The sequence below is a fragment of the Camellia sinensis genome, chromosome 2 (genome assembly GCF_055761805.1).
Source record: "Camellia sinensis isolate YWXY chromosome 2, ASM5576180v1, whole genome shotgun sequence".
NCBI lineage: Eukaryota > Viridiplantae > Streptophyta > Magnoliopsida > Ericales > Theaceae > Camellia > Camellia sinensis.
In genome coordinates, this window is record NC_138962.1 from 211,228,609 (window position 1) to 211,300,697 (window position 72,089).

Consider the following 72,089-nt stretch of genomic DNA (forward strand, 5'->3'; position numbering starts at 1 on the left):
CTCGCTTGCAGTTCGTCAAAATTTATGATGGCTACAGTAACTCGTTACAACAAGCGAGGCACTGTTCATCGCTACTTGTATGTTACCGAATGTCCGCCGGAAAGTCCGGCCAGTCAACCGGTTAACGGCAATTTTTTTTTTTTGGTTATTTTTTTTAAGAATTGTTTGACTGGTAACTTATCAATTTAATAGAAAAAGAAAGACTAACAAACATAATAAGAAAATAGTATTAATAAGAATAAGTTAAAATAAAGAGTTTGATACAATAAGTACTAAAAGGTGAGTAGATAAAATAATGAAATAGTTTTAATTTGACTAAAAATTTGAAGAGGTTGGTGTGGGATGCTCTTACAGTAACATAAAAGGAAAACAAAGGTAAAAAAAAGAGACGTGAGACAAAGACAAAAAAGCAAAGGAAAAGACAAAAAACCATAGAGATGGTAAAAATAAAAGGGTTGCAATGCTAAATCTTCAAAAGAGACAAGGAAAAGAATCTAAGAATAATTTTGGTATTTTAAATTTTATTTATGTTAATCTGATCAATTTCTATTTGGTCAACTGATGATGAACGTAAATGTTAACACATTTTTAAAAAAATAATAGAGAACGGTGACATTTCAAAGAATAATGGGGGTGCTAGTGTAATTTCAAAGGAATATAAGGATATCTAGTAACACAATCCTAAATAAAAATACAAAACACAAACGGATACCAGAGTCGACTTCGTTGTATATGTTCTTCCTCTCATCTTCCTTTCACATAAAAAAACGATTATCTCATTTTCCACGTCTCTCTCTCTCTCTTTCTAATCTGAACTATCCTAGAAAGAACTCATTTCCATAGCCCAATCTCTCCTTATAAAACTGTTGTATTCTCTCTCTGTAATCAACATATAATAGATTCTCTCGCTCTCTCTGTAAAAACATCTATAAAAACAAGCTCATCACCACCACAACCACAGAGCTTTTGTTCAGATTGTGAACTATATAGCTTCAAAAAAAGGTATTTTTTTGATTTCTTGTTGTCTGTTTTCTCTTTGCTGTGTTTTGAGGATTTTTTAGTTGCATGGGTGAAGATTTTTTATGGGTTTTGTTTGATCATAATGGGTTTTATCAGAGATTTTGATTCTTTGAATCTTTGATGAAAATTAGTTTCGTTTAATTGAAGATTTTTGAGTTGTATGCGTGAAGGTTTAGATGGGTTTTGTTTGATCATAAGTGGGTTTTTATCAGAGCTTTTTGAAGAAATTTAGTTTTGTTTAAATTTTTTATGAATTGATAAATGAATCTTCGCTACAATCTAGCTTCTCTGTTTTGTTTTGTTTTGTTGAAATTGCTTGATGAAGCTGTTTCTTTTTAATTTTGACTTTTTCATACGAAAATAAACAAAGAAAATAAAATAATAATAATTCTATTTTCTTGTTGGCTAAGGAATATAAGTGGAATTTTCCCCCTGTTCTAATTTTTTTTTTTAATTTATTTGAACTATTTTTCTTGGGAAACAAACAATGAATCGGACCCTTGTCCTTGTTTACCTAAAATGTTTCCTTAAAAAATTTCTTTGAGATATTTTTCTAGGGAAACAAACAGAGGATCGGACCCTTGTCCTTGCCCCCTGTTTACTTAAAGATTTATTTATTTTTTTTCAAAAATCCCTTGCAAACTCTGTTTGGTTGCTTGCTGATAAAACTGTGGGTATTAAAAGTCTATTTGAAACAGAATCGGCTAGGAAAAATCTAATCGTTAATTTCTCTCTAGATTATAAACAAGCAGCAGAGTGCTTTCTGTTTGTGCCCTTTTTTTCTCAATTTTCATTTCATGATATTGTTACGTGAAAGTGTCTTAGCTTTTCCTGAGAAAATAGACAAATGTCTGGTAAATTTCTTTTTGATTCTTTGCCTTTACCTTTGCACTGGATTTTGTAGTACTTCATAGGATATTCTGTTACTTTTGATTTGTGAATTTGTTTCTGGAAGAGCTTGTTGAGGGGGTCGTCACCTGCCTACCCGCTTGTGTGCGTATCCAATGTTACACGCACTTGGTTACGAGCGTCGGACACCTGTCAAATCTCAAATTTAACCATATGTGAACTCAGGGGTCTTATTTTAATACTTTTTATATATTATGTGAGGTAAAATGAAATTATATGTAATGTACCATGTGAAAAAGTTATTTTATCCATTGTATAGCAATTATATAATAATATATACAATGATAATTCGATGAAAACTATCATACACATATTCCACACACTCAGTGATTGGTATCCAATACGGATATTTAATTAATTTTGAAAAGTCCATGTAAGATAGTGCATATCTATTACTAAAAATTGAATAATGATATACAAATATTTTTTTTTTTGGTATAGAATATTCATACAAATGATACAGTATCTTCAAACCGAAACTCCTACTATTTTGGTTCATAATTTCGAAAATGTCATTTGTAAATCACTTTCCTTAAAAATCGGCTGAAAAAGCTATCTCTAGGAATTTCGCTTGGGCCCAGGCGCAAAGATAGACCATCTGCTTGTGGTTTTCTTTTGTTAACTTTTACTCTGATAGAGACTTGGTTTGAATTTGGTTGTGTTAATGATTCTCTCAAGTGAATCAGCTGAAAAAGGAAACCTTTTAAAAATTTACTTTTTAGGGTTTTTGTTAAAAGATGGGGAATCTACTTGTTATTCGACTCCTTTTACCCTTCTTTTTTTATTTTATTTTATTTTACCTCTGAGAAAAACAATTTTACTATGCTGAAATTTTCTCAGTTTTGACACCTTTGAAGATGAAACCTTTTGGAAATCTTCTTTTTCAGATTCTATGGAATTTATTTATTTATTGTTATATTAATGCATAGTAAGTGACTCTGTTCCAATGTTGATTGTTTCTAGCTCAGTTCTCTTTGTCTGTGTGAGAAAAATGATCATATCTGGCATTGGTTATTTGAGGTTTAACATTGTTTAAGACTTCCAAAATCTGAAATTATTGTAGATAAGCTCTTTTATTTATTTATTTTTAATGCTTAGTACCTTTTTCTAGTCTCTTCTTTTTGTTTCTCTTCAGCCTACTTTTAAAATTTTCAATTTTGTTTGTTTGTGATTAGTTGCCTCTAAGACATGTATGACATTAGGCCATGTTTGATTGGGGGTTTTTGGGAGGGTGGATTGGATTACCAATCCGTGGAATCCACCAAACCCTTGTTTGGATGCAACAAAATGTCATAGGATTAGTAGTGAAGGAGGCTTAGTAATCCCCTCTGTAGGGGGGATTAACTTGGATGAATTTTAGGTGGAATTAGGAAAATAGTGAAGGGATTGAGTCTATTTTATATAAAAAATTTATTTTTTTAATTTTATTTTTTTTACCAAGTTCACCTATTTGTTTTAATATTTGTTTTAGTTTTTTTTAATATAGAAATAATTTATTTATTTATTTATATAAAAATAATTTAACAATCCCATCACTAATCATCTCCTATACTATCATCAAAACAAACACACTTTTACTTAATTCTCTCACTAACAATCCACTAATTAACAATCTCTTTACTAACAATCATTTTACTAATAATCTCATCCAACCTAATCCACCAAATAAACGTAGCCTTACGCTGTGTTTGGTTGGGGGATTTTGGGAGGGATTTGGAAAGAGAAAGGGAAAAGGTGTGTGAAACTATGTGAAATGTAAACATATTTTTTTCACATTTCACCTACTTTTTCTATTTCTCTTTCCAAATCCCTCCTTAAATCCCTCAACCAAACACAACATTAGGAAACCTAGAACAGCTTTTGAAATTCAAGTACAGCTTCAAAATCACAGTTTAACGTGTAAACCGTTTAAGTCATCCGTCACTTGTTTTTATAGAAAATGGAAGTTGTTTTGTGAGATTTGTAAAAAGTTTTAGAGATTGTGGATTTTGAAGACATGTTTCAAAAGTCCAGCTATTGTTTAAGGAAAAAAGAAATGAACTTGTTCCTTGAAGATTTTTTTTCTTTGCTAGTGATTGTAAAATGATCTTGTTAGAATATAATATGTAAAGTGTTTAATAATTATGTTTTCTTCTTTCGGCTCTTTTGGCCCCTTTGTAACACTCTCCCCTCTATAAAAGAGAGAGTTCATTACTCTTTGTAATTAATACAAACAAATCAATAATACATCATTTATAACATGGTATTTATAACATGGTATCAGAGCTAGGTTAACAATCTAGTCATTCTGCTTCACCGGCGGGCGGCAGTCTCGCCTTGGCCGCCCGCCGGACCTCTACACATATCTGAGATCGGACTCCGAAGCCTTGAAGAAATGAGCAGATACCTCCGGTCCTATGAAGAAAGTGACGTTCTTGTTCAACAACTTCAAGGTGAACACACTCCCCTGCTTCGGATACTCCTCCCTCCACATCACCACCGGTCCTCCCAAGAATCGGACCAGCCCTCCCACCACCGGCCACCGCGTTTTCACCACCGGAGGGAGCCGCCGTTTTCCAGATCTCGAAATTCCGAATGCAGATGTCAGTTTTGCCACCACGATTGTCGCAACAATCAGCACACCCACATTCTTTTCCGACCTCTTTCTAGCAACAGTTTTCCGATCACCGTCGGCCACAGATTTCTCGAAATTCCCAGGCAAAGGGGGTTTCTTGGTCATGCTTCTCCGCAAATACCGCTGTTTCTATGTCCGACCCGTCATCACCAGTGTAGATGGGACTGTTTTTCTCAATCCCCCGAACCTCTTCGAGTCCCTTCTCTTCGCAGATTCGCCTTTAACACCGAGATCATACAGTCTTCTTCTCAATCCCTGTTTCCCCCTTCTTCCTCTTCAGCCCCCGTTGAACCATCAAGCAAAGTCGAATCCAGAATCCCAGCGTGGAGGGGACCTTCTGCCAAAGCTGTGACCCATGCCCTTAGATGCCACTGTTTCTATGGCTATAGTCTGCCAAGTCCCTTAGTTCTAGTGCCATCTCTCATATTCTTCTCTCCAACACTTGTGTTCTCTTCCACCGTTTTGTTTGCACAACAAGAAACTCTGTCAGAACCAGAGCAACAGCTTGTTCCATTCAACAAGCCACAGCTATTTTGTTGAAGCTTCGGTTCTTCAAATTTCTTCCCTTCACTGTTCAATGAACCCATGTGATCCCACTATTTTTTTTTTTTCTTTATTTTATTTTATAATCCTGATTTCTCTCTTCTTTCCACCGAATTTCACTCACTTTGTCTCCCTCCACTCAAGGACACCATCATAAAAAAAAAAAAAAAAAAAAAAAAAAAAAAAAAAACATATCAGCAGCAGAGGGAAAAGGGCCACCCACACACACACAACACCCACGTGATTTCCCACTTTTCTTTTTTTTTTAATATATATATATATATATATATATATTTTTTTTTTATTACTATTATTATTATATTTCATACTCACTGCACTCCACTTTCTTTTCTTTTTTTTTATCTTTCTTTTATTCCATCTTTTGCAACGCCACAGCAAGTTTGCACACCCATTCTTCTTTTTCTTTTTTTATTTTATTTCTTTTTCACACTCATGTTCACCACTACCAACATACCTTCCATTGATCTGTTTGTTTTTTTTTTTCTTTAATCTATCAACTTCCCTCCATTGATTTGCCCACCGCCCCACTGTTTCAACATATTATTATTCTTCTTCTTATTATTATTATGCTATCAACCCATTCATCTATTATTATTATTATTATTATTTTTTTTTTTTTTGCAAAACACAAAAAAAAAAAAAAAAAAAAAAAACAAAGCCGACAACAGGCAGACGACGAACTACATTCATACCCACTACACTCTTTTATTCACGTGGGGGTTCACCCCGTTCCACATTTTACAAACAAAAAAAAAAAAAAAAAAAAAAAAACAAAACAAAACAAAAAAAAAAAAACAACAAAACACCCACAGTGGGATTTTTCTTCTCTACTCTGCCGCCGGTCTCTTCTTCTTGCCTCCGTCCTGGGCGGCCCTTGACGGTGTTACCTCAGTGCTTCCTCGTCCACCGAGCACGTTTACTCCCCCATACTCCTCCACTGCAGCATCTGGCGGCCCTCCAAATCGGAACATCACGGTGGCCTTCCGCTTCAGCTCCTTGTTTTCTGCCCTTAGCACGCTTATCTCTACTCGCGCATCCTTATACATGCGTTGGAGCAGAGCCAGCTGGGAGTTTAACTGCTGCACCTCATTTGTCCTACTCTGCAGCCGGTGCGACAAGTTTGTGACCGCCGTCATGGACTCCACACATGCCTTCAAAGTATACTGATTAGCCTCCACATCCGTTTGCACTGCCATTTTTTGCTCCACCGACTGCATCGGAAAGTTCAACGGAGCAAACCCAGTGGTGTTTGGTTGAGGTTCACGGGACACCGCACCTGTTATCTCTCTTGTGGACTCGTTGAGGTCGGGAAAGAGAGTAAGCAGACCACGGGACGACGAAGCCATTTTCTCTCGCAACAGAGTGTTACAGACTCTCTCTCTTAGCACAACTGTGTTACAAAGGTTTCTCTCAGTTTTTCTGTCTCAGTTTCTGCCTCCTCCGCTTCGGTTTATAAAGACCATGACACAGAGGCAGCCACGCGCATCGCGCGCCTCCTCTGGCCGACAAACTGGCACGCCTTTTCATGGCACGCCTTTTGATGCATTCGGGCACGCCTTTTAATGGCACGCCTTTTGAGGGTGCGGGCACACCTTTTGAGGGCACGACTTTTGAGGGCTCGATATATATCTACATGTATATTTTTTTTTTGGGCAGCCTCTCTACACACTCATACAGTGTCTTCTACACCGGTCAGCTTTATCAATCCCTTTGTTTCAACCTCAAATAGGTTTCTATCTTTACACCTATTTGAGTTTGAGGGGGGGTTATACACAGTATCATGTTCAAGTCACCCCATGGCGCACTCCCTAAGTCGCCCCCTTGGTGCACCACCACAAGCTTCTACAACGGTCCGACATGACCCCGTAAACTGTCCTGCTTCAACGGTCCGACATGACCCCGTAAACTGTCCTGCTACATCGGTCCGGCATGACCTCGTAAACTGTCCTGCTACATCGGTCCGACATGACCTCGTAAACTGTCCTTCTACAACGGTCCGACATGACCCCATAAACTGTCTTCTACAACGGTCCGACATGACCCCGTAAACTGTCTTCTACAACGGTCCGACATGACCCCGTAAACTGTTCTGCTACATCGGTCCGACATGACCCCGTAAACTGTCTTCTACAACGGTCCGACATGACCCCGTAAACTGTCCAGCTACAACGGTCCGTCATGACCCCATAAACTGTCTGCTACATCGGTCTGACACGACCACACAGTGTCTGCTACTACGGTCCGACATGACCTCGTAAACTGTCCTGCTACAACGGTCCAACATGACCCCATAAACTGTCTGCTACATCGGTCTGACACGACCCTACCGTGTCTCCTATCCTGTTTTATTTATCAGTTTATTTTTCTGTTTTGTTACTCTCTCCAAACTCAAGTTGGCTAGTGCCTATCCTCCTTGAGTTTGAGAGGGACTGTTAGAATATAATATGTAAAGTGTTTAATAATTATGTTTTCTTCTTTCGGCTCTTTTGGCCCCTTTGTAACACTCTCCCCTCTATAAAAGAGAGAGTTCATTACTCTTTGTAATTAATACAAACAAATCAATAATACATCATTTATAACATGGTATTTATAACAGATCTTTTTCCGCTTCAAAGAGGGTCTATTTTTGATAGATAGAGATAAACAGGAACTAAGCATGGTCAATTCGAGCAGGCTTTTGCCATTTATTTTTATTGTTCTACTTTTTGCAACACCAAAAAAAAAAAAAAATGCTCTGCCGTCCCTCTTTTTATTTTCTTAGTCATGTGAATACATTGTTTCTCTCAATACTAGGTATTTCATTGATTAATTCCTTCTTGTGAGATGGTAGGAAGTGATGTATTTGTCTGTGACTCAATGGAATCTGGCTCTTACCTGTGATTGTAAAATGGAACTTTTGTGCTAACCTTTTTAATGTCTGATATAATTGCGTTGAGACTTTGTTGAGTTCAGCTGAGATTTCATGACTTTCAGGCTTAAAATTCTCAAATTCTCTAATTATAGGCTCTCTTTCTTGAAAAATCGCATTTAATAACATCAGTTTCTCTAACTTATTAAACCAGTTTTTAGAATCAAAAGTACTATATTTCTTGTATTTTGACCTCATATTTTGTTTGATTATCATTTTGGACAATGCCTTCTATTTGTTTTTTTGTTACATTGTTACCTTGATGCAATAGGTTGTTTTTTACTTTTCTATAACTTTTTTTTTCTTTAAATTTTATTTTTAGGTTGTTGGAATTTACCATTAATTACACGTTTATTCCTTCCTTTTCAGGCATAACTCGTTTCTTGTTACCATTTGTCGCAATTTTGTTGATAAACCGCCATGAGCAATCTGAAGTTAGTTGTGGAGGTTGTGAGCGCACACAACCTTCTTTCCAAAGACGGGCAGGGCTCATCTAGCTCCTACGTGGAGCTTCACTTTGATAATCAGAGATTCCGTACCACCATCAAAGAAAAAGATCTGGACCCTGCTTGGAATGAAACTTTCTATTTCAATATCTCTGATCCAAACAACTTATCCGACCTCACTCTCCATGCCTATGTCTACAACAATGTACAAGCAAACCACTCCAAATCATGCCTTGGCAAGGTTAGCATCAACGGGACATCATTTGTACCTTACTCTGATGCTGTTATTTTACATTACCCTCTAGAGAAAAAAGGCCTTTTTTCACGTGTAAGAGGTGAGCTTGGCTTGAAAGTTTTTTTTACTGATAATCCTTCCATTAGATCGTCAAATCCCCTTCCTGCAACGGAATCTTCGATGTATACAAATTCATACCCAAATTCATACCCTACCCAAGCTCAAGCACCCCCTCAACAACTTCCGAACTTTGTCCCAAACCCATTTTCCAACAAAAACAATGAGCCAAGATCAAGACGCACATTTCAGCATCTTCCAAACACAAACAACCCACAGAATCAGCCTCAGTTTTCTGCCCCGGTGATCCAGCCACCAGTAAGATATGGGGCTGATGAGATGAGAGCTGGACCACAAGCTCCTAAAATCGTGCGCATGTACTCTGCTTCCTCATCACAACCGGCTGAATTTGCACTTAAAGAGACAAGCCCAGTCCTTGGAGGGGGACGAATTGTTGGGGGACGTGTTATTCGTGCAGACAAACCTGCTAGCACTTATGATCTTGTCGAGCCAATGCAATTCCTTTTTGTGCGTGTTGTGAAGGCCCGGGACCTCCCTACGAAGGACCTTTCTGGGAGCCTTGATCCTTATGTTGAAGTCCGCATTGGGAACTATAAAGGAATCACAAGGCACTTTGAGAAAAACCAGAACCCTGAGTGGAATGCAGTGTTTGCATTTTCCAAAGAGAGAATGCAATCATCGGTCTTGGAAGTTGTCGTTATGGATAAGGATTTGGTGAAAGATGACTTTGCTGGGATAGTTCGGTTTGATCTTAATGAGGTCCCTACGCGTGTCCCTCCAGATAGCCCGTTGGCGCCAGAATGGTACCGTTTAGAAGACAAAAAAGGCGAGAAAAAGAAAGGGGAATTGATGCTTGCTGTTTGGATTGGAACGCAAGCGGATGAAGCATTTCCTGATGCTTGGCATTCAGATGCAGTTTCCCCTGTTGACAGCTCATTTGGCTCCACACAAATCCGGTCCAAAGTCTACCATGCCCCGAGGTTATGGTATGTCCGGGTTAATGTGATTGAGGTACAAGACTTGGTTTTAGCTGAAAAGACTCGGTTTCCGGACGTATACATTAAGGCAGCGATTGGTAACCAACTTTTGAAGACTAAACCAGTTCAAGCTCGAACGATGAATGCATTTTGGAATGAGGATCTCATGTTTGTCGCTGCTGAACCGTTTGAGGATCACTTGATTCTAACTGTTGAAGATCGCGTGGGACCCAACAAGGATGAGGTCCTTGGGAAGGTCATTGTGCCATTGAGCTCTGTTGAAAGGCGTGCTGATGATCGTCCTGTTCACTCCTGCTGGTACAATGTTCAGAAACCGAGTTCAGATGATGTGGAACCGTCGAAGAAAGATAAGGATAAAAAGTTTTCTACTAGGCTTCAACTCCGAATCTGTCTCGATGGGGGGTACCACGTGCTTGATGAGTCAACTCAGTACAGCAGCGATCTCCGCCCCACTGCGAGGCAGCTCTGGAAAAAATCAATTGGGGTATTGGAACTTGGGATTTTGAATGCTGACGCGCTCCACCCAATGAAAACAAGAGATGGAAGGGGTACATCTGACACGTATTGTGTAGCAAAGTACGGTCACAAATGGGTTCGAACCAGAACGATCATCGATAGCTTGAACCCAAAATATAATGAGCAGTACACATGGGAGGTCTTTGATCCTGCCACGGTGCTCACCGTGGGCGTTTTTGACAACGCTCAGCTTGGGGACAAAGGCTCAAACGGTAATCGGGATGTGAAAATTGGGAAGGTTCGTATTCGACTCTCTACTCTTGAAACTGGTCGCGTTTACACACATACGTATCCGTTGCTAGTCCTTCACCCTTCTGGGGTGAAGAAAATGGGGGAGTTACATATGGCAATTCGGTTTTCGTGCACATCGATGGTTAACATGATGTTTATATACTCGCGCCCGCTATTGCCAAAAATGCACTATGTGAGGCCGTTGACCGTGTTACAACTCGATTTGCTTCGCCACCAAGCCGTCAACATAGTGGCGGCTCGGCTTAGCAGAGCCGAGCCCCCTCTTAGAAAGGAAGTCATTGAGTACATGACCGACGCACATTCGCATTTGTGGAGCATGAGGCGGAGCAAGGCAAGCTTTTTTAGGCTAATGTCGGTTTTCAACGGGCTATTTTCCGTTGGAAAGTGGTTTGGTGAGGTTTGTATGTGGAAAAACTGGATCACAACCGTGCTAGTACACGTACTCTATGTGATGCTAGTTTGTTTTCCCGAACTCATTTTGCCCACAGTGTTCCTATACATGTTCCTAATAGGCCTTTGGAACTACCGGTTTCGTGCAAAATATCCTCCTCACATGAACACAAGGATTTCCTGTGCTGACGCCGTGCACCCTGACGAGCTTGATGAGGAATTCGACACGTTTCCCACTTCAAAAAGTGCAGATTTGGTCCGATATAGGTATGATCGGTTGAGAAGTGTGGCAGGTAAGATTCAGACCGTGGTGGGTGATGTGGCAAGTCAAGGTGAGCGGGTTCAGGCTTTGCTGAGCTGGCGCGATCCACGTGCTACAACTATTTTCGTGACATTCTGCCTTTTTGCTGCCGTTGTGTTGTACTCGACTCCATTAAAGGTATTAGCTGCCATTGCCGGTTTTTATGTGATGAGGCATCCTAGGTTTCGACATAAGTTGCCGTCAGCCCCGCTCAATTTCTTCCGCCGGCTGCCAGCTAGGACTGATAGCTTGTTGTAAGGGTGTTGGTTGCAAATTTTTGTTATTTGTTGATCCATCAAATTCTGTTTTGCTTGCTAGTGTTTGTGTACTTTTTCATACATAAAACTGAAAATTTGTTATATATGTACTTTTGTGTTCAATGACATGGAAGTGTTCATATTTGATTTTTGTTGCGGTTGGTTCATTTGTCATATAGGATTGACTTTTTAAGTGAAAGATTTTGATTAAGTCAGTCCCATCATTCTGTATAAAATTTTTGTGTAATTTTTTTATTGTCTTTTTGTTTATGTACTGTGTAATTCTGCATATGATTTTGTTGTGTTTTTGTTTATATATTATGTTGAAATTGGCTTTTTGATTAGTTTTATTTTAAGATTGTTAAGCAGAGCAATTTTGTGGATTGTTAAGCAGAGTACAACAACCATTGGCTTTTTTATTAGTTTTATGTTTTACTGAGTTTTTAACTCCGATTTTTGTATTTTTAATAATTTTTAAATTGAATCTACTTAATCTTACTATACTTAAAAAATAAAATAAAAAAATTATATAAAAATCTTCTAAAAATTGATTGAATATAACAAAATAAGAAAATGTATCGAATTTTGTTTATTTTTTGTTTTTGGTGAATTTTTTATAATTTTTTAAAATTTTTTTAAAAAGTTTACTCAATTTTTTAAAACCAAACATGATGATGACTTTTTTCTTTTCTTTTTTTTTTTTTTTTTTTTGATGACTTGGGAACCATAACCCTTCAAGCAAACCATGGGATGGATATTTTAGTCAAAGGATTTTTTTTTTTTTGACGGCCTGGGAACCCTAACCCTACAAGCAAACCGCAGGAAGGATATTTTAGTCAAGTAAGGTTTTGCAACAATGCTAGGTAGTTCAAAATTTTGTGGCTCAAATAGTTCAAATCACTCAAAACGACGTCGTTTTGATAGATTTTGAGTGCAAAACGACGTCGTTTTGACAGATTTTAAGTGCAAAACGACGTCGTTTTGACAGATTTGAGCCATTTGAGCCACAAAATTTTGAGCTACCAAATATTTTGGAACGTCTTGAACCTAGGATCTACGGTTAGGCAGGTCATTTACTTTACCAATTCATTCAATCCCTGGGGTTAAAATAAATAAATAAATAAAACCATTGATTCTCTCACAAAATGTATAACTTTTGCTGCAAAAAATGCACTGTAATTTTTTTTTTTCACAAAAAAATATAACTTTTTACTTCTCACAAAATGTATAACTTATCTCATAAAAAATATAACTTTAATTATACATGACTTTTATGTGCACATCATAATTTTAAAATCTATAACTTTCATCTCACAAAATATATAATTTGTCTCACAAAAAGTATAATTTTTCCTATAATATATAAGTGCACATTGTAACCTCACCTTTTTGTTTTTTTTCTTATGTTGAAGTTCCATTCATATGTTTCTAGAGTTATTGAACTTATTCGAGTTCTATTTGAATTCAACTCATTAAAAATTTGATTGTAGTCAACTCATTTTAAATACATTTAAAAATCTAAACTATTCACTTGAATTGTCTGTCCTAAAAAAACTACTCACTTGAATTAAAAATAAGTTTGAATAACATAACACTTGACCTTATATGAAATCATCTTGAAAAGTAAATAAGCTAATATTCAATAACCTCCTCTTCATTCCGATTTGACTCTCTCCATCTAACTATTATTGAGTTATTTTTCTCAAATAGAATCATTCCAATTTTTTAAAGGGTAAATCACACTTTGCCCCCTCTAAAGTTTCACTCATTTTTCACTTTGACCTTTTAAGTTTGATTTTTCTCATTTTGGCCCTTTATGTTTACAATTCTTCCCACTTTAGTCTTTCATGTTTGTAATCCTTCCCACTTTGCCCCTTTAAATTTGATGTTTTCCACCTTGGCCCTTCATATTTGTAATCCTTCGCACTTTGACCCTTCATGTTTGCAATCATTCCTACTTTACTCCTAAACTAACTTCCATCCAAAAAAGTAACAGAATTTGTCACGTTACTAACACATCAGCTCCATATGTGATGTAAAAAATTTACTAAAGATGCAAAAAATAAAAAATAAAAAACAAAAAAATTGAATTTTTTTTTAGTCTTTTAGTGAACTTTTTTTTCCCCAAATTTATTTATAAACATTATTACATTATAGATGCATTTTGATTAGATGCAGCCAAAAAAATAAAAACAAATTTAACTAAAAAAAAGGAAAAAGTTCTCTAACGACGAAAAAAATGATAGTAAATTTTCATTTTAGAATTGACAATATAGGTGTTTGAGTAATATATTTTCATTTTTTTCGTCTTGAGTAAACCTTTTTCTTTTTTTAATTAATTTTTTTTATTTTTTTTAGCAGCATCTAATCTAGATGCATCCATAATGTAATAATGTTTATGAATAAATTTGAAAAAAAAGTTAAATAAGACTAAAAAAAAAATTCTAATTTTTTTGTTTTCTATTTTCTGTTTTTTTGCATTTTTAGTGAATTTTTTACATCACACATGGAACTGATGTATTAGTGATGTGGCAGATTCTGTTAGTTTTTTGAATAGAAGTTATTCTAAGAATAAAATGGGAAAGATTACAAATATGAAGGGCCAAAGTGAGATGGATTGCAAACATGATGGGCCAAAATGGAAAAAATTAAACTTAAAAAGCCAAAGTGAAAAGGATTGCAAATATGAAGGGTCAAGTGAAAAAAATTAAACTTAAAGGGCCAAAATGAAAAATGAGTGAAATTTTAAGGGGGCAAAGTGTAAATTACCGTTGTTTAAATAATATTTACAAAATACATTTATAAAATGAACAATATCTATAATCAAATATATATATATATATATATATATATTAGTAAATCACGCAAACCTGCTTCTTTAATTCCTCATGCAACCTAAGCGAATCATGCAATATTCATGTCAGTAAGAATTTGCTGAAATTTGACATACAACTTATGTTTTGGATACTATGTTTAATTTCATGATATAAACAATCACAAATTCACTTTAATATATATATATATATATATATATAAAAGTTGCTTTGATGTTGTATTTGTCAAATAGTAAAATATTCACAAAAAATAAAAAATAAAAATGAAATGATACTAATCACTATGTGAGAATAAAGAGAAACATAATTCACTACAAAAAAATTGACTTTTTGCGATGACAAAATGCCGTTGCAAATAATTAAAATGCCGTCTCAAAAGGTTTTTTGCGACGGCAGATAATTTTAGCGACGGCTAGTGGGGGGTCGCAACAAAGGGGGTCGCAAAAAGGTTTTAGCGACGGCATGTCGCCGTCACCTTTTTTTGTGACGGCAAGTTGTCTTTTTTGCAACGGAACTTTTCCATCGCCATCAATATAGAAAAATCTGAGATTTTTTTAGACGGCACTATTTTCCCGTCGCTAAAGGTGTTATTTGCGACGACAAAAAAGCCATCTCTAAAGAATTTTTTGCGACGGGGTACCAACCGTCACTAAAAAAATATTTGAGACAGCACGATGCCCGTCGCTAAAAGATTATTTGGGACGGCTAAGGGTACCGTCGCAAAAGGCTTTACCTCAATTCTGCCAATATTATTTACAACGGTAATGTGGTGTCGTCTCAAAAAAAAAAAAAAAAAAAAAAACTACAATAAAATTATTAAAAATATGAAAATTACCTGTATTAAATGACAAATAATTGAAAAAGAAACCAATAATTACATAACAATATAAAAATTTCAGTATAAAAATAACAATTCATCCATAACAAAAATTTTCTTGCATTCATTCATTACAACACATTAGCAAAATTATCCCACTACATAATATTGCATAATACATACACAATGTTTAAATACATAATGTTGTTCACAATTCAAAATAACGTAAATCAAAAACAAAAGTTTCCCTCATGATTCTTCTGTGGGTAACAAAAATAAAAGTAAATTGCAATCTTCAAACACCTGTATTCCACAAAAGCAAACTGCTACTCGAGAAATATCTGAAAATAAAAAATAAAAATAATTAATGACAATATAATTATGTGTTAATATTTTAATTACAAAAAAACATAAAAAATTAACTACTATATAATTACATATATAATTAAGTAAATAATTTTGCCTATACCGAAATCTGGCTCCCAAATCGGGAACCTGATTGGAGTCCCTTCTTCTCCCACAAGTCTCTCGTGCCTAGGCGGTCATATGTGCCAAGTTTCGTGCTAAACCGACGCCATTTGGTGATTTTGGGGCGTCAACACCTCCAATTCAAATTTCTTAATAAACTAGTTTGCCTATACCGAAATCCGGCTCTAACCCCCAAACCGGGAACCCGATTGGAGTCCTGTCTTCTCCCATAAGTCTCTCGTGCCTAGACGGTCATGTGTGCCAAGTTTCGTGCAAAACCGACGCCATTTGGTGATTTTGGGGCGTAAACATCTCCAATTCAAGTTTCTTAAAAAACTAGTTTGCCTAGAGTGAAATCCGGCTCTAACTCTCAAACCGGGAACCCGATTGGAGTCCCATCTTCTCCCACAAGTCTCTCATGCCTAGATGGTCGTGTGTGCCAAGTTTCGTGCTAAACCGACGCCGTTTGGTGATTTTGGAGCGTCAATACCTCCAATTCAAGTTTCTTAAGGAACTAGTTTGTCTATAGTGAAATCGGGTTCTAACTTCCAAACCGGGAACCCGATTGGAGTCTCGTCTTCTCCCATAACTCTCTCGTGTCTAGGCGGTCGTGTGTGCCAAGTTTTGTGCTAAACCGACGCCGTTTGGTGATTTTGGGGCGTCAACACCTCAAATTCAAGTTTCTTAAGGAACTAATTGGCCTATACCGAAATCTGGCTCTAACTCCCAAACCGGGAACCCAATTGGAGTCCGGTCTTCTCCCACAAGTCTCTCGTGCCTAGGCGGTCGTGTGTGCCAAGTTTCGTGCTAAACCGATGCCGTTTGGTGATTTTGAGACGTCAACACCTCCAATTCAAATTTCTTAATAAACTAGTTTGCCTCGACCGAAATCCAGCTCTAACCCCCAAATTGGGAACCCGATTGGAGTCCTGTCTTCTCCCATTGCCAAGTTTCGTGCAAAACCGACGCCATTTGGTGATTTTGGGGCGTAAACACCTCCGATTCAAGTTTCTTAAGGAACTAGTTTGCCTAGAGTGAAATCCGGCTCTAACTCCCAAACCGGGAACCCGATTGGAGTCCCGTCTTCTCCCACAAGTCTCCCATGCCTAGACGGTCGTGTGTGCCAAGTTTCGTGCTAATCCGACCCCGTTTGGTGATTTTAGGGCGTCAACACCTCGAATTCAAGTTTCTTAAGGAACTAATTTGCCTAGAGTGAAATCCGGCTCTAACTCCCAAACCGGAAACCCAATTCGACTCCCGTCTTCTCCCACAAGTCTCTCGTACCTAAGCGGTCTTGTGTGCTAAGTTTCGTGCTAATCCGACTCCGTTTGGTGATTTTGGGGCGTCAACACCTCGAATTCAAGTTTCTTAAAGAACTAGTTTGCCTAAAGTGAAATTCGGCTCTAACTCCTAAACTGGGAACCCGATTCGAGCCCCGTCTTCTCCCACAAGTCTCTCGTGCCTAAGCGGTCGTGTGTGCTAAGTTTTGTCCTAATTCGACCCCGTTTGGTGATTTTGGGGCGTCAACACCTCCAATTCAAGTTTCTTAAGGAACTAGTTTGCCTATAGTGAAATCCGGCACTAACTCCCAAACCGGGAACCCGATTGGAGTCCCGTCTTCTCCCACAAATCTCTCGTGCGTAGGCATTTGTGTGTGCTAAGTTTCGTGCTAAACCAACGTCGTTTGGTGATTTTGGGACGTCAACACCTCAAATTGAAATTTCTTAAGGAATTAGTTGTGTTTATGCCTCGAAGTCACCAAGAAGTCCAAATACTCTAACATTACAGTTGAATTTTTTAACACCTGTAATGATATCATGACAAATGATTCCAAAAATTCTTTAGAGAGAGAGAGAGAGAGAGAGAGATCGAACAAAGATCATCAATAACATGTAATTCTTGGTGACAGCTGGGCTCTCTGGATGCTCATTAAGCACAAATTGCTGTCTCCCAAATGATAACATGAGGTGCTACTACAGAATAAATAAGTGTTTCCTAAAAGAACAGACAATAATGTGATTGTCTTCATATGCATTCAAAGAATGCAATAGATTCAACTTCATTAAATACTTACATATGTAGCCAAAAAGGACCTTTCTGGTGGCTTTAAACCTTCACCATGTCCATTCTCACCACCAAGTATCTCTTCTGCAAATGCTAGAGTTCTGTTTCAAGAATTGTATTAACTAACTTGCAAATGCAAATGGAAAGACAAAATATGATAATTTTCTTCATGGTCAAATGGGAAATGTAGTTGGGCATTAGATGAAAATGCAGTAGGATTACAAGTTCATCGGATATGGTGGGCTGTGGATATTTTGAACATGCAGGTGGATTACAATGTCACATATTATACAAGGAGACCACCAAATTCATTAGAGTGATTCACAGTCGCATATACTTCTCTCAATATCAAAAGTTGATTTCTAAAAGCTTAACCTCTGAGGTCCAATACAAATTTAATCAAATCCTTCATAAAACTTTTATTTTAAAAAATGGAAAGATTAAGGCAATGCATGAGGTATTTACCTTGGTGCCTGCTCACTGTACTTTAAGACAGTGTGTGAGTTGAATGACCACTTTGCAGGCTGAAATAGAGGCAATAAATCGCAGATCAGTGGGATAGTTGAATTGGAACAAGAATTGAGTGTCTAAGGTGTCTGTAGTAAAAATGATAAGTGAGACAGAGTCAATTAACCATCTTATAGGCATAAGCAAGCATCCCTTTGACATGAGTGGTTTAGGATATGAGCACTTAATTGGAAAACAATTCCAGACTGTTTTTGTCAAACCAAGGGTGAGGTCTCTAGTCCCTCAACTAGTCAACCTACAGCTCCTCCACCCAAGGTTGAACCTAAGAAAGAGAGTTGTCGAAACCTACGTCTACTTTTGTTTGTCATCATTGTTGAGTCAACGGTCACATTTTATCCAATTGTTTTCAACTGAACAAAACTACAAATGTTAACAGAAGCATTTGAGCTGAAAGATTATGAATTTCCTGTTTCACATATTTAAAATAATTGAATCCATAACAAAATTAAAGCGTTGTGTTGTGCTACAATACTTTGGAATCACATGAAAAACTAAAAGCAATAATCATTTCAACTTTAAGAATTGTTTAGACGACATACTTTATAAGAACAAGTTTAAACTAATGAGCCATCAGGACCAAGACAACAGCCCCAGTAAGGCAGCCCAGGCACCAGTTAGCCAAATTCAACCCAGAAAAGCATAGGATTCTAAACACTCGGGCTTGTCATAAATTGTCAGTTTCTTTCTGTTGCAGGAGTTCTAATTGCAGAAGCTTAAAGAGAGATCAAAAGAAGACATGTTATCTAGTTCTGTATTTTTTTTTTATAACAAACGCATTGAATAGAAGTAGAAGGAATGGATGAGAGAGAGAGAGAGAGAGAGAGAGAGAGAGAGAGATGGGAAATAGAAACTGCAGACCCAGACCCAAACTCATTGTTTTCTTCTTCATCGGGCTGTGAAACCCTGTATTTTCTTATAGCTCAAGGGGATCAACCTCCAACAAACTTCCCCAACTCAACTAGCTCAATTGATCTGAGGTACAAAGCTACGGCTTAGGCAATGTTACATGGATTCTTCTAAATATATGTACCCATGCAGGGCACTCAACACTTGGGTAAGGCTACAGTATATGTCATGAGTGTTTGACATGTGTAATCAAAGATTCCCCTAGCAAACATATTTCATAATTCGAGTTAACCATAAAATTATGCGAAAAACCGTAATATTATTGTAGAAATTTTTCAAAGCATATTACTTGAGGATGTGTGATGCATCCTTCCTCGGGAGAAATACTTAAAGAATCTAGGTGCAATTGCTAAAGCTTTCTCATGTTCTCTTCTCTTTATTCCTGTCTAACCCTCAACTTCTCATTCTAAAGGTCATCAATTTCTAAACTTCCATAGCCAAAAGCAAAAACCAAATAGCAAATACATATGTATATACACTAATGCATTCAACATGGTTTATAGAAGACTTGCCACTTTCACTGACGAAATAATATACTCCCTTCCAGGAGGGCTCAATACATTGGATGGCACTCTTATCCTGTAGAAGTCATCACCTTCCAATAGCTTCTGCAAGATCATTGCATCAACATTGCACAATGCTCAGTTGCTCATTTTAAAAGTAAATAAATAACTCTTGATGGAGGGAAAAAGGAATAGAACCATAGACTTTTATGGAGGGAAAATACTTTAGTTTCCTTGATTTCACTGTGACATTCAAGAAGAAAATAAAGTGAATGATTTATAAAAAACTTTGTCCTGCACTTGCCACAAATGGGACAAAATTTGGGAAGAAAATTATTTGGTACAACAAATCAAGAACAAGTTACAACTGCTTAAATTCGATGCAGCTGTTTTCCTTCCTTAAATTTTCTATGCACTCCCTTTTTCAATTGGACAAGAAGAAATATAAATGTACTTTCTAATTCCTTCTTTTTCCTCTTTTTTTAAAATTTCTCCAATTATCTTACTCTCTAACCAAACACACAACAAAAATATTAATATTGAAACCAGATAAATGTGGATAGGGAATTACCTTGAACTTTTCCTTGTCTGTTTCAGTAAAAGCCTCCCTTGAAAAGCGAAGTTTGGTGAGAGTCTGTTACAAGCAACTTATAACGTTAAACTAACAAAAGGAATGTAATTGAAACACTCAAGCATGCTTAATAAATAAAAAGTAAATAAGAAAGATAGGGCAGGTAAATTTCCAAGGAAATAAAATTGCCAAAAAAGTGTAGAACTTGTTTTCTGAAAAGATTTATGCTGATGAATTATGTCGTTGCGTAACTAAGAATTATATATAGCATTTGAAGACCAAATATGTACATATATTTAAATATTCCAAGATGTGATGTCCCAAGGATAAAAATTTTAAAACCAGGAATTAAAAGGCATGATGTGCCATTGTGTTAACCGAATAGAAGACAGTTTGAAAAATAAAAATTAAAGTTGAGGTAAGAGTAATTAGACAAGGACAACTAGTTCGGTTTGCTTTCATGAATTTTATTTTCCTAAAGTTTGAATAAGCAATGCAACATGATACATAAGATTGAGAATTCAGATTCATTTTGTTCTGCTCAGTAGTTCTGACTGTAAGTAACCCTCATAGTTACTGAAACTAAATATTCCAAATTTCTGTCTCTCTTAGTTTCCATCAGCAAACCAAAAACAATAAAAGTAAAATCAATCCAAGATGTAATAAATAAAAATAAAAAACTCATCTCAAGAACTAAATCCAAAAACAAAATATAATATTTCCAAGTTTGTTTGGTTCCTATTTATTTTCCCTTAATTTTGGCAGCAACCAAACAGACTACTACTAGTAGTAGTACACACAGAGAACAGAAGAGAGCAAAATCAATCTCTAAAATCATTCCCACAATACACGTAATAGAGCAAAAGCATGAGATAATGAATTCGAATATATACAAGTTTGTTTGTTTCAGTGAGTTTTGTCAACAAGCAAACAAGGAGGGAGGGAGGAAGAAAAAGAAGAAGAAGAACCCGGGAGCCATGAGAAGAGGTCTTGAGGCGAGCGGTGAAGGTGCCGGCGAGGGAGAAGTGGGAATCACCGAAGGCGTGCTCAAGGGAGAACTGGACCTTGGAGTCGGAATCGAGATCCGAAGACCTCCTCCTCCTACTACTTATCGGAACAGCAGATGCAGATGGACTAGTACTAGTGAGGAGATCAGGGGGAGATCGGCCCCCTTCGAGTCCGTACTCTTCGTCGTCCACCAGGAGCTCGTCCGATTGAACAGCACCCAACGACGATGAAACCAAGACACCCATACACAATATCACCACCAACCATATTTGTCATGCCATCTTTCCAGAACCCAAAAAAAGAAAAGAAAGAGAGGTTATGCTGCGTTGCGTTGCGTTGCGTTTTGTTCCTTCGGAGTATGATCGGATTAGTGTTTGCTTGTTGAGAAAACTCACGGAAACAAACAAAATCATTCCCACAATATATCAATGTGTTTGTGTGTGTGTGTGTGTGTGTGTGAGAGAGAGAGAGAGAGAGAGAGCATACTGATTGTCGTCGCTTTGGGAACTCGAACTCGTCTCTGTGATTGTGATACACGAACTCGATTTAGGGATTTCGGGGATTTAGGGATTTGGGGGGTTTTGAGGGAGAAAGGTGTTAGGGATTTTGGGGAATTTGATCGAGCGCCATTTCGGCTGACGGAGGGAGATGAAATTTTTAAGTACTATTTGCAACGGCATGGAAAAACCGTCACAAATGATTAAATCCATTTGTTAAAACAATGCCATTTTAATAAGGGTTTTTTTTGCGACAGAGAATTCCCGTCACAAATGTCCACTATTTGCGACGGTAAATTTCACCCGTCTAAAAAAATATATATTTTTGCGACGGTATACAGTGTCGTCGCGAATACTTCAGCATTTAAGTGACTTTTTATTGTGCTTATTAGTGAGGGGAAACTGTCGTCGCAGAAAATATTTATTTGAGACGGCTTCATATGCCGTCGCAAAAGACCACTTTTTGCGACGGTATACACGCCGTCGCAAACAGTTCCGTGTTTTATACCCACTTTTCTTGTAGTGATTCTAATAGTTAGTTGGAGTTATAAGCGAGTCAGGTTAAAATAAGTATTAAGTTATTGAAAATTAGGTTATTTATTTTTGGATAAATTACATTGACACTCTTTGAGGTTTGGTCCAATTACTGCCCACCCTTTGATGTTTTGGAAATTACATTCTCACCCTTGTGGTTAATAGTCTCATTTCACAAACCCCACATACTTATATAAAAGGTAACAACTCCTAGTAGAAAAACAGAGGAAATTGCATTAAAAAAAAAAAGTAAAGAAAGGGAGAAAAAAAAAGAGAACGTAAAGCAAAGAAAAAACAAAAGAGAGTGTGCATGAGTTCAATGTCTTAATTCCGTCTAAATAATTACAATGACTGGGGGCTTAATGTAATTTTCCAAGCGTCAAGAGGTGATATATATTAAACCCAAACCTCAGGGGGTGTAATTTACCCTTTATTTTTTCAGATGATCTTAAATAATTTTTAATCGAGCCAATCATAAGATGAGCTCGAATAATTTGGATTTTTATAGTCATACAACCAAGTTGAGCTAAGTGATAAATTTATTCAAATTTGACTTGAAAACTTAACAAATTTCTAAATATATTTAAATTGAACCGATTACAAACGAATTTTTAACAAACATAAATCGATATCATATAAGTTGAACAACTACTAAGCCGATCAAAAAAAAGTTGAACAACTGCTAAGTCAGCCTAGCCAAAAAGAATTGTAACAAGAGAAGCAACACAAAGATAGTTTGAAGAATTACCTTAGAAAATATATACAAGTCTTAGATTGAATTGGAGCAAATGAGCCACTCTTTTATTTATAGGCAACTTAGGCCTTCTCTAGAACATTCTAAAATATACAAGAAATGAATGGTATAAAAGTTTCAAGGAAGCCTTCCACATCCTTACAAGAGGGTTTTAGAATTCTTTCTATAAATATTTATACAAATATCTACCTCATTCTAAGTATGTGCAAGAATCCTTTACTTTTTCCATTTTTCTAGGAGATTCTAGAATCTTCTATTGCTTCAATTCCTCCAATCTTCATTTAAATTCTCTAGAACACGTTCTAGATCCTTCTATATATAGTATAGAATTATGTTCAACATTCTCATATTCTCTCAAGTCTTCCAGAAGCTTTCAGAATCTTTCATTAGCCTTCCTTCCTTGAGTCTTCCTCTTGATAGACAATTTTGTCAAGGTAATTTGATGGGACGTGACAAACTGCTAAAAACATGTGAATGGAACTTCACCATCTAGGGGCGATGGCAGCTAACACTTGATGGGATCCCATCCCCCATCAAGCAAATAAAAGTTATTAAAAAAAAATATTTGTATTAATAATATTTTATTTTATATAGTTTGACTATTTTCAAAATTTAAGAAATCCATCAAATAAGAAAAAAAATATTCAATACAATTGTGATACCATGTTATTGGTATCACCATCCAATAACATGTTGTCATTTAACTTTTCATGTATATATATGTGACAAGTTAGTTATATTATGTGTGAGGTTCACCATCCACAAGTAGGTTCAGGGACGGAGCCAAAAATTTATTCAAGGAGGGCCAAAGTAAGTGTTGAAAAGAGTCTCCATGCACAAAGCTTTTAATGTCATAGAATTTGGGAAGATCAAATATACACAACCCTTATTCTCACGTGGAGAAACTATTTCTGTGATTTGAACTCATGACGCCTAGGTAGCCTTAGGGACAAGCTAAGTGTTAAAAAAAAATGAGAAAATCAATTTCTTACATAAACAATTTAAAAATAATAATAAAAATTAGCATGTATCAGTCATTTTCTAATAGTTATTTAATTATTTCATACAATTTTTGAGTTATTTAGTTAATATCTTAAATTAGATTGTTATTTTATTGCACCCCATCTTTTGATATATACATTCTCCATCTTTTACTATCTTGTAATTTTCCCTTTGAAATACAAGAGTAGTAAAATTTTTAAAATTAAAAAAAAAATAGAAGGATTATCCCATCCACATTGTAAAATTAATCTTGAATATAGAAGGCCTTTTCATGTACAATATCAAAATAATTTTAGAATTAACAAGTAATAGTGTAATTTTGAAGAACTTTTTTTTGAGGGGAGAGGGCATGGCCACCTTTGGCCATAGCATAGCTCCGTTCTTGTGTAGGTTTATTGTTAGTTGGTAATATCACGTGTCAATGGTAATATGGTATTACCGTCATACTGAACTTTTACTATGTTTGGTAAACATATTTCAAAAATAGTTTTTTAGTTTTTTGTTTTTCTTGTTGTTTGTGTTTGGTAATTTTTTTTTTAATATTTTAGTAGATTTAACTCCGCCGGGGTTGTTAACAACTCCGCTGGTCCCAAGCCCGGGTTAAGGAGGAGGGTTGTGTGTTAGGTAGCCGATAGCCAACACGTAAAAAAGCCGTTCGGATCCCTTATGAAAATGAATCCTACTTTGAATCGTTTAAATGCTAGGTCGTTCCCCTCAAGTGACGCGTTGCGCCTGCTTCCGGGTGTTTCGAAAAGTAAGCAAGGGGCGCCGTATCGACGTCTGGGTGCGGTGAAAAATGGGCAAAGGTTTCTGCGTTTTTCTGGACGAGCGCGGGTAAAGAAGCTAGTCCAAGACTATAGATTTAGGGTAGCCACTTGGAACATAGGAACCTTAACTGGTAAGACGATGGAATTGGTAGATGTTATGATTAGGAGGAGAGTTAGTATAGCTTGCATACAAGAAACTAAGTGAACGGGAGAGAAAGCTAGGGAAATTGAGGATATTGGTTTTATACTTTATTATAGTGGTAAGGATAGACGCAGGAATGAGGTAGGAATCATAATTGCCAAGGGTCTTGTGGAAAGTGTGGTGACGGTCACTAGGAAAAGAGATAGGATTATGCTAGTTAAACTAGTTATTGGAGGGAATATAGTGAACATTATTAGCGCTTATGCCCCTCAAGTAGGGTTAAATGATCAGACTAAGAGGGATTTTTTGGAGCAAATAGATGAGATCTTACAGGAGATACCCGTAGGAGAGAACCTAGTTATAGGTGGAGATTTTAATGGCCATGTGGGCATAAATAAACTAGGTTATGAAAGGGTGCATGGTGGATACGGTTTTGGTGACAAAAATGAGGCTGGAGAGAGAATCTTAGATTTTGCGTTGGCTTCTGACCTGGTGGTGGCCGATGCTATGTATAAGAAGAGGGAGGAGCATTTGATAACCTTTAAGAGTGGATTAGTTAAGAGCCAAATAGGTTACTTTTTAGTGAGAAAAGTGGATTACCTAAAATGCAATGATTGTAAGGTGATTCTTGGAGAGAGTCTGGTCTCTCAACATAGGATTTTGGTACTAGATTTATGTTTTAGAGGGCAATACCAAGCTAGGAAGGATGGTGGGCGTTGTAGGACGAGATTGTGAGACCTAAAAGGGGATAAAATAGAAATATTTAAGAATCAAATGGATAAGGAAGGTACTTGGGACTTAGAAGGTGATGCTAACACTATGTGGAATTCAATGGCCAATTGTATGAGGAGAATCTCAAGGGAAGTTCTTGGAAAGTCGAAAGGAACGGGACCCAGCTCTAGGGAAACTTGGTGGTGGAGGGAAGAGGTTCAAGCGGTAGTTAAGGCAAAAAAAGAGTGCTTTAAAAAGTGGCAGAAGGATAGAACTGAGGAAAACCTTAAGAGCTATAGATTGGCTAATAAGGAGGTCAAGAAAGTAGTGAGAGAGACTAAGTTGAAAGCTTATGATGACCTATACACTAAACTAGATAGTAAGGAGGGAGAGAAGAGGGTATACAAACTTGCTAAGATACGAGAGAGGAAAACAAGAGATTTTAATCAAGTAAAGTGCATTAAGAGTGAGGATTCTAAGGTATTGGTGAAGGATGATGAGATTAAGGAAAGATGGAAGAATTATTTTGAGAAACTGTTAAATGAGGAACATGGAAGTATGACAATAGGGGAAGAAATAGCCAGTAATACGATAAACCAAGACTTTAGGTTCTATCGCAGGATTAGGAACTTTGAAATGGAGATTGCACTTAAGAAGATGAAATCAAATAAAGCTTTAGGACCCGATGATATCCCTATTGAAGCTTGGAAGTGTTTGGGTAAAAAGGGAGTTGCTTGGTTGACTAGGTTGTTTAGCAAAATTTTGTTGACTAGGAGCATGCCAGATGAGTGGAGGAAGAGTATTTTAGTGCCAATCTATAAGAATAAAGGTGATGTCCAGAATTATAACAACTATAGAGGAATCAAGCTAATGTGTCATACAATGAAAGTGTGGGAGAGGGTGATGAAACGCCGATTGCGAGACATAACAGAGGTGTCAGAGAATCAATTTGGGTTCATGCCTGGTAGGTCAACAATGGAAGCGATCTATCTTTTGAGGAGAGTAATAGAAAAGTATAAAGAAAAGAAAAGAGACATTTATATGGTGTTTATCGACCTTGAGAAAGCATATGACAGAGTGCCCCGAGATCTAATATGGTGGGTGTTAGAGAAGAAATGGGTGACAAAAGGCTACATTGATGTGATTAGGGACATGTATGAAGGGGTGGTGACCACTATTAGATCGCTAGCTAGAGAGACAAATGAATTTCCTATCACTGTAGGGTTACACCAAGGATCTACCTTAAGTCCTTATCTTTTTGCTTTAGTTATGGACGAGTTGACGATAAATATTTAGGATGACGTGCCATGGTGTATGCTTTTTGCTGACGATATTGTGTTAGTGGATGAGACTAGAGAAGGAGTTAACACAAAGTTAGAGATTTGGAGAAAAGCTCTTAAATCTAAAGGATTCCGGATAAGCAGAACTAAGACAGAGTACATGGAGTGTAAATTTAGTAACAGTAACAATGAAAGCAGAGGAGAAGTGAAGATTGAGAACCAATAACTGTCTAAGAGTGAACATTTTTGTTATTTAGGGTCGATTATCACAACAGCGGAAGAGATTGATGCAGATGTGGCCCATAGGATTAAGGCGGGATGGTGTAAGTGGAGAAGTCCGTTTGGGGTATTGTGCGATAAACGAATACCCACTAGACTAAAAGGTAAGTTTTATAGAATGGCTATTAGACCAGTTATGTTGTATGAGACAGAGTGTTGGGTAACCAAAAAACAACATGTAGATAAGATGAGTGTGGCTGAGATGAGGATGCTAAGGTGGATATGTGGTAAGATTAGACAAGACAGGATTAGGAATGAGTGTATTCGGGAATGGGTAGGAGTAGCACCGATAGAAGATAAGTTAAGAGAGAATCATTTGAGATTGTTTGGTCATATTCAACGGAGACTAACAGAGGCAGTAGTGAAGAGATGCGATGCTGTAACGGTAGATGGAAGTGTTAGGGGACGGGGTAGGCCTAGATTAACGTTGACTAGCGTTATAAATAGAGATATGAATCTACTTAATTTGACTAATGAAATGACCTTTGATAGGGCCGCGTGGAGAAGAAGGATTCATGTAGCCGACCCCATTTGATGGGAGTTAAGGCTTGGTTTGGTTTGGTTTAGTAGATTTATTTATTTTTAGATACACTTCAAATGTTAAATATTTGTGAATTTTTTGTTTTCAAAAACAATTTACTAGATATAAAAAATACTAAAATTCAGTACATTTTGTACAGATATTATTTTATAGGTGCATTAAAAAATACTAGAATATTTTTTAAAAAATCACTAAAAACAACAAAACACACAAATATAGATATAACTCAAAAAATATTTTTAAAAATTCAAAACCAAACATTGTAAATGTCGTTTATTTAAAAAAAATTAATTTTAAAATTTAAGCTTATGAAGTAACCCATCTATAAAAATTTCTAGAATTGCCACTATGGATAGTATATAATAAAATTATATAAAAATTAATATGAACACTTTCATGTCATTAAACACGAGTATATATAAATAACAAATTTGCAGTTTTATGTATGAAAAAAGTATGCAAACACTAGCAAGCAAAACAGAATTTGATGGATGAGCCCTAGCTGGCAGCCGGACATATGTGATTTTCGTCGGCTTGAAGGTGCCAACCAAGTTTGGGAGGTGCCGACGGAGTGGGGAGCCTGAGTTACTCTGCAAGAAGTGCTGATTGTTTTGTTTTGTTTTATTACTATTATTGTTTTTACCTCAAGTAAAACGATGTCGTTTCAATCAAAATAATGTCGTGTCGAAGGACTGAAGAAAGAGGAACTCTAGATGATCTGAACTCGTACAAAGGCTTGGGCATGATGCTTCATGCTATAACCTTGTATTGTTGTTCTTTATCTTTTGTACTTTTTTATTACGTCAATAAATTATCTCTGTTAATTAATTAATTAATTAATTAATTATTATTATTATTATTATTATTATTATTATTATTATTATTATTATTTGTGCGTGTAGTTTTAAGTGTAATACGGTAGATTATGATTTTGTTTTGTTCTATTCGATGAATAGGATACTCTTCTAATGCAATTTTGGCGGCCAAGATCGTTCAAAAGGGTTCATTTTGGGGCGGTTGTTATCCTCATGATCATGTTAGTGTTTCCAAAAATTTTGGGACATGTAGCATTTTATCCCTTATGATTTGAATATATGTAGATATTTTTTCTATGATTTTAGATTGATGCGCAACTGTTAGCTTTTTTATCTAGATAAACGGTAAGTGTGTTACACACGCCTGCCTCTGTTTACTTTTCCCTCCAAAAATGATTTATCAAAAAGACCAAAATGATTTTACCATTCACTATATAAGAAAATGACATTAAATATAGGTTGTTATTTATAACAAATTAAATTATAAATAAATCTAACTACCTTAATTTATTATCATAAAATTACCTTAACTAATTTTAAATTTTTAACTTAATTTATTATTTAACAACATTTTAAATTATATATACAAAATGTATATATATATATATAAAATTAAACTGTAAATTAATCTTGACACCTCTATTATCATAAAATCAAGGACACTTGATTCATAAATTCAAATTTTAATTTTGTTTGACTAAAAGTCTAGGCATTCAAATACCCTATCCAAAAGGATAGGCTTAAACAAAATGACCAAAATACCCTTTATCATATACATAGTACCATTTACACTGAGTCTGGATCCTCTATTGTCCGTTCTTGCGGGGCTCCCTACAGTGCCCAAAATGACATCGTTTTGGGGCAAAATTCCAAATTCAAAAAAAAGCAACAGAGCACTGAACTCCGTTGTTGCTCTTTCTCTCTCTATCGGTCATCGTCTTCAATAGAGAATTGATCCTTAAGACAAAGAGGATATCAAAATTATGGGCATTTTGGAAACAAAAATAAAAGCTGAAAATGAGAATAAAATCTGTGATCTAAGGTTCAAGACCTGGAAGTTTTTGTCAAATTCATAATCAGATAGTAGTGCTAGGTTATGGGTGTGTTGGGATCCTAATTTTTGTGATATTCACAGGATTAAAATGACAAATCAGTTCATATTTTGCAAAGTGACTGTTTTTGAGGGGGATATCAATTTTTTTGCTGTTTTTGTTTTTGCTAAAAATAAACATATTTTGAGGCTACCTTTGTTTGCAGATTTGTTGAATATCTCAAAGTATCATTCTAGTGCCCCATTAATTTGTTTAGGGGATTTCAATGCGATTAGGTACAGTCATGAAAAAGTTGGGGGTAAGGCTAGCTGGGACAATGCAAAAGAGTGTTTTAACAATTGCATTCTTGACTCGGATTTGTTTGATCTTTCTTATTGCTGGTGCAAATTTACTTGGGCTAATAAAAGGGGGGAAGGGGATTTTATTGCCTCGAAAATTGATAGGGTGTTAGTGAATGATAAATGGCTGACCATCAGTCCTAACTCATCTGCTAACTTCTTGCCCTTTGGTATTTCTGACCATTCTCCAGCTGTCATCACCATTGATCCTAACTTGGGAAATTTCAAGAAACCTTTTAAATACTTTGATTTCTAGGGTTCTCATCAGGATTTTATCCCCAAGTGTCTGAGGTGTGGAACAAGTATGTTAAGGGGTCTCCGATGTTTAGAGTGTGCCAAAAATTGAAAACTCTTAAGCCTATTCTGAAAAGCTTAAACAAGAGAGAGTTTAGTGAGATATCGACTAGAGTTTTGGAAACCAAATCTAGGCTGGTTAGTATTTAGATCAAACTTGATAAGAATCCCCTAGATTCTACCCTTCAAGAGGAGGAGAGGTCTCTTTACTCTAAATTTGTAGACCTTTGTAAGGTCGATGAGAGTTTGGCTTACCAGAAGTCGAGAGTTCAGTGGTTAGGGTTGGGTGATAGAAACACTAGATTTTTCTTTCGCACCATTAAGGGAAATGTTAATAGGGGGAGGATTAATTAGGTTGTTTTGAACAATAGGGAGAAGATCACCAAATCTGAGGATGTAATTTATGCCTTTGTTAACACATTCTCGAATAAGTTCGGCAAACCCTTTGAGGATGATTACAAGGGCTATGATAGAATTAGCTCTTTGGTGAAGAATTGTATTACTTCTTCCTAAGCTGAGTCTCTTGCTTGTGATGTGACTGATAAAGAGATTCATGATGTTTTCTGGTCCATGAAAGCTAACAAAGCGCCTGGACCTGATGGGTATTCTGTTGGCTTCTTTAAACAGTCTTGGGGGGTGGTGGGTTGAGAGGTGACCGAAGCTATCAAATCCTTTTTCAAATCTAGTGAGCTTCTTCAACAAGTTAACAACACCACCATTGCTCTCACTCCTAAAATCCCTAATGCGGTGAAAGTGGAGGAGTATAGACCTATATCTTGCTGCAATACTATGTATAAGTGTATATCCAAAATTACTGCAAATAGACTTAAGGTGGTTCTCCCGGACCTTGTTGACCCTGTACAGTCTGCTTTTGTACAAGGAAAAAGAATTTCTGATAATATCTTTCTTTCTCAGGAATTAATGAGAGGTTACCCTAGAAAATCCCCCACTCCCAAGTGCACCATGAAAATCAACATCATGAAGGCGTATGACAATGTTAGGTGGGAGTTCATAATTGATGTGTTAAAGGCTATGGAGTTTCCTTCCGTCTTTATTAATTGGATTGTTGCTTGCATGACTAGCCCCTCTTTTTCCATTTGTATTAATGGGAGTCTGCATAGGTATTTTAAAGGGGCTAGAGGGCTTAGACAAGGGGACCCAATTTCTGCTTACCTTTTTGTTCTGGTTATGGAGATATTGTCTAGGATTCTTGCTGAAAAGGCTTCCCTTCCCGAGTTTAAATATCATTGGAGATGTAAGAAAAACAGGATTGTTAATCTTTGTTTTGTTGACGACCTGATGATCTTTTGTAAGGGGTCTGTTCCTATTGTTGTGGCTATTAAAGAGGGTTTACAAGAATTTCAGGCATTGTCTGGTCTCTCTCCTAGCCCTAACAAAAGCCATGTCTTTTTCTCTGGATGTGAGAAGAAACTGAGAGATGAGATTCTTGTTGTGACTAAGTTTGCTGAAAGCCAGCTTCCTGTTAGATATTTGGGGGTTCCCCTTATCTCTACTAAACTCAAAGCTGCTAATTGCCAACAGCTTGTGGAGAGAATCATTAAGAGAATCAAGAGTTAGACTAACAAATGCTTGTCCTATGCTGGTAGAGCCTAGTTGATCCAGTCCGTTCTTTTTTCCATGTAAGTGTATTGGTCATCTCTCTTTATCCTTCCCAAAAAGATTATTACAGATATTGAGAGTTTATTTCGTTCTTTTTTCTGGACTGGTAGTGATCTCAGGAAGCATGGGGCTAAAATTGCTTGGGATAGAATTTGTGCTTCTAAAAATGAAGGGGGTCTGGGCTTTAAATCGGTGGAAGTGTGGAACAAAGCGGCTATGGCTAAAATGAAGGGGGTCTGGGTTTCGTTCTTTTTGGAAGGTGAAGGCTCCCTCTGACCCCTCTTGGGTTTGGAGGAAGATTTTGGCACTTAGACCCATTATTTATCCCCTGATCAAACATGTTATTGGGGATGGTCTGAACACTTTCCTGTGGTATGATAATTAGCACCCCCTTGACTCATTGAGAGATAAATTTGGGAGAGAGAATAACGTATGACACTAATCTCAATAGTGAGTCCAAAGTTAAGGAGATTGCCTATGACCAGGCTTGGAAGTGGCCCATTGCTAATACTTGGGAGGTTAGGGATCTTATTGATAATACCCCTGATACCTTACAACCTGGCCATGGGCCTGATAGAGTTATTTGGACCCCTGATAAGCATGGTTTTTTCTCTATCATTTCAACTTGGAATATTTAGAGGAAAGCTTTTACCATTGTTCCTTGGGCTACTTTGATCTGGGGCCAATGTAATATCCCTAAGACTAGCTTTGTGACTTGGATGGTTGTCCAGGGTAGACTCATAACTGGCGACATGATTATGTTGTTTGGCATTGATCAACCTTCTGTCTGTGTTTTTTGTAATTGGGATTATGAGGATCATTGTCACTTGTTTTCCAATGCCCATTCTTCTGAAAGAGTGTGGATTGACCTGCAGTCTAAGATTGTTGTTTCTTGGCCCAATATGCCTTGGCCTGATCTAGTAACTTTCCTGTCTTAACAAATCAAGGGTAAGTCTTTGAAGGCCATTATCTCTAGACTTGTGTTTACTTGTACTATTTATCACTTGTGGTTAGCTCGGAATAATAAAATTTTTAACCAAGCCTTAATTCCAGAAAAAGTGGTTATTAAATTGATTGTGGACATGATTAGGTTCCGTATACTTTCTTTTACTAACTTGAAAAGCTGCCCTAGTGATAGATAGTTGTTGAATACCTGGAGTCTCCCTTAGTTGATCTTAAAAGACTATACAAGCATGGAAGGTGGCACTAGAAGAATGAGGGAGTTCAGTAAATGTGGGTTAAGTGAAAGTGAGCAAGAGTGTGTGTGTTCTAATGTTTGTTTCTTCTGTAGCTCAGTGTTTGCTGGAATGAAGATCAAGTACAACCAATGTGGGTTGAGGGTAGGGGTGGGCAACGGTTTATCTGAACCGCTCAAACCGCGCCAACCTGCCCAACCCGCATATAAATGGGTGGTTTCGCAAACATAATGCGGGCGGATGCGGTATGAAATATGACAAATTTGCGGGTTGCGACTGCAACCCACAAAAACCGCCCGCACTTTAATTATAATTATTATTATTATTTTTTATATACCAACTTTGTAACTTTAACAAGAGCACTATTATGTTCTCTATGACACTAGGATCCTTATTTTTAAGTATTTTTTAACTTTCTTAATGTCGTAGAATTATCAAGTCGTAAACTTAGTTTCTTATATGATTTTCATTGATGACTCATCCACTTTTTCCTAATAAAATTTTCTTTCTGGTGGTCGATGAAGCTTCTAGTTTGATTATTGATTACTGAACTGGCAATTCTAATTGAGTACAACCTTTAATGCATTGATATGCATTTTTTTCATGGCAAAAATGCTAGTGTAGGGTCTCTTTGTTTTGGGTACTTTCATTTAATGCATTGATATTCAATTTTTATTTGTAAACTCATCAGAAAATTGTTGTCAAATGATCACAAATATATAAAATGAATCTAATGCCTAAATTCGATGGAAAAAAAAACTTAAAAATTAATTTTTAAAGAGAAAAGTGTAAACCGCAAACTGCCCGTAACCGCCCGCACATCTACAAATCCTATCCGCACAAACCGCAAACCGCACTGTGGGCGGTTGCGGGTTGACTTTTTCCCAAACTGCATAGATGCGAGCGGGTCAAAACCGAGCCGTAAACCGCACAAACCCGATCCGCGAACACCCCTAGTTGAGGGATGTGAGCACATCTATAATTCTAACCAGTCACTGCCCATACAATTTATTTCTAACATACTACATATATAGCCATACTTTATCTATTTTGCAGGTACAGGAGGCAATGAAGGTATATGTTGCAACCATGGTGTGTGGGTTGAGTGATTGGAGCTTATATATTGTGTGATTGTCTTTTGTTGTTGAGTGTTGTGAGCTTCTAAATAGAGGGTTGAGTGATGTGAGTATTTATGTTATCTATGTTGGTGTTTGTGATTTGGAAAAAACTGTATGTAATACATCCTTGTCTAATTGAGGTGTTCTTGCTTCATTTCTTATATTGGACAGGAGTTATTGACAACCTAGTTTATGCCTAGATAGGTCCTTTTTTGGCCTACCCTTGCAGGCTGTGCTAGGGATTGCTCCTGTATTGTGTTTTCTTTGTTTTGGGTGGTTGAGAACGTCATATATATTCATGTTTCAACATACAGTCTGTATGAGGTTCCTGAACATAGTCTAGTCTTTTTTGTGGTGGCTGTTTTTTGTTGTGTTGGTAGTCCTGAACAGGTGGGTTGTTTTGCTTTGTTTTGCTATGTTTGGCAGTTTTGTATAGGTTTTGTTAGGGCCTGGGGCATGCCCCTTGTATTTGTGTATCCTCTTGTCTTTTATTTATGACTTATTCACCCAAAAAAAAAAAAAAGTTCATGACCGACACACCATAACAAAAACCAGACAACAATACATTTATATCGGTGTGTATATATCAATGTGTGTGTTCACCTTCAATAAATTATAATATCTCTTTATATATATATATATATATATATCTTTATATCTATATAAATCTATAATACATATAGATATATATTACAAATCACAGGTGAATAGGAATTTCTTTATCAATTTCTTTATGATTTTCGTTGCATTCCTATGATTTCTTTATCAATTACTATGAATGTACACTCAGTTTATCCCCAAAAAATCAAAATCTTAAATTCTCTCTCTCAGGTCTTAGGGTTTCGCATGAGCGGCGGCGGTAGGCCTAGGGAGTAGAAGTGGCCAAACCCTAGATCTAGATCGAGATGGTGGCTCGTCATTGGTGGCGAGATTGAGGTCGCGAGAGAGAGAGAGAAGGGGGCTCTTGGCTATGGGGATAGTTGTCAGTGAGTTGGTAGTTTTAGAGAGAGAAAATAGGAGGAAGAAAAAGAAGAAAATAAAGGGAAGATGGGTTGCGGCGGCAATGGTGGGGAGGTGGTGGTACCGTAGGTAAAGGAAGGTCGGAGGTCGCTGGCTATGGGGGTCATGGTGGTGTGGTATGGGCTGCCGCTACTTTCTTTCTTTTTCCTCGTCGCCTCCCTGGTTCTGTTCTCTCTCTTTTTTTTTTCTTTTTCTTTTTTTGAAATTTTGTCCCAAAACGACATCGTTTTGGGGTACTGCAGAAAGCCCCTTAGGAAAGGATGGTAGAGGTTCTGAACTCCATTTACATTCACCCTAACATTTACACACCCCTCATCTCTTTCTTCCCTCTACTATTTCTCGCTTTATTTCTCATCTGCCTCCTACACACAGACCCCTTCGCCTTTGCCGTTGCCATGGAGTATGATGCCTAGAAGTCTACCGTCGAAACCCTAACCCCCAGTTAGTTCTGCACCATTCCTGGCGAGTTCATCGATCTAGCTCTCTTCTTTCTTCTCTTTCCTCTTTATCTTCTCCGATTTGAACCACCATCGCCATCTCCAGCGAAGAACAAGTCTCCATCCTTGAATCGGCGAAGAATGACTTCGACGTTGCTCCGTGGATCATTGCCTTTGTTTTTCTCTCTTTCTCTCTCTCTCTCTCTCCATATATATATATATATACGAATCTTTGTATTTGATTCAATAGGGCTTCGATCATGCAGCTACTTTGGCAAAACAGTCAAATGGTTATACCAAGCCAAAACTAAAGATCTATCAAGATGTCTAACATCGAAGACACCGTTATACTAACTGAGCCATCAGTAGCCAGAGAGATTAGACCAGAGGATCTCTATCTCTCTCTCTCTTAGATGCTATTTTTTTTTTTAGAGCTAGCTTCTTGTTGTATGTATATATCACTTGATGATGATGAGTCTGATTGATCAGCTCTTTGTTTTTGTTCAACCTCTATTTTACACATCTCCTGCTTGTTGTAGGTGTATTTCTTGAAGATTTTTGTACATAGGTTGAGAATTCCATTAGTATAGATAGGTTGGAAATTTACTACATATTCAACCAAATAGTGTGAGAACTTTGTTTGTTACATGCAAAAACATCACAGCTATGTTTCTATCATAACAACTTCAATTAATGCACCAAAAACATTTTGCAAAATCACATTTCACTTCCAGATCCACACATATTTGCTTCGTCTCCTCTGTTTAGCTGCCGAGAAAAGTGCAAAATGTTGAGGAACAATCTCTTTTAGCACTAAAATGGTTGTGGAACACAAACACCACTTGATTCTTCTTTTAAATAGTGGATTTAAATAGATCCATTAAATAGATCTGTTGAATAGTTGTTGACTTTTAACAGATAAAATAAAAGATTAGATCTATTCAGATCTACTTCAATAGAAAATTTTTTTTTGAATAGATAAAAAAAAATTTACAGATAAAAAAATTAGACAGACAAAATTTGGACAGTTAACAAAATTTAGACACACATTCGAATAGATAAAGGGTGGTAGTGGTGGTCGTGATGGTGGTGATGGTGGTGATTATGACTATGACGATCAAAATCAAACATATAATTTTTTTGTTTTTGTTTTATTTTTGTGTTGAACAGATAAGGATGAAAGGGAGAAGAAAGATTTGAACAGATAATAAAATATGTTAAAAATTTGAACAGATAAAAAAAATTAAACATATAAAGAATTAAACAGATAAGTGAAAAAATTGCACAGATAATAAAATTTGGACAAGTAAGGGAAAATTTTTTGAACAAATAGGAAAAATTTTGAACAGATAGGAAAAAATTTAAATAGATAGGAAAAATTTTGAAGAGATAGGAAAAAATTTAAACAGATAGGAAAAAATTTGAATAGATAGTCAATGAAAGTCAACAGGTAAAAAAAGTCAATAAATAAATTAAGAAATAAAATTAAAAATAAAATGTCCTCCATAACTAACAAAAGATCTCTCATCAAATATTTCACAAAGGGTGAAGATTTGACAACAAAGAAACCCATACAAACGGAAAGTACATAACATAAGCATAAGCTACGGAAAAAAAAAAAAAAAAAAAAACATAAGCATAAGCTCGATCTAGAAACCAAAAAAGTGAACATATATCTCTTGCTAATAGAAAAACAACCATTATCAGTTTGTTTGGTATTAGTTTTCTGAAAATTAAGTTTTTTTATTTTTTATATATTTTTATTTTTAGTGAATATTTTTAAAATTTTAAACAATTTTTTTACTTTTTTAGATGCACTTTATTTAGATGTATCTAAATAATAAAATATTTATAAAAAAATATTTAAAAAAATTAATAAATACACAAAAATAAGAAAAATGTACTGAATTTTCATATATTTTTAGTATTTAGTGATTTTTTTTTTAAAAAAAAAAATCACAAATATTATAATTTTTGAGTATATTTATGTTAGATGTGTCCAAAAATTAAAAAAATTGCTTAAAATATTTAAAAAAATTAATGAAAAAAAAAACAGAAAATAACAACGTAAAATTTTCCAAAAATTGAATTTTAAAAACTGAAATCAAGCATCGGACCAATATATATTCAAATTTCCCCAGTCGTGTTTTGGAACTCCCAAAGCCTTCCACACGGCACTGGAGCAAGACAAACAATAGACTACTGCTAATGGAGATAAGCTAAAGCCTTTGCTGTATTACCCATAGTGGAGTCACACGCTCGTCAATTACCTTTGCCTTTACACTTAGTCCATTACCAAAAATGGTAATTTTGTTCAAGCACCTCTTTTTGTTATTGAACCACCCAGTTGACAGTGCCACCACTAGTGTGTCGTCCAAATGGTAATTGTTATCGCATTCAGATGGCCCGCCACCATCTCCACCCTTTTGAAAGTTTTTCAGTGTCAAAACTGCCTTTGTAGGATCAGACACTCGTGGCGAACAGCACTGCAAGCTTCTAATTTCTTGCAAAAATACAGAAAAACACAAAAAAGTTTAAATTTGTTAGTGACTTATAATTAAAATTTCTATTTTCTTGTAAAATTTTATCCTAATTAAATTCATACTAGCTTCTCCTTTTCGTTTCTTTTCTTTCACTTCATTTTCTACCATTTAAATTTTCATCAATTATTTATTTCTAATCAAATGGAGCCTATATGTTAGTTTTTTTTTTTTATTTAATTTTAAAAAAAGGATAAATTACACTCACCGCTCCTAAAGTTTGAGAAAAATACAGTTAGCTCTACATTTTTTTCACATAATTAGACCACTCTCCCACTAAGTATGGTTAAAACGACTAAATCTAATGCATATGATGGGTAGATATTAAATAAACAAAGATAATATACAATTTAGTTGAAAATAGAACATCTCTAGTGGTTACTCTTTTTTTCATCAAATTTGAATAAAGATTTGGACTAAAAGCTTCATCAAACAACCGGGAGGATGTCTGGACAATCAACCAGCTTAGTGTAAATTTTCTTCAAATTTTCCCCAATCCGCTCGTCCACCCGGTTGTCCAGCCAGTCATCCATCCGATACGTCCACCAATGGTCACCTGTGCAGATATGATGAAAGGTTAAACGCTTGATTTGATTAAAAAAAAAAAAAATAGGGCTCCCTTCATTTAATACCAATTTGGTGAAACAGTTGAAACATCGTTTTCACCAAATTTTCATGAAATTTAAATTTGACGAAAGATTTGAATCTGAGTTGGAGATGGTACAACAAATTACTGATAAAAAAAGATCTAATTATTATGTGAATTAAAACTTCATGGGAGACCAATGTAATTATATGTCAAAAGTATGAGGTTAATTATATTTTCTCTAAATTTTAGGGGAGGTGATTGCAATTTACCCAAAAAAATTATACCATTTGTATAAAATATTGTGTCGGTAATACACTCGGGCGAAGTTACAATCTGCACTTTTACCAAATATCACAATGTACGTAATATAATTATAACGTTCCATATCAAATACTACAAGTCATAACTTTTTTCACCAAAATAATTCATAGCATTTCTCACCATAAATGTTTCGTAATATTTTCACTATATCATTCATAATATAACCATAGTAGTTCGTAATTTTTACTCTAGGAGTTCACAATATAAATTCACCATTCATAACTTTTATTACAAATTAACTTAATACACACAACATTTATAATTTTTACCACAAAAATGATAACGTTCTTATGGTATGTTGTGCACTCTTTTAGGGATGCATACCATAGATTTCTCCTAGACACTAGGTAATTTTTTTGGGGGGGTATCAATTATAAAACATTATTTACAATATGAAAAGAATTATATTCGACAATCATAGTCCAAGCAACATAACAAAGATCACCATAATGGGGAAAAAACAATTTGCCTAACAATCAATCTAAGAAAAAGTCTCATAATGAGGAAGAATTAAACAATACAAAAAATGCCAAATAATAAGAGATAAATTCTCAATCCTTAGATTTAACATAAAGATTGACCTTCTAACCTTTTAAATAGAAGTGTACAAGGGCAGACTGAAGGTGAGATTGATCCCCTACATTAGTAGACGGTATGATTAGTCCTCCGAATTAGTCAATCTAGTGAGCCGGATACTAAATTATCATGCAAAAAAAAAAAAAAAAAAAAAAAGAAGAGCGGACTGAACTAACCAAGTTGATTAATACACTGATTAAGTAGTTCTGTGGGGTGGCTGTCTAGATTGAATTTCTTTGGGTGTGAATTGTGGGTGTTGGCTCTTGTTATGTCTGTGTTGTCTTGTTGGTTGCTCACCAACCTTGAGATGTCCTAGCAGATGATTTTGCTAGCTCTATGATGCCAACCTAGCTAGTTCGGAGTATAGAGTTAGTTGTGATACTTTTTGCACCCTCCCTCCTTTGTTGATGTATATCTTTTGATTATTATCAATAAAGTTCCTTTTGCTTGTTCAAAAAAAAAAAGTTATGTGGGGTGAAAATTATCACAAAAAACACAATAGCTACCACTACAAAAAATTACACTTTCAGCTACCAAATTTTTAGTCACCGAAAGTCAATGGTGACTAAAGTTTTTCGTTGCCCACTTAGTCGCCAAAGCCTTGTCAGTGATAGTCCATGGCGACTAAATTTACGTTGGTCGTTGATTATCTTATCTTCAGCTACTAAAATGAAGTTAGTCACCAACGACCACTTTTTGGCGACGAAAAATTTAGTCGCCAAAAGTAATCAAATTGAAATAAAATTCTCTTTTAGTGACTAAAATATTTAGTCTCTAAAATGTTTCAGTCGCTAATAATAATACATTTAGTGACTTCATATTTTAGTCGCTATTTTTTGTCACCATTAGCTACCCAATAGTTTGGTCACTGTTATTTTTCACAACTAAACATTTTAGTTGCCAAAAGACAAGATATTTTATTTTCATTATATTTTGCGACCAAAAATTTTAGTTGCCAAAAGATGTCATGTTTTTTTCATGACTAAAATATTTAGTCAGCAATAATTTGTTTCCTCATCTATATTTGTTTTGGCTAGCTACTTAACTATTTGGTTGCCTAAAGTCTCTTGTTTTTTTTTTGCTACTAAATATTTAGTCATCAAAACCCTTTGCTTGCATTTTTGGTTACCAAATATTTAGTCGCCAAAAACTTTATAATCTTTTTTTTTTTTTTAAAAAAAAATTAACTTCTCAACCACCTATATTTCTTCCATTATTAGTGCAACCTGTATCCTGTATACAAACAAAATAATCCATATGTTGATTATATTATCAACCATTCCACAATGTGTACACATTTCACTTTCAACCATTCAAAAAATTCATATTTAACATCAAATTCCAAATGTTATAGAAATTCCATACAAATTAAATATAATCCAACCTCAAAAATGTAAGTCCATACATAACAAAGGATTAAACAAAAACCATGCCCTCTGTACACAAAAAATTAATATTCACAATATCATGCCAAAAGTTAATCTGTACCATACCAAAAACTAATTTGTACCACGGCAAAACGTAATCTGTACCATGTCAAAAAAAGTAATCTGTAACATGCCGAAAGCTCTGTGGCAGCTGAACCCATGTTAGTTGCTGTTAAATCATTCCAGAAACTAAAATTTGATAATTTGGCTGCGTAGTCTTCAGTAAGATATATAAAAAAAGATTGCAAGTTTCCGTGGGCTATAGGTGGGCTGAGCTGGTGCATATGCTCAAGGCAAGATGCCATGCCCATAGCTATTTGCAGTCGCATTCCCCAACCCAAGTGCTCGGATTCTTTTACTGCTGGGCATCAGAAAAGAACATTAAAAAATAAAATAAAAAGACAAACCTGAGATAATTAACTCAGCTTTCTAGCTAAAGCTGTATTCAGAATGAAACATAAACTAAACCAGAAAATGAGACGTAGAGTACTGGTTGCCAAATCAGCAGAACAAAGATTGACTACAAATTATTTGTTTCTCTGTTCCAGAAAACATGGAAGAATAGAAACATTTTCACATTTGACACACGTCCATGCAGCTTACAGATATGCAACAGGGATGATCTAGCATGCAAAAGGAATAACTAGGTAACTACCTTAAAATTTTATTCTATAATCATTTACCCTTTATGCTTTTAGTAGCTCCAAGAAAATAAATAAAACGACAAAACAACCCTGCAAGCAGCAGTTGGGGGCATGGAAGGTAAAATATTTATTAAACTACATAAAGAGCTTCATATTTTAACATACTTACCAAGAACTAGATCTGCTGTTGCAACTAGCCTTTAAAGCAGCAATAGTGAGCTGGTTCTCATCTACTTGAAATTCAAAAAGCATCTGAAGTTCATAAAGTTCTGGAGATATGTTAAAGTAGTTGTTGTCCAGTAAACTGTGATGATATCCAGAAAAATGAGCTAACATGAGTTTAGGAAGCATAGTTCATGTAAGATCTCAAAACTTGATCGGCTCACAGAATTGACAAGGACATGTTATTGCCAAAATTAGATGGAAATGGCCCACTGAAGTTGTTGTATCCTAAATCCAACACCTCCAGCTCCTTTAATTCTCCAATCTCCACAGAAAAGTTTCCCCTAAAAGAGTTGTTGTGTAAAGTACTACAATGAAGTAACATGAAATTTATTATCACAAAAGAATAATGAAATATTTGGGTCCATGAGTTGGGTTATATTCTTACATCAATTTTATGTAAGTCAGCTTGCCCAGCTCAGGTGCCAATGTTCCTTCAAGGCAAAGATCTTTCAAGTTCCTGCAATTTGAATAGGTAAGACTTTCAGGGTGATACAAAAGGTGTCATAATAAACAATAATCGTTAGATAATCAAGCACCAATGCCTAGATTATCATGGCATCATCACTGGTGCCATTACATTGTTAGTAATCTTATCAGTTCAAGGATTATGTCATTGTCATAAGCAACTAGAGTGTCAGAAACTATCATTTCACTTAGAATGGTAATATGAAACTCTAGTACAGCTGAACCATTAGATAATCAAGCATCAAATGCCTAGATTATCATGGCATCACCACTCACTCAAGTAAATTGTTTATAATTTTATCCATTCAAGGATAATGTCATCCTCATTCATAATCCTTAGAATGGTAATATGAGACTTCAGTACAGCTGAATCATTTACATAACAACCAAGTATGTAACCAATGAACAGAGCTATGATAGCACAATGTTATCCTAATTATCTATAAGTCATAACCCAAGAATACACATGTCAAGAGTTCATTTTTGTCCCAAGATGCATGGAAAGATATGAGCCTCGCTAATTGATGGGGATAATTACATTTTTTGTCTCTAAAATATGCGTTTTGTGTTATTTTGATAACACTTGCATCAGTTTTGTGTCGATAAACTATTATTTAAATGTAATTTAATAATTCAGCACTTGCGTCAATTTTTTCCTATTATGGTTTTCAATATTCACATCTCAATTAACTCTATTTCTATTGTTACTAAAGTTACATTCCACATATTGGGTTTAGTTTTAGTAATTTGACACCCTTTCGATTCGAGTGATTCTCTCCAGATTTCTATGAAAGCTATTTGTTAGAATAACTAAATAAAATAGAACAATGCTTTATATGATAGCCACAGAAATGATGCAATATACGATGATGCAGATTGCTTGTATACAGAATGGGAATATGTATGAATTCATCAATTGAGAAGAACGAACACTAAGCAAACACGAAAATACAATTTACAGACAAATACGTATATATATATATATATATATATAAGTAGCAAAAAACAAAAATCCCTCATCTCTCACACCAAAAATGAGTTCAAAAAACCCTAAATCTAGAACAAAAACCAAAACCCATTTACTCATTTCACAGAAATCAAAATCCTACAGCATCAAAAAAAAAAAAAAACCCTAGAACTAGAGTGAAATGTGAAATAGAGAGAGAGAGAGAGAGAGAGAGAGAGAGAGAGAGAGAGAGAGAGAGAAACCTGTCGATGGAGGCGACGAGACGGTGAGCGATAGTGGCGATAAGACGGCTAGTGACGGTGAGTGAGGGACGGTGAGAGAGCGAGGGAGAGCAACCGACTCTCTGTTTTTTTCTTTGATTGGTATTTGGTGTACGTATCTGAGCTGAGATATATAGAAATAATATATATATATATATATATATATATATATATAATAAAATTAAGGGCAAATTACCAATACTCCTCGAGATTTAACTAAAATACAGATTCCTTTGAGATTTGAGAAATTACAAATTTCCTTTGAAAGTTATATTTGCATAACAAATTAGATGACAATTTGTTATGCAAATATAAACCTCAAGGAGCAATTTGTTATAAAAATATAAACCTCAGGGAACGAGATATAATTTCTCAAATCTCAGGAAAAATCTATATTTTAGTCAAACCTCGAGAATGTGTTGATAATTTACCCTAAAATTAAACATAAAATTTAAATTGGGAAGCAATAATTTTTCTTCTCACAAATTTTTTTTTTTGAATTTTATTACTGATTAAATACTTTTTAGTATCAAATTAAATGGTTGTCAAAGATTAAAAATAAAGTTAATTTAGAAATTCCTCCCAACGTCTAAGTCCTCCCTCCAATCCTTTAATTACATTTGCCGACTAAATTGTTTTTGTAGCTAAAGATTGTACATATAGAAACCAAATTATTTTCCAGTCGCCCAAAACCCTATTTTCAACGACTAAACACAATTAGTCAACAAAAGTGAAATAAATACTGATAAAATTATTTTTTAATAGCTAGAGATTGTATAATTAGGGGCCAAATTATTTTTTTAGTCACCCAAAATCCTATTCTTAGTTACTAAAACATAATTAGTCGCCAAAAGTACAATAAATAATGACTAAGTTATTTTTAGTAGTTAAAGAATGTATGTTTGCCAACCAAATATTTTTTTAATAGCTATAAGTGTATACATTTGGCAACTAAATTTTTTTTAGTAGCTAATGCATGTACCTTTGGCGATTAAATACACTTTTGTCACTAATTAATTTATCAATCCTTCCAAAAATTGTACTCTTCCCCCCAAAACTTGTAAATTACAATTGACTACTAAATTTTAGTCGCTAAAAGTGAAATAAATACCAACTAAACTATTTTTTGTAGCTAAAAATTATCCATTTAGGGACCAAATTATTTTTTAGTCGCCCAAAATCCCATTTTCAACGACTAAACACAATTAGTCGCCAAAATTGAAATAAAAGTTTATAATCAAGGACCAAATTATTTCTTAGTTGCCCAAAATCCTATTTTCAATGACTAAACACAATTAGTTGCAAAAAGTGAAATAAAAGATTTACAATCAGGGACCAAATTATTTTTTTAGTTGCCCAAAATCCTATTTTTAACGACCAAAACGTAATTAGTTGCCAAAAGTACAATAAATACCAACCAAATATTTTTCAGTAGCTAAAGTGTATACCTTTGCCGACTAAATTTTTTTTAGTAGCTAATGCCAGTACCTATGGCAACTACATTTTTTTTAGTTGGCATTTTTAATTGCCGAAAGTGTAATTTCTTGTAGTGTGGTGGTCCAAGTGAATGTGACGGCAAGTACCACTTTGATGACTGGCCTATCGTGGCACCATCAACTGGATGGGACAAAGGAGGCAGTCATTGCTTAAACAATATCACTATTAGTGTTAACGGGCGAAGTGTGGTGGCCATGGTGGTTGATAAGTATGACTCAACTATAGGATGTGATCAAGATCATGATTATCAACGTCCATGTCCTAATAGCATTGTTGATGCTTCGAAAGCTGTGTGGAAAGCCTTGGGAATCTCTAAAGTTAATTGGGGCGAGTTGGATATAACTTGGTCAGATTTTAGTTTCAAATGTTACAATATGCTCAATGTTTTGATGTTATAATTGTTCCTATTTCTCAATTATGAAATGTTGATAGTTGGAAATCTTTAGATTGGAAAAAAAAAATTTAAATGAAAGTCTTGATAAAATAATTTTTTGGTAATGACTAATGGTGATGAACTTTTGCATTGTTTCTTTTATTTTCAAGGAAAATGCAAGGGGTGATTCTTTCCATAGTGTTTTCTACTTTTTCAATCCTAGGGTTTTAAGGAATCAACAAGACTTTTGACTCTTTTGTTCTTGGTATTTCTTTGTGTGGAAATCATTATGAATAAAGAAAAGTTATTTTTTATTTATTTATTTGAACTCATGGAAAGATATTGTTCATCCATCTATTTCAACGAGGGTTGCTATTAGCATGCACTTAATTTCTTTAGACCCCTCAATTCCTACTTTTTTTTTTTCATTACAATTATACTTTGAAGTAAAATTACATTAAATGACAACCTTTAATGGAACACCTACTCACCAAATAAAGACAATTAGAATGAAACTTTATAATATTGTAAACCCACCTCCACCTAAATGTATTTCTCACCAACCTAAATCCTAAACGTATTCCTCTTCATCACCATCAACCCTAAACTTATTCCTCTTCATCACTATTTTTGTAACAAAGCAGTAATCACTATTTTTATATCCAAATCAATTAACATTTCAAACAACCCTATTACAAACTCTGAGTTTCTCCAATTAAGGGGTGGTTTGGGGTGTTTTAAATAAGTGCACTTTTTGACTTTTTATGAAATATGGATTGGATATGGATTGGGTTTGAAGTGATGTTGTAGAGAAGTGATGTGACTTAAATAAGATGATGTGACTTAAATAGGATAGTGACTTTTTGACTTTTTTAGTATTTGCCAAACAAGGCCTAAATTTCCATTTACATCTATGGTCATGTTCACCATTCGTTGATACTTATAAAGCAATAGAGGACAATGACAACAACTCTAATTAGGTTAGTGTTGCATTGGTAAGTTCATCTATCTTCCATTAACGATTCTTGGCCGTTTTCGATAGTTGCTGTTTGTTTAAGCTTGTTCGTTATTGTTTTGCCGACTGTTAAGGTTTTATTCGGTAATACTGTGTTGAACAGAAACATTTAGTTCGATAGATGGGTTCCAAACAGTAACATTTTGTTCGGCACTAATATGCCGAACGATTCCATTTTATAGGATTTCCCCCCTAGTTTTGTTTTGCTAATGATTCTTCCCTCTAAAACCCCTTGTATAGAGGGTTTAGCCTGAAATAAATCAAAAAAATAAAATGTGATGGGGAGTTGGAGGTTACCTGAAGAAGGAGAAAGAGATCGTCGAAAAGATTTCCAATGAGATTTTTGAAGAGGTTTCCAACTAAGAGATTTCAGACTGACAGGAGAAAGAGAAGAGGGACTGTCGTTCACTGAGAGAAGGAGAAAGAGACAGTCGATTTATCCTTCTTCAACATAAGAGGGTGCGCAAAATTAGATGGATGTGGATTTGGGTGTGATGATATTATGAATAGGGGTAAAATTGGTATTAAGCGGGTGCTCAAAGAAATCTTATTGAAATTTAGAGTTTAGGATAGAGGTTCACAGAAATGGAGGGTCTAAAGAAATTAAATAAGTGCTAATAACAGCTCTCATTTCAACACACTACCTTGCATCAAAGTGAGCTTACATGATTTCCCCTATGCCATATAGGTGGATCCTATCATACGAGAAAGAATGATATGGATCCGACAATATATGAGTGTAGAATGCAATTCATTGATAAAATTTCTTAATTTTTTTTTTTAGAATTTTATATTGAATATAGGTCTTATTTGATAGATCTCTTGGAATAAATCTTACAAACATAAACGTTACTAAATAAAAAGTTTAAAAAATAATATATATATATATATATATATATATATAAAATAATTAGAGACTTTTAAAAATAAATAAACAAATAACCATTTGACACGTCATTCAAGTAGTATATGAACAACACATACACAAACTTTTGTGAGCCTTACTATTATGACATGTGGAAAAGTCTCATTTTAATAATTCTATTGATTAAGTTGGACATATTAAGCTAATTATATTATCAAAATGTTAGAAAAATTGTAAGGTCCTTGTAAATAACGTAAGGTAACAAAAGGCAAAGACACAATTCCTCCATATAAGCATTTTTTGTTTAGAATTTTATTCAGAAAAATAACATATAGATTAACTTTCTTATGGTGAAATTTATACATAAAACGAATTTAAACTACATTCTCCTCCCATAAGATTTGAAAAAAAAAAATACGACAAGTCTCATAATTTTGGCTTAATTACGTTGGGTTTCAGTTTGTACTAAAAATTATTTCCTCTATCGACAAGCATGTCCAAGCATGGAGGGATGATCCGGTATGTGGTAGGAGCAAGGGCCACAAGATTGGTGATACATTGTGGGTTCCAATATGCAAAACAAGTGACATGGTTGAAGGAATTAAAAAAGTAGTTTCATATACATTGATGGCAGAGATAGTTTCTTCTGTCGATATGTCTGAAAAAGTGATGGAACACGGCCAAACGTGGCCCAGGAGTGGAGACATGATTTTTAAGACGTGTTGATGAAGGACAAGTGGTGTATTTACACGGACTAAAGAGAAAAGAAGGCTACGACAAATGGAGGCAGTTACAGGAAATTGTAAAGATCATGGGTTGTTATTTAGGAAGTGGAAGTAACCTGCTTCATGGTGGAATACGTAGCAGCATATGGACAACATGACCAGTGGCATAAAAGCTGGAAATTCAGGGGGGAAAAGGAATCAATTCACAACTTGAGATGTCTAGGAGTGATCTAGTCTGTTTAGAAGTAGTAGTACCAGTAATTAGGGGTAACAGTAGTAGTAGCAGTTAGTGTTTATTCAAAGTTCTGTCGATTGTAATACGAAAAGACTTGGAATTTGATTCTTGTGGTTAAAGTGACAAGTTTTGTTGTTTTTAGTCAATTTCCAGTTATATTTACTTTGTTTTTTCAAGAAATAAACCTCCAAAGAAGTACTTGAACCTGTCAAGCCATTAAGACACTCAACCACATTGCTTGATCCTGTTGTTTGTGAAAATTGGTTTGTTTGTTGTTTGTCAATATCACACCTAAACTAGATTTTTGCTAACAATTTCCTTAAAATTGTAATTCACATAATACTTGATCTCATTTTCATCAATAATTTGTTAGTCATATGATGAAAAAATGACGTTATCATCTTTTTTACACAAAGGTTTTTTTTTCTTCTTCTTATGTTTTCATACTATTGGCATTAATTTCGGTTTGCCTTGCTAACAAGGAAATCAATATAATTATCTATTTATTAGTGACATTTTTAAAATTTTGATGCTAAAAGCCTTGTTTTAGACTTTTCGGGATGATTTTTTAACGACTATCCTCATGACGATAAAAATTGGTCCCTAAATATCTTTTGTAACAAAATTTTCATTTTTAAAGACCAAAACATTTAATCTCTAAAACGCTTATTTGTTGTAGTGTATATTTTATCCAAATTTCAAAAAATATCAATACAATTTACCAAAATCTTAATTTGTTGTAGCGAGTCCTCTTCCAATATTTTATACATTCTTGAATACTAGAAACTGAGACTGAGTTTGTTATGACCCTTTTTTTGTTGTTACATAAATTACGAATTATGAGCCTTCAAATGGTCTCAACGTACACATCAAGCAAAACAGTTGGCCGTGTCAACTACGTTGATAGATATTTTAAGTTGATCACAGCCGTTCAAAATCCCATCATTCACATTCACATGCCTTGGCTTGTTCTTAGTAAATCCAACAAGCAATTCAACCCTAAACTTTTTCCTAAATTAATGGAATGCCCGCTTGGAACCATATAATTACATCAGCAAGGATGGCTAGTATTATTGTAAATATAGATTAGAATGTGGGTAAATTTTTAAGAAAATTGCTATTTATACCCTGTTGAAACACTTGATTTCCATCAACCCTTCAATTCAAAACAAGTAGGAAGAGAGAGAAGAACAAGAATAGAGAAAAATGGAGAGTTTTTTCTCAAAAACATCTACTGTCCTACTAGTATGTCTCTTATTTACTGCTTGTTTGGATGCTGAGGGTCAAGGTTGTAGCCCAAGTGGTAAAATAATGGGAAAGAAACCACCTCCAGGCCAATGCAATCAGGAGAATCACTCAGATTGCTGTGTCCAAGGCAAAATGTATACAACGTACAAGTGTTCTCCAGCAGTTTCTGGCCAAACCAAGGCAACACTTACTATTAACAGTTTTCAGAAAGGCGGAGATGGTGGCGGTCCAAGTGAATGTGATGGTAAATATCACTCCAATGACTTGCCAGTTGTGGCATTATCGACTGGATGGTACAAAGGAGGAAGTCGGTGTCACAACAACATCACCATTAGTGCTAATGGGCGAAGTGTGGTGGCCATGGTGGTTGATGAGTGTGACTCAACTATGGGATGCGATGAAGTCCATGATTATCAGCCTCCATGTCCTAACAACATCGTTGATGCTTCGAAAGCTGTGTGGAAAGCCTTGGGTATTCCTCAAGATAACTGGGGTGGCTTGGATATAACTTGGTCCGATGCTTAGTTTCAAACATTGGCTTGTGACATAATAAGTATTCATGTGTAATATTATCCTCTTTGTATTAGTAGTTGTTTTTTTGTTGTTTGTCTTCCTAGTACTATGAATGACGTCTAAGAGTTGTTTCTTGTATGATATGTATTACAAATATTAATATAAAAAGTTTCTCTAGCAAAGTTTATACTCTGTGGAATGTGGGAACATTTCACCAAAAAACGTAGTAAAGAAAAAAAAAAAAAAAAAAGTACTAATAATGTATCAAATCTTTGAATTAGAAATTGAATTTAGCTTTCTGGATTGTATGCTTCGATGATGACTATCTTGTAAGTGAGCATCATAAAGAATGAGATAATATAATGGTGATGTTAATTTTGCACTTTCATTTATTTATTTTGTAAAAAGTGGGGAAATAATATATTGAAGTGCATTGGACCAAACTAGGCTATTGAGCCTGTGAGACCAAGTTGTTCGAGCTTGTGGAGAGAACGTAACCGAGTTGAATGGTCAGCAATGGTCACGAACTTTACTGACATTACTCTTATCTTCTTGCTCTTCCTCTCTTTCTCTGCTCTAATCACTTAGTTAAGCATTAATTGGAGAGTAGTATTGACAAGTGTAGCCAAGCAAGGTGTCTTGAAGGCTCTAACGAGAATCAAAGATCTGATTCATTTCGTGCTGATTTCATTCCTCCATATATATCTCGAGAAGAAATTATCACAACGTTTATATCATTAATGTGATTCGGATATTATGTCTTGTAATAAATCTTTTCAATTTCTAGCTATTTCTAAGGTTAATCATTCTGTAATTAAGCTAGCTCATGATCTGGCCAGACATGTTGATGGTTTTATTGTATAATAGTTATATTTGATTATGGGTCTTGTACGGGGAGCAAATACTCCGGCAAGCCCGTACTCCTTTCTTCCGAGTTTCGTTTCTGTCTGATCACCTGCGAGCACAACGGCGGTGAGCTACCCGGCGGTGTGTGGCCGGAAAAACCCACTAACGATCAAGTTAGCGCACACCTTAGGATAGAGAGAGAGAGAGGAGTGTTTGAGTGTAAGAATTTCCTTACAAAGTGTTCCTGTCCTGTGTATGGGGGGCGCAGACATGCTTATATACCCTTCTGCGCCCCAAATCTACTCCCATTGGTCTCTCGACACGTGGCTCTATTATCCCATCTGTCAGCACAAACCTTGCTATACATCACCTAACCCAACTGCCAGCCCACTCTGCTGGGAGCACGGCAGCCGGGCAACATTATCTCGGCTATCAACGGCCATACTGAACATGCCCAAGTGCAGTTGATGTTGTAGTTTCCTACTACCGGGCTTAATTCCAGCCGTGCTCAACTGTATTTCGGCGAAGCTGAGCTGGAGATTGGTGACGCCGGCCAGCCAAAGACCTTCTCGGCCAAGCTGCAAGCACAGGCCTTCCTACCGGGTTAAGGTGCGTGCATTACAACCTTGCAACGTGTGAGCCGGAGAGCCTCATCTAGGCTGTTCCTCCATCTGTCCGGCCTTCGCGGAACCGAGATCAGATAACTCGGTTCCACGTGGGCTTTGCCATTACCGAGCAATATCACGACCTGATCTTGGAGCCCAATACCTCGGCCCAAATCTGTCCGGATAACGTCACGGCCCAATCTCAGATCATAAATCTCCCTCTCAATTGCCCCTTAATTCCGTCCGCAAAAGCGTGACTGGGATTACTTATTTCGACCGGGATAACACTTCCTCGGTCTTCAGAATGCGAAATGGCGACCGGGCTAGTTGACATTCCTGTCTGCAAACTTGCCCGGTTATACTCCTCGGTTGATGTCCTCTTCTTCAAAAGTAGCCCGGTTGACTCAACTCTTCAACCTGTCTCTTCAGTTCTGACGTCGTCATAAATGGGGACACGTGGCGGGCTGCCATTGGTTCTCGAGCAGCTAACCCGCCGTCTTGCTAGAATTTGAATTTAGGCGGTCTCGTCTCCTCTATAAACACCCCCTCTCATCTTCCTTGAGCTCTTATTGACTCACTGTCATTCCAAGCAACCCAGAGCTCTTGCCTCTCCTCTGCCATTCCTGAACTTGCACTCGAAGAAGAAGCAGCCACTGCTCCATATTGGTAAGCCCTCCAACCCTTGTTATTGTTATTTTCCTTGATATTTCACACAATAGGGCAATAAAACGTAGTTCTTAGGACATAGGCCACAGAAATCGTCCCAAACCTCCCACTGTTAGGCTTAACCATAGCAAGAACAAAGGTCTTGGCCGCTCAACCGGGCTAAAATCTGGTCTGCTTGGGCGGCCGAGCTCCTTGGTTAGCCTCTACGACCGAGGTGGTTTGGCACTCTAGACGACCGAGCTAAAGTCAAGCTCGCTTTGCGCGACCGCGCTCCCTCTTACACTTGCCCTCCTTTTCCTGCAGTGTCCAAGGGGACCACTGACCATTCTTGAGGCTCCCAAAGACCGAGCAGCCACAAATCACCTGACAGTGCCAAACCACAGCCGAGCTAATTTAGCCGGTCGTAAATGGGGAAATTCTGCTTCCTTGTAGATACTTCGGCTGCCTTGGCCGTGTTCAGGGAGGATTACGGCATCCCGGCCGACGTCCACCTTGAGCTTGCAGAAGAGCAAACAACGCCTTGGGGCAGATCAGAACAATGCCCCTTCACCGTGCTATCTATCATCGAAGGAGGCCTCCGCTTCCCACTCAACCCACTTATCACCAAGTTCCTCCGCCGCACCGGGCTGGCACCCACACAAGTGTCCACCAACACTTACCGAATTATCAACGGCGTCCATGAACTGAACAACCGGCTAGGCACCAACTTAGGTTTAGCCGAGATATTAAGGCAATACACGATGGGTCACACCGGTGACGACCTAGCCTATTATTTGAAAATCAGACCAGGCAAGGAGAAAATTGTAACCGGCACCCCGGATAAAGACTTGCACGACGACGATTTTTTCTGGGTGTCGGGCAATTACGAAACAGCCGACGTACCGGGCTGGTTTATAAACAAGAACTTCGGTTCCTCATGTAAGCCGCTCAAACTTGCTCGGTCAGCCTACCTTTTTTATTCTGTAATTAACCAGTTTTCTTGTTTCTTTTGCAGCAATCCAAGCCTTGCAAGCCAACTACCAATTTCCCAACGTAGAGGCAATTCGGACCGTGCTCTGTTATCGCCACCGAGATTGCAACGAGCTGCTCGGTTACACTCCAACCTACAGATACTCAGCTCCACGTCAGAGTAAAGTTACAGACTTTCTCCGCGCTCCAACTCCTCCTCCAGACCCAAATCTGCCAGACGTTCCGCTAATCCGGCTGACCGAGGAACAAGAGATGGCTAAAAGAAGCCGCATCAAGAATCTCCTCACAGCCACATTCGCCGAAGTACCAAGCATTTCTCCCCCGTCTCATGCTGCTGGTCAATCCAGCAGCCCTGTGGTTGTCCTGGCATCTCCAGCTGCCGGGCAATCCAGCCAACCCCGCCGGGCAGGCAAAAGACCTCGCGCAGATCCAACTGTCGAGCTGGTTGCCGAGCTAACAGCCGAGCAGCCCACCAACACTGTTGATCCCATTCCACCATGGCGGCCGCAGCTCAAGCACCGGGGCCAAGATATCCCGGCAAATGCTTCTGTCAAGGGTGATAAGGAGCACTTGTTGGCCTTTGACCTCTCGAAAGCTCTCTTGCTGCCAAGTGACGTGGTTGGCAGCGATCACGTCCCTGACACCCAGTTGGTGAAATCAGCAGTGAAATCCATGACCAGGGTAAGGATCCAACTTCCACTGAAATTTTACAAGTGTTTTCCCAGTTCCTTCACTAATCAAATTCGTTTCTTGCAGGCTATCCAAAAGCAGCACCTGGTAATGGAACGCATCCACAGACTTCGGCAAAAGGCAAATGACACACCCAACCAAGTCCAGAGCCTCCAAGCCGAGCTGGGCAGGGCAAAAACATCTCTCCAAATCGTCAATGCTGACAACAACAGGTTGCACGGTCAGCTTGACGAGGCCGAGAAGAAGCGCAATAAGCTCCAGGCCGAGCTGGACGCTCTGAAAAAGTCAAGGAAGAAGGACTGCCGAGATGCAAACAACGCCGGCTTCCTAGAAGCCAAGGAAAGCTACAAGAAGCAGGTCTTCGCTACCCAAGACATCTACTTCAAAGCGGGTTGGAAGTCTGCCTGCGAGCATCTCGGTCAGGGTCCTGATACTGACGTCTTTGCCATCCCGCCGCCTGCTTCTCTGCCGGCCTACCTCGTGCCATATGCCAATGACGTCTTCAGTGCATTGCAGGCTGAGACCGAGGAAGGGCTTGAAGAGGAAAAGGCCGGGGAAGATACTGACGGAGAGGAGCAATCAGAACAGGAGCAGCCCAGTCGAACTGAGCTCGGTGTTAAAGACCGATCTCCAGCAGTGAACTTGGAGACAACTCCGGATGATGAATTCACCAATCTCTCCCCCTTAGCTTAGTTTTCTTTTTTTTTTCTATTGCTTTTTTTGCTTTGCACATGTAACCGGGCTCTCTGCCCCTCCTTTTGTATTAACTTTCTATCAATGAAAAGCTTTAATTTCATCAAGTATTTGCACGGTTTTCTCAAACTCTATCTTCAGCAAAACATCTCGGTTTAAATCACTAAGTTGCACAAATCACCAACTAGCTTGACCGGAGTTAACATCTCGGTAAATTTAGCAAAATTGAGTAACTTCTTCAACCGGAATAAACATCTCGGTGGGAACAACAAAGTTGAACAAATCACTAATTCTTTCAACCGGACTAAACCATCATGGTTGAGCATGCCTGAACTGAACAAAACATCAACTTCTTCAACCGGAATAGACATCTCGGTTGGGAATCCTAAGTTGAACAAGTCGTCAACTCTTCCAACCGGAGTAAATCATCTCGGTTGGGAATCCTAAGTTGAACAAGTCACCAACTCTTCCAACCGGAGTAAATCATCTCGGTTGGGAATCCTAAGTTGAACAAGTCACTAACTCTTCCAACTGGAGTAAATCATCTCGGTTGGGAATCCTAAGTTGAACAAGTCATCAACTCTTCCAACCGGAGTAAATCATCTCGGTTGAAATCTCTGAGTTGAACAAACCATCAACTCCTTCAACCGGAGTAACTCATCTCGGTTGGAATCTCTGAGTCAAACAAACCATCAACTCCTTCAACCGGAATAAATCATCTCGGTTGGAATCTTTGAGTTGAACAAACCATCAACTCCTTCAACCGGAGTAACTCATCTCGATTGGAATCTCTGAGTCGAACAAACCATCAACTCCTTTAACCGGAATAAATCATCTCGGTTAGAATCTCTGAGTTGAACAAACCATCAACTCCTTCAACCGGAGTAACTCATCTCGGTTGGAATCTCTGAGTCGAACAAACCATCAACTCCTTCAATCGGAATAAATCATCTCGGTTGAGAATCTCAAGTATCCAAAGCAATCAATCAAAATGCTAGGGCAAAGAAGACACTTCTATATGTTGACAAAAAGAATTACATTCTGAAGTGTAAGGCAAAAAATTCCTTTACACAAAAAGAAAACAAAAGCTAGAAATAGTACAGTTTGAGGTTGGCCGCATTCCATGGCCAGGGTATTCCTCTACCATCGAGATCCTCCAAGTGGTATGCCCCCTTGCCCGCCAGACCGGTTATCTTATAGGGTCCTTCCCAATTTGCCCCTAGTTTGCCTTCACCTGGCACCAGGGTGTTGCCCATAACTTTCCTCAAAACCCAATCACCTACTTTGAACGGTCTGGGGTGCACCGTTTTATTGTACTTCCTTGAGAGCTCTTGTTGGTAGGCAGCGATGTGGATGAGAGCCTTTTCCCGGCGCTCTTCTACTAGATCCAATTCCAGCGCAATGGCCTCGGCATTTAGCTCGGGTTCAAAACTTTCACTTCTGAGAGTGGGCATGCCTACTTCCAAAGGTATGACCGCCTCCATGCCATAAACCAAAGCGAATGGAGTTTCCCCTGTAGAACGCTGCGGGGTAGTTCGGTATGCCCAAAAGACGCTGGGAAGTTCCTCGGCCCACTTTCCCTTGGCCTTCTCAAGTCTCTTCTTCAGTCCGTCAAGAATAGTCTTGTTTGACGCCTCAGCTTGACCGTTGGACTGTGGGTAAGCCGGAGTGGAGTTGTAGAATTCAATCTTCAAATCTCCACAAAACCCTCTGAATAGGCGACCGTCAAACTGGGTGCCGTTGTCAGAGATCAAAATTTTAGGGATGCCGAACCGTGTTACCACATTCTGCTAGACAAACCGTTTCACGTCTTTCTCCTTGATTGTTGCCAAAGGCTTGGCCTCAACCCACTTGGTGAAGTAGTCTGTTGTCGCGATGAAGAACTTCCGGTTGCCTGGTGCTGCTGGGAGCGGCCCCACTATGTCTAATCCTCACATTGCAAAAGGCCAAGGGCTGGTTAGGGGAAGAAGTTCTCTGGCCGGCTGATGGATCTGGTGTGCAAACTTCTGGCACTTCTCGCACTTGCGAACATATTTCTGTGCGTCGGCTTGCATGCACGGCCACCAACAGCCTTGTGAAATAGCGCGGTAGGCCAAGGACCTGCCCCCTATGTGACTGCCACAGATGCCTTCGTGAATTTCGTACAAGAAGGCCTCCACGCTACTCGGGTGCGCGCACTTCAGATAAGGACCGGTGAAGGACTTTTTATACAACGCTACAGATAGAGAGAGCCAAAACCGCTCTGATTTCACCCGAACTTTGTGCGCTTCTTTCTTGTCGGCTGGTAGAATTCGATCTCTGAGAAACAGGGCTATAGGGTCCATCCAGGAAGGACCTAACGCGGCGCAGAATACATCCGTCTGCCCGGCTTCCTCTATGCTCGGCCGTGGAAGGAATTCAATTAACAGGGGGTTAGGAGATGTACAATCAACCATTGAAGCGAGGCCGGCCAGCTCATCAGCTCGGTTGTTCTCTTCTCGGCCAATCTGTTAAACTCTGATTGCTTGAAATTGCTTGATGTGTTCCCTGACCAAAGCTTGGTACTTTGCCATTCTATCGTCCTTTGCTTCATAAATCCCAGCGACTTGGTTAACCACAAGTTGGGAATCACTGTACACCATGAGCTCAGAAGCCTTCATCTGAAGGGCACTCTTGAGTCCGGCCAAAAGTGCCTCGTACTCAGCCTCGTTGTTGGATGCTGGGAAGCCAAGGGTGATAGAATGTTCAATAGTTAGGCCATCCGGTGAGATAAGAACGATACCTAGCCCGACACCGTGGCGGTTCGACGCTCTATCAACGAAAAGTTTCCACATCTCCCCCACAAAGAGCTTCCAACATTGTGAAGGGTCCTGAGAGGCTTGAAGGTTGATGGGGTCACGACTGCTCGGTTGTTCGGTTTCAAGTTCTGTGTTGATTGGTTCCAATTCAGTCACCCTTGATGATTCGGCACCGGACTCAGCAAGTTGATTTGCAATGCTCAAGTCCGTAGGCGAATCACCAGGTTGCGGTATTATGCCGGCCGCAGGTTCTGAGCTGTGTGGTTCCATTTCTTCCCCCTTGGTGATGCGGGACCGGACAGAGCAGGTTGGTCGGTGATACTCAACTCCGTCATCGCATTACCGGGTGGTAAAACCGTACAAACTGAGGGTGCTTCAGTGGTGCGCGCAAACTCCGCGTCGCTACCTCCACCAACTGGTTATATCTCGGATGGTCTTGCGTGCACCTCATCATCTGCCGCGGTAATATCGACCGGGCATACCAGATGAGTTCCATGTGAGAATTCGGCGACGAAGTCGGCCAAAGTCTGGGCTTTGATGGCAGTGCGCGGCTGGAACTTCACATCAAACTGTCCCAACTCGACCGCCCACTTAAGAATCCGACCGGAAAAGTCTGCCCGCTCGAATAAAGCTTTGAGGGGGAACTCGGTCAAGACGATGACGGTATGTGCATGGAAATAGTGCACCAACTTTCTTGAAGCCATCATTAATGCCAAAGCAAGCTTCTCCAACGGCAAGTATCTCGACTCTGCCAGTAGCAAAGTTTTGCTGACGTAAAAGATGGGGAGGTGCTTGATTCCTTCAGCCCGGACAAGCACCACACTAACTGTATGCTGTGATACGGCCAAATAAAGATAGAGTTCTTCTCCAGGCTTCGGTATGACCAACAGTGGCGCTGAAGACAGATACTCTTTGAGCTCGGCCAAAACTCGGTCACACTCTTCATCCCAGGAGAACTTTGATTTTAAGGACTGAAAGAAAGGGCGGCAGCGATCTGATGACCGGCTTATAAATTGATTAAGCGCGGTGGCCATTTCGGCCAGATGCTGCACGTGTTTCGCCGAGCTAGGCTGTTTTAACTCTTGCACAGCTTGGATTTGCGTAAGGTCTGCTTCGATACCTCGGTTTGTGACTAGGAATCCCAAAAATTTTCTAGATCCCACGCCGAAGGCACACTTAGATGCATTCAGGCGTAGCTTGTGCTTTTTGAGAATAGCGAACATCTCGGCCAAGTCGAACAAATGATCTGCCTGATGCCGGCTTTTAACCACCATATCATCAATGTAAGCTTCCATTGTCCGGCCCAGCAAAGGAGCAAACATCTTGGTCACCATCCTCTGAAAAGTTGCCCCGGCGTTCTTCAAACCAAAAGGCATGACTCGGTAGCAGAAGAGTCCCCTTGGTGTAGTAAATGAGGTGATTTCTCGGTCGGGGCCATGCATGGCAATCTGATGATAGCCGCGGTAGGCATCTAAGAAACTTAGCCTGTTATGTCCAGCCGTCAAATCCACAAGCTGGTCAATTCTAGGCAAAGGAAAGCTATCTTTCGGACAAGTTCGGTTGACGGTCTTGTAATCAACGCAAACCCGCCACTTCTCATTCTTCTTCGGTACCACCACTGTATTTGAGATCCACCGAGGATAGTGCACTTCTTGAATTGCTTGTGCCTCCAGCAAATTCTTGACTTCCTCCGCAACTACCTCGGCGTGATGCAGCGTCGATCTCCTTGTTCGCTAAATGACTGGCTTGGCTCCGGGGAAGACATTGAGATGATGGTAAATAAAACTTGGATCGAGGCCGGGCATGTCATAAGGCGACCATGCAAAAACTTCGATGTTGGCCATCAAAAACTCAACCATCTCGGTCCGTTCTGTGGCTGTAAGGCTTGAGTCGAGCAAGAAGAACTTGTCCGGCTGCTCTGTATCAATTCGCACCTCCACCAATTCCTCGGCAGCTTTGTCCTCGGCCTTGGTGCCCACATCATCCAAGACACCCTAGTCCCCCGGTCCCTCAATCATTTGAGCAAATCCTTTGGCAGTCTGGCTCTCGTTGACTGCCACGAAGCACTGTTTTGACATGACCTGATCGCCCCAAATCTCCTCGATTGCCCCCATAGCCGAGGGGAATCTCATTACTTGGTGAAAAGTCGATGCCACGGCTTGCATAGCGTGAAGCCACCCCCTTCCAAGGATCAAATTGTAAGTAGATGGCACCTGTAACACCCAGAACTCCACCTGTTTGACCACAGATCCCGCTTTGACCGGCAGGATAATCTTTCCCAAAGGCCACTCCGGTTGTGAGTTGAAACCAACCAATGGCGATGTCGCCGGGGCCAAATCCGTATCTCGGAGCTTGAGCTGTTTGAAAACGTCATAGTACATGATCTCGACCGAGCTTCCCTGATCGATCAAGATCCGTTTGACTTCAAAATCTTTGACGCGGAGTGTAACTACTAAGGCGTCATTGTGCGGTGTCTGAATGCGCTCCAAGTCCCTTGAGGAGAAAATGATCACATCTTTCGCTTCCGTCTTCCCCCTCTTGAGCGCAGGCTGAACTGACAAAACTTCCCTCATGTGCTCTGCCTTCTTGATCATACCACGAAGCTCGCAAACACGCGCCGGTTCCACTATGCCGTGGATAACATTCACAACCCCTTGAGGAGGTGCATCTCGGTCATCCGGTCCCCGCGGATCAACCGGAACCTGATTTGCCTTAACGCCCCCATCAATGTAAAGATCCAGGTGCCCGGCCGCGACTAGCTCTTCCAGGTGTTGCCTCAATGGCAAACAATCCTCAGTCCGGTGGCCTCGCTCTCAATGAAACGTGCAACGATACCGCGGATTGTAGCCCTTTTGTCCATCGCCCAACTTAGCAAGAAACCGGACATACTCCTCATCTCGGATTTCACTAAGTATGCGATAGATCGGAATCTTGAAGACCGTGGTTATGCCAGTCCTTGCCTTCAACCTTCTGTTTTCCTCCGCTACGTCATCTCAGGGGTAGTCATCCCGGTCATTCCGGCGTCCTCTACCTTGGTTTTTGCGATTCGAGTCACGACCCGATTCCTCTGCTCGGTCACTTGAGCGGCTGGACTCTTGCCCAACTGCGTGCACTTTGCCTGCTGTCTTCTTGTCTGTTGCTACCGGAGTTGCCTTCACGGTAGATGTTGACGCATCATCCTCGACTCGGATGTGCTCATTGATGCGCTGTATGAGCTGGCCCATGGACGTCGGTTGGTGCATGGTAAGCGAGTCCCGCAGTCTATGTCCGACCAGGAGACCACGCTTGTATTGAGTGATTGCAAGGTTGACCGGGCAATCCAAGATCTCGTTAAAGGTCTCCCAATACCTGGAGTTGTATGCCTTCAGTGTGTCGCTCGGTTCCATCTTGACACTTAGTAAGTGATCGACTTCCTTTGGTGTTTTTGTGTTGGTTTTGAAGCGCGTCACAAAGGCTTCGGCCAACTGATGCCACCTTTGTATGCTCCCTTCCGGCAACCTTTCAAACCACTTCAAGCCCAGTTCGCCCAAACTTGACGGAAAGATGAGGCACATAAGAGCATCATTCCGCCTATGTCCGGCCATGACCTATCGGAAATGACTTACATGCATGTAGGGATCGGTTTTTCCATCGTAAAGCGTGAACTTTGGCTGGTGGAAGCCTGCCGGAAGTGGTGTTGTTTCTATTTCCAGGGAGAAATGGGTGGCACTTAACCTTGCCAAATCGGAATCCACTAGAAGTGGCACTGCCTGGCGGGGTGGAGGCATTCCGACCTCCTCGCTGGCGTGAACCCCGTAGGATAACCGCTGGAACGTCGGTATCCTCTGAGCTTCGCGCCGGCGAGCTCGCTCCTTTAAGACCGCCCGCAAATCCTCCAAATAAGCAGAGTAAGAGTACCTCGACGTCGTCACCAGACGAGAGGGCCGGTAAGTGCTATCTTGCGCGCTAGACTTCTCTGCATGCACGTCGGAATTACCAACCTGGTAACGTCTGGTAATAGAAATGGACGGAGTGCGTCGCTGACTCTGACCGCCTGAACAGCAGGATGGGGTGTGCTCACTGTGGTCACACACTCCAGCTACATCCTTCCCTTTGACATGCCGCTTGAGCTCCTCCATCTCTGCCGCCATTCGCCGGATGACAGCGTCTTGGTCCCTCAACTTGTGTTCCAGACGTCGGGCATGTGATTCTCTCCGCCGCCGATGACCGTCTGGACTTCGTGAATGACCATAACTTCTTTCGCGCTTATCCCGCGCGTCTCCTGACTGTCCTCCGGTGGGTGTCTCCAAGTCCGCCATTGGAAGGATGGCGGGATGTCCCTCTCTCCTTCGGGTGAACTCCGGGGTGGCTCCGTCTATGGCAGACAACGAAAACTCATCGTTGTTCGCCATGGACGGCGATCAGACGAGCCTGGAAGACAAGGTTTTGTCTATCAAAATTCCCACAGACGGCGCCAATTGTACGGGGAGCAAATATTCCGGCAAGCCCGTACTCCTTTCTTCCGAGCTCTGTTTCTATCCGATCACCTGCGAGCACAACGGCGGTGAGCTACCCAGCGGTGTGTGGCCGGAAAAATCCTCCGACGATCAAGTTAGCGCACACCTTAGGATAGAGAGAGAGAGAGAGGAGTGTTTGAGTGTAAGAATTTCCTTACAAAGTGTTCATGTCCTGCGTATGGGGGGCGCAGACATGCTTATATACCCTTTTGCGCCCCAAATCTACTCTCATTGGTCTCTCGACACGTGGCTTTGTTATCCCATCTGTCAGCACAAATCTTGCTATACATCATCTAACCCAACTGCCAGCCCACTCTGCTGGGAGCACGGCAGCCGGGCAACATTGTCTCGGCTATCAACGGCCATACTGAACATGCCCAAGTGCAGTTGATGTCATAGTTTCCTACTACCGGGCTTAATTCCAGCCGTGCTCAACTGTATTCCGGCGAAGCTGAGCTGGAGATTGGTGACGCCGGTCAGCCAAAGACCTTCTCGGCCAAGCTCCAAGCACAGGCCTTCCTACCGGGTTAAGGTGCGTGCATTACAACCTTGCAACGTGTGAGCCGAGGAGCCTCATCTAGGCTGTTCCTCCATCTGTCCGGCCTTCGCGGAACCGAGATCAGATAACTCGGTTCCACGTGGGCTTTGCCACTACAGAGCAATATCACGGCCTGATCTTGGAGCCCAATACCTCAGCCCAAATCTGTCCGGCTAACGTCACGGCCCAATCTCAGATCATAAATCTCCCTCTCAAGTCTTAAAAAAAAAAAAGTGATTCGGATATCATGTATCATATTTCAAATCAAAGCTGGGATTTTTGTCTAGGGGAAAAGTTTATCGAGAACCATACCCGGAATATTTTGCTAACTGGATAGACAGGGAAAACAAAATCAAGGGTTAAAACTAAAAGACAATAAAAATAAAGATATTTTAAAAATTATAATGATAATGTGGGTACATTTTATTAATTTTGAAACTCTACCTTACTTATTCATGTGTCTACCCACCATTTATACTAATTCTGGTCAATTTAACCGTATTAAAAAATAAATCAATATAATTATACTAAACTTATAAGCTTATTGTATTTTTTAAAAATCACAAGGGTGATCATTATAATTTACCTATTATTTTTTTTCTTGAATATCCTAACCCAATGAAATGATTTACTAAGGCTTAATGTACCATAATCCAACAAATCAGGGAGCACATGAACACCATAAATTTTAATTGAATAATGTGGTATGCACTAATTAATGTATCAATTGATGATGTGACATAATTTAAGATATTTTTAGTATTTGTAATTTGTATAATGAGTGGAATCAATAATAATGTTATAACTAGTGTTTGTACACTAATTAGTACATTAATTGGTGCATGTAGTATCACCGATTTTAATTAATAGGGATAACCTTGTGAGAAGGACCTCACTCCCAATGTCCCAATACATATGTATAAATATATAGTTATAAATTTTAAACCTAAAAAAAATATCAAACTAAAAAATTTGAAAATATCATGATAGATAATGCGAAGGGTCTTGAAATCTCTTTATGTGAGACTTGCAAAGATTTATATGGAAATCAATTTGTTGCGACAGAAATGCATTGAAAAAATCTGTGAAGTAGAAGACCTATAGTTTAGCCCCTTTCGAGTAAAATTTCAATTTCGCTCGTATTAACAGTTCACTAATTTTACTTCAAAATGTGTCGTTTATGATTTTGATGGCTGCACGAAATACTATATTGTCCCAATCGCAAAAAAGATTAACTACGCCATTAGCGAAGAACACCATGTGAATAATAATTAGTCTCTATATGAACCTTACATGATTCCATCTTGTGTGTGTGTGTGTGGTCCATAGACTATAGCAAGATAGGGGGGATATATTTATACCATATGATCTTCAATCTTGATTTTGCTAAGCTAGGTGTTATGTAACGGCCCAAAACGCATGTCACAATTATTCTTAATTAATTATGCGATGATATGGATTATTGGGGAATATCTATTTGAATTGGAAAAATATATGTCAGGACTACAACTTCGGGACTGAAATTGACGACCATAATGGGTTCGGAAAACGAAATTGAACACGTCTATGTGTTACCGGAAATTTTTAGAGCCATTTGGGAAATTTAATTGAGAACTGATTTTCGTCTGATTCGCTAAGCCATGTTTGGCTCAACTTTTTGGCACAAATATATATATAACTAAAGATAAGGCTAAGGACCCTTGTTTGACTCAAAACAAAAGAAGAAAATATCTGAGAAAGGGAGAGAGAGTTCGAAAGAAAGGGAACCAAGGGGAAGAAGAAGATAAAAAGGGGAAACTAAGCTAAACCTTCTCCAATTAACCATCTAAGGTAAGATTTGTTATGAAATTAGGTTGTTTGATCCTTGACATCTAGCAAGTTAACTCAAGATCTTAGCATGAGTGCATGAAATTCTTGTGCATATGTATTTACTTTGCACTTAGTTCTTTAATTGTGAGCAACCTCCATGAATTTTGAGTTTATGAGCATGTTTTATGAAATTCCATCTCAAGTCAAGGTTTGATCCTTTATATAATGCATTTGGATTTTATTTGGAAGTTATGATGTTTAATTTAAGTTGTTTTCAAGTGTTTGGGCCTTGAGTTTTATGATTTTGAGGTTGATTTTATAGCGATCCTGGTTTCCCTTTTCTTTAATTGTTGTATTCGGACTTAGGTTCCGTGGAGTTAGTTGTTGTGTGTGTGTTGTTTACATCCTCTACTCCTTGTGTTCGAGTCTTGGGTTGTGTTGGGCAAGTTTGAAACAGGTTGGTTGAACTTGGAAACCAAGAGTAGTTGCCCAGATTTTGGCCTTCACGCTCGAGCTGGGATTTTGACGCTCGAGCGGGCCCTTCGTTGTTGTCTGTCCGCTCGAGCGGAGTTTTCGACGCTCGAGCATAGTTTTCCATCTTCCAGTATCTCCTCTGCAGTGTTGTACACTCGAGCGGGAGTTTTGACGCTCGAGCGGGATATTGTGTGTGACGCTCGAGCGGGAGAGTTGACGCTCGAGCGGAGACCTAGTTCTGTAAAAGTTCTGGGAGTGTGTATCCACCGCTCGAGCGGGATTGTTGACGCTCGAGCGGGAGTCTGTGAGTGACGCTCGAGCGGGAGTCTGTGAGTGACGCTCGAGCGGGGCGTTTGACGCTCGAGCGGGGCGACTGGGTTAAAGCTCCGTGTTTTGACTTTTCAAATTACTTTTTCCACTTCTCTTCTCTCTCTTACTTTTCCAAAAACACCATTGTTGAGCTTCTCACTCTAGAGCTCTACCTTCTCTCTAGGTATTGATCTAGTATGAGTGATTTCCTCACCTTTGGCCTTTATAAAAAAGTTGTTGATCGTCGAGGGCTATCTTTCGATCCGAAAAGTTCGTGGTTTGGAGCATTTTCGTTTTCTTCACCTTCTTGGTTGGGAGCCATTCTTTGAGGTAGGGATATCCTACTCCTCTCTATGAGTTTTGTATTTAAATTTTAGTATTTTGAGATGTTGGGGTTGGTTTGATAATTTCGTGAAAGTTTGGGGCCTTTGTGTAAATTTACAAAAGTTGGGGTTTTAGCTATATAAAACCTAAATGCATGTTTGACATGAATGAATGAAGTAAATGTTGAAACATTGATGAAAGTGAAACAGTGTAGGGTTGAAATGTTAATTATGGAAAATGCCCTAATTACATTGATTGATTAATTTGTAAAATTAATTGTTGGAAATTGGAAAGGGAAGGGATAAAAGGGTGTAGTAGAATCACTTATCGCTCACCGAATTAAAATGTTGATTTAATATCCATTTGTGCATTTATTTTCTGTTTAGAAATAACTGCTTTGGACTATCGGTGGAGAATAGTCGTGATTGTTGTAGACAATGCATGATGATTAGGCAAACTAAAACTAATCGATTGAATGTGTCATAGAGTATGACGGTGGATTGAATACATTAATTTTATGTATTGATTTATTGTGTATAGAACCTTTGTGTTTATATGCATTGTGTATAGAGGAGGAGATGGGGGATGTACTCCGCGGTTTAGGGGAAGATGGGGGATGTACCTCTAAACCGGATAGTGTTGGGAGGAGATGGGGGATGAACTCCGTAGATACAGCTCATATGCTTGTCTAGAGAAGTGAAGATACAGCTCATAGGCTTATCTTTGAGAAGTGTAGATACAGCTCATATGCTTGTCTAGTGAAGTGTGGATATAGCTTATATGCTTATCTGTTGATGCGTGATATGTTTATCTATTGATATGTTGATATAGCTAATATGCTTATCTACTAAATAAAGGTGGAGAATGAAAAGTAACATAGACTTGTATGTTATGAAACTGTGATGAGATATATGTGGATGTATCGGTATTGGCCATCTATCAATTGCTAATCTTTTAGTCATCGTTCATAGTTGGTTTAGTATATCTCTGCTGGGCTGTGGCTCACCCTATATGGGAATATCATTTTCAGGTACAAGTTGCATGCCACCTCCAAGGACGTAGCTTGGGAGGCTAGAGGTAGGCGGACTTTTGTTGTTTTATTTCTTTGATGTATTACATGTATATTCAAGCCAAGGGCTTAATGTGTAAATGAGTTAACAGTCTTTTGTTGTAACCAAGTGTTAACTTGGAAAGCTGTAAGCCCGTAGGGCATTTGCTTTTGTTGTTAACATGTAATACTTTTGTAAGAAACTACTCTGATGAATAGAAGAATGTTTATCTTTATTACCAATTTATGTCTATATTGATGGGTTTAATGTTATTTTTTGAGGGCGTTACAACTTGGTATCAAAGCATACTGGGTTCGAATACTTTGGGTACGTGGGAAGTGATTAGGATCACAATGGGTTCGTCTCGCTTAATAGAGACTTAGATGTAGTGTCATATGCCATGTGCTTAATTGATAACATATTTATGTGACTATGTGGGTATGGGATTTGATTTCTAGGATGTTGATTGGATCCTTGGGTTTCTGTGAGTCTTGTCGGAAAGGCACTTGATCAATGCTGTTTCTAACCGGAGCTCTAGTAACGCCTCGAGACTGTCATTATCCGGAAATGAAATTCGTAAGTGCTTATGTGTTTATGTGCTTACGTGGAGTGAATTACTATTGTCCATGCATTAGGACGTGAGTGTTTAGTTTTGGCACATTGTGAATGTTCTAATGTTCTGTATTACCTTTATTAGGATGTCAGGACGAGGAAGAGGTGCTAGGCGTGGTAGGCCTGCGAGGCAGGAAGTACCCTTACCGGATGATATTCCGGCAGTGCAGGAGGAGTTGGCCAGGCCAATGTGGCCGAGCCAGCAGGTCAACAGGCTATGAGTGCCTTGGCACGAGAGATAGCAGGGGCTTTGGGTATTCTCAGAGCAGGAAATCAGGCAGCTGAGGCAGGGCCTTCTTTCTTGAAGAGGGAGTTCTTCCAGTCTAACCCGGATGAGTTTGTTGGGGATCCAAAGGAGCCACTGAAGGCTGACGAGTGGTTGGAACAAATGAGTAAGACGTTTGAGATGCTTGGCATCGAGGACGGGGCACTGAAAGTGACCTTGGCATCCTTCCAGCTGAAGGGAGATGCGGGTCAATGGTGGAAGTACGAGAAGGCTCGTGTTGGTGGTACATGGGAGGCGTTTGTAAATGCTTTCCATGAGAGGTTTTTATCTGCAGTGGCTAGGGAGAAGTTGAGGGATCAGTTTAGCCGGCTTAATCAGCAGGGCATGTCTGTGGCAGAGTTTGAGGCCACTTTCACTAGTTTGTCCAGGTTTGCACCTGAGTTGGTGGCGTCTGAAGAACGCCGTTGCTATGAGTTTAAGCGGAAGTTGAGGCGGGGCCTCAAGTTGAGGGTTGGTGGGTCTTTCATCCGTGAGTATAGACATTTAGTGGATACTGCAGCTCATATGGAGCTCTTGATACAGGAGGAGGATGAGGGGCAGAGAGGCTCCAAGAGGAGCCAAGATGGTCAGGGTGATGGCAGGAGACAGAGGGGTCCTAATCCTCAGCAGTCTCAAGGTGGTTTGGCTAGGTCGACCTTTCCAGTGCCGAGTGCAGGCTCCGGGAGAGGTGGTCAGGGGGATTTCACCTGTTACAAGTGTGGCCAGCTGGGTCACAAAGTTTCAGTTTGCCCGCAGAAGGGAGGGGGTCAGCGAGCTGCTTCTTCATCAGCTAAACCTTAGGGCCAGAGTCAGGGCAGAGGCCAGTGTGGTCAACCCGGGCACCTGAAGAGGTTTTGCCCGCAGTTGAGTGCCACTTCGGGAGCATCTGGTTCTAGGTAGACGCAGAGTTTTCAGCCAGCCCAGTCTGTGTAGGCCTCGAGGGCCAATCCGGGGGTTTCGTCGTCCCAGTCAGTACAACAGTCGTATGCTCCTAGAGGTGAGCAGGGGGATCAGGGGCCCACAGGACGCGTGTATGCTGTTACCGCGCAGGATTTAGTACCGGCTCCATCGGTAGTGAGAGGTACTTTTCTGTTTTGCAACTCGGTTGCTAGTGTGTTGATTGACATGGGTGCATCTCATTCTTTTGTATTTGCTGCATTTGCATCTGTTTTAGAATTGGAGTTGGCACAGTTAGGATCTCCTATTTGTGTGGTATCGCCCTTGGGTGGTGAGTTGATCTTGAAACAAGGTGTTAGGGATTGTGATATAGAGATCGCAGACCATAGGCTTCCTTTTCCTTTTGTTATCATGCCCATGAAGGGTTTTGATGTTATTTTGGGTATGGACTGGCTATCGTCATACCGGGCTGTTATCGATTGCTACCGCCAGAGGGTCACGTTATGTACCTTGAGCGGGGAGTGGTTCCATTTCTTGGGAGACCGAGATGGTAGTGTTTTGCCACCGGGGTATGATTCGCGAGGGCGGAGTGAGCTTAGTGGTCTACTTGCTAGCCTTGAGAGCGGTAAGTGTGATGAGACCCAGCTTGTGTTGCCGAGGGTAGTTTGTGAGTATTCGGATGTCTTTCCCGAAGACCTTGTTAGTTTGCCACCTCACCGAGAGATAGAGTTCTCTATTGATCTAGTGCCCGGCATGGCGCCGATTTCTATGGCACCTTACCATTTTGCGCCAGCAGAGTTGGTTGAGTTGAAAGTTCAGCTCTAAGAATTGCTAGATAAGGGTTTTGTTCGCCCTAGTGTTTCACCGTGGGGAGCACCGGCCCTCTTTGCTAAAAAGAAAGATGGTGCCTTGAGATTGTGTATAGACTACCGGAAGTTGAATCGGGCTACGGTCAAGAATAAGTACTCTATGCCCCGTATAGATGATTTGTTTGACCAGTTGAAGGGTTCCCGTTGTTTCTCTAAGATAGACTTGAGATCGGGTTACCACCAGTTGAGGGTCAGGGAGGAGGATATTCCTAAGACGGCATTCCGTACGCGGTATGGCCATTATGAGTTTCTGGTGATGCCATTTGGGCTTACCAATGCACCGGCAGTCTTTATGGACTTGATGAACCGGATCTTCCGGGAATTTTTAGACCATTTTGTAGTCGTTTTCGTGGATGACATCCTGATTTACTCACCTTCAGAGGAGGAGCACGAGGAACACTTGAGAGTGGTGCTTGAGTTGCTTAGAGCCCATAGGCTGTATGCCAAGTTTGGAAAGTGTGAGTTCTAGCTAGAAGAGGTGAAATTCTTAGGCCACGTGGTATCCGGGGAAGGAGTGTCTGTTGATACATCCAAGGTAGAGGCAGTGCAAGATTGGGCACAGCCTAAGAGTGTATTTGAGATCCGCAGTTTTCTGGGATTAGCTGGGTATTACCGTCGGTTTGTGAAGGATTTCTCCAGGCTAGCTTCGCTGTTGACTAGATTGACGCGGAAAGGGGTCAAGTTTGTATGGAGTGAGACTTGTGAAAAGTCGTTCCAAGAGTTAAAGGTTAGATTGACCACCGCTCCGGTTTTGATTATTCCGGAGAGAGGGTTGGGTTGTGCGGTTTATTGTGATGCCTCACGGGAGGGTTTGGGTTGTGTGTTGATGCAAGAAGGGAAAGTGGTAGCTTATGGCTCACGTCAGTTGAAAATTCACGAGAAGAATTACCCCACACACGACCTAGAGTTAGCAGCAATGATCTTTGCCTTGAAGATTTGGAGGCACTACCTTTATGGTGAGAAGTTCGAGGTGTTCTCGGACCACAAGAGTTTGAAGTATCTGTTTACACAGAGAGACTTGAATTTGAGGCAGAGGAGATGGATGGAGTTCATTGAGGACTACGACTTTGAGTTGCACTATCACCCGGGAAAGGCCAATGTTGTGGCCGATGCCCTTAGTAGGAAATCCATTAGTGATGTAGCTTGTATTGCCATCTGAGAATGGGAGATGTTGGGAGCACTTGGCGAGTTTGATTTGCTACTGGGCGAATCTGTTGAGGCTGCGGCCTTATTTTCCGTTGTCGCGCAGCCTACACTTGTGATTAGAGTGTTAGAGGCACAGAGAGGTGACCTTGAGGTAGAATCCCTCCGAGAGAAGATCTCAGGTGGGAAGGTTGAGAAGGGTTTGACGGTGTATCCCGACCTGAGTGTGAGATACCGAGACCGTTTGTTTGTGCCGGAGTCTTGCCGAGAGGAAGTACTCCGAGAGTTTCACCATTCACGTCTTGCGGTGCATCCCGGAGGTACTAAGATGTATCGGGATTTGGGTCGCCAGTTTTGGTGGCAAGGTATGAAGAGAGATGTGGCAGCTTTCGTGTCTAAGTGCCTTACTTGCCAGCAAGTGAAGGCCGAGCATCAGAGGCCAGCGGGTTTGTTGCAACCCTTGCTTATTGCCGAGTGGAAGTGGGAGCACATCACTATGGACTTCGTTGTAGGTCTTCCGAGGACTCAGCGGGGTAGTGATGCCATTTGGGTGGTTGTAGACCGGTTAACTAAGTCGGCGCACTTCATTCCTATGCGCGTGAGAGATTCGGTAGACCATCTCGCCGACTTGTATGTTCGGGACATAGTGAGACTGCACGGGGTCCCAGTGATGATCGTCTCAGATAGAGGTCCTCGTTTTACTGCTAGGTTGTGGCAGAGTTTGCAGAGTGCCTTGGGCACTAAGTTGACCTTTAGTACGGCTTATCATCCGCAGACTGACGGGCAGTCCGAGCGTACTATTCAGATCCTTGAGGATATGCTTCGGGGTTGTGTCCTTGACTTTAGTGGGATGTGGGAGAGGCACTTACCATTGGTGGAGTTTGCCTACAATAACAGCTTTCAGTCTAGTATCGGTATGGCACCGTTTGAGGCCTTGTATGGCCGGCCGTGTAAGTCTCCAGTTTGTTGGGCCGATGTGGGTGACGCACCTTTGTTGGGTCCGGAGTTGGTTAGAGAGACGACGGAGAAAATTGAACTTATCCGTAGGAGGCTGGTTACAGCCCAGAGTCGTCAGAAATCTTATGCCGACCGTAGGAGGAGGCCTTTGGCGTTTGAGGTAGGTGATCATGTTTTCTTGAAAATATCACCTAGGCGAGGTTTGATGAGGTTTGGGAAGAGTGGGAAGTTATTCCCTCGGTTTATTGGGCCTTTTGAGATCCTTGAGAGGATTGGCGAGGTTGCTTATCGTTTGGCTTTGCCGCCGCAGTTGTCCGGAGTGCATGACGTCTTTCATGTTAGTATGCTTCGGAAGTACGAGCCGGATCCATCGCATGTGTTAGATTGGACCGACTTAGAGGTAGATGAGGATGCCTCGTATGAGGAGAGACCGGTTCGGGTCTTGGATAGGCGGGATCAAGTCCTGCGTGGCAAGACCATCCCTTTGGTAAAGGTTTTGTGGAAACATCACAGAGTGGAGGAGGCCACTTGGGAACGTGAGTTGGAGGTCCGCGAGAAATATCCGGACATGTTTATTGATGTGTAATCTTGTATTTAGACTTTGTAGTATTGTTGGACTTAAGAGCTTTATATATGTCTTAAGTTGTAAAACATTGGTAGTGTTTTGGTTTAATGGAAGTATGTTGTAGAACTTACCTTGATATGGGAAGTTGATTATGATATTGCATATGTTGGCTATATTGTAGAATTGGAGTTGTATCATGTATATTGATAATGATATGAACTGTGAACCATGCATGTTGAAAATGGTTGGAAATGGAAGGAAATTGCATGATAATAATGCACTTATAATATACATTGTGAAATGCCTCTTGAAAAGAGATGGAATTGACCGGTAATGGGTCGAAATGTTTAAATATCATGTCGTAATATTGTTGGACATGGGGAAAACCTATTTTTGAACTTGTGTTTAATTTCGGGGACGAAATTCTTTAAGGGGGGGAGGTTATAGCGATCCCGGTTTCCCTTTTC

At 38.9% G+C, this 72,089-nt stretch overlaps 4 protein-coding genes across 10 annotated transcripts; 2 read left to right on the forward strand and 2 right to left on the reverse strand.

The window, feature by feature from the left end:
- The first annotated feature begins 712 nt into the window (after nt 1-712).
- Nucleotides 713-11,633, forward strand: LOC114295264 (FT-interacting protein 3). The gene is made up of 2 exons (XM_028239486.2): nt 713-1,002; nt 8,385-11,633. The coding sequence occupies exon 2, from the start codon at nt 8,436-8,438 to the stop codon at nt 11,487-11,489; it is 3,054 nt and encodes a 1,017-aa protein (XP_028095287.2). The 5' UTR covers nt 713-1,002; nt 8,385-8,435; the 3' UTR covers nt 11,490-11,633.
- Nucleotides 11,634-15,243: 3,610 nt separating this feature from the next.
- On the reverse strand, nt 15,244-22,994 carry LOC145820600 (uncharacterized). Of its 7 annotated transcripts, none has more exons than XM_082916833.1 (8): nt 21,674-22,994; nt 21,148-21,536; nt 20,180-20,242; nt 19,833-19,851; nt 19,618-19,713; nt 18,137-18,195; nt 17,682-17,772; nt 15,244-15,480 (listed from the first exon to the last, which is right to left on the reverse strand). In XM_082916833.1, exons 2-8 carry the CDS (start codon nt 21,156-21,158, stop codon nt 15,466-15,468), a joined length of 354 nt encoding a protein of 117 aa, XP_082772959.1. In that variant the 5' UTR covers nt 21,159-21,536; nt 21,674-22,994; the 3' UTR covers nt 15,244-15,465. The 7 variants fall into 7 exon arrangements, with proteins under 7 accessions (XP_082772959.1, XP_082772960.1, XP_082772955.1 ...); XM_082916834.1 differs by having other exon boundaries at nt 21,148-21,468; nt 21,674-21,735; XM_082916829.1 differs by lacking the exon at nt 19,833-19,851.
- A 17,913-nt stretch (nt 22,995-40,907) lies between these two features.
- Nucleotides 40,908-43,718, reverse strand: LOC114295242 (uncharacterized). Its single transcript, XM_082916835.1, has 5 exons — nt 43,581-43,718; nt 42,292-42,363; nt 42,093-42,187; nt 41,851-41,950; nt 40,908-41,398 (listed from the first exon to the last, which is right to left on the reverse strand). Coding segments are annotated over exons 2-5 (270 nt in total). The 5' UTR covers nt 42,294-42,363; nt 43,581-43,718; the 3' UTR covers nt 40,908-41,325.
- A 5,752-nt stretch (nt 43,719-49,470) lies between these two features.
- LOC114295255 (kiwellin-1) lies at nt 49,471-50,251 on the forward strand. The gene has a single exon (XM_028239477.2). The coding sequence runs from the start codon at nt 49,515-49,517 to the stop codon at nt 50,079-50,081; it is 567 nt and encodes a 188-aa protein (XP_028095278.2). The 5' UTR covers nt 49,471-49,514; the 3' UTR covers nt 50,082-50,251.
- Nucleotides 50,252-72,089: the final 21,838 nt, after the last annotated feature.

Coding starts and splice junctions, on each gene's coding strand:
- LOC114295264 (XM_028239486.2), top strand. CDS start 8,436: ATGAGCAATCTGAAGTTAGTTGTGGAGGTTGTGAGCGCACACAACCTT.
- LOC145820600 (XM_082916829.1), bottom strand. CDS start 21,432: ATGGGTGTCTTGGTTTCATCGTCGTTGGGTGCTGTTCAATCGGACGAG. Junction 20,243..21,147: donor CCTCTTCTCATGGCTCCCGG/GTTCTTCTTCTT, acceptor TGCTTGTAACAG/ACTCTCACCAAACTTCGCTT. Junction 18,196..19,617: donor TTATTTCGTCAGTGAAAGTG/GCAAGTCTTCTA, acceptor CCTCTATTTCAG/CCTGCAAAGTGGTCATTCAA.
- LOC114295242 (XM_082916835.1), bottom strand. Junction 41,951..42,092: donor GCCATTTCCATCTAATTTTG/GCAATAACATGT, acceptor ACATATCTCCAG/AACTTTATGAACTTCAGATG. Junction 41,399..41,850: donor AACAGCAGATCTAGTTCTTG/GTAAGTATGTTA, acceptor TCTGATGCCCAG/CAGTAAAAGAATCCGAGCAC.
- LOC114295255 (XM_028239477.2), top strand. CDS start 49,515: ATGGAGAGTTTTTTCTCAAAAACATCTACTGTCCTACTAGTATGTCTC.